Source organism: Triticum urartu, chromosome 2 (assembly GCF_003073215.2).
Source record: "Triticum urartu cultivar G1812 chromosome 2, Tu2.1, whole genome shotgun sequence".
Lineage (NCBI taxonomy): Eukaryota > Viridiplantae > Streptophyta > Magnoliopsida > Poales > Poaceae > Triticum > Triticum urartu.
Window position 1 is genome coordinate 201,603,190 of NC_053023.1, and position 65,372 is coordinate 201,668,561.

The window sequence follows — 65,372 nt, forward strand, 5'->3', positions numbered from 1 at the left end:
TTACCTAGAAGGCGTTCTAAAAATTCGGAGTATTTAGATCTTGATGATGAAATTGATGAAAGTGGGATTGAAAGAAATAAAAATCTAGATGTTGCTAAACCCACTATATTGGATTTCAAGGAATTTAATTATGAAAGTTGTTCTTTAATTGATTGTATTTCCTTGTTGCAATCCGTGCTAAATTCTCCACATGCTTATAGTCAAAATAAAGCCTTCACCGAACATATTGTTGATGCCTTGATGCAATCTTATGAAGAAAAACTTGAGTTGAAAGTTTCTATCCCTAGAAAACTCTATGATGAGTGGGAACCAACTATTAAAATTAAAATTAAATATCATGAGTTTTATGCTTTGTTTGATTTGGGTGCTAGTGTCTCTACTATTCCCAAGACTTTGTGTGATTTACTAGATTTCCACGATTTTGATGATTGCTCTCTAAACTTGCATCTTGCGGATTCCACTATTAAGAAACCTATGGGAAGGATTAATGATATTCTTATTGTTGCAAATAGGAATTATGTGCTCGTAGATTTCATTGTTCTTGATATAGATTGCAATCCTTCTTGCCCTCTTATTCTTGGTAGACCTTTCCTTAGAACGGTTGGTGCGATTATTGATATGAAGGAAGGGAATATTAGATTTCAATTTCCATTAAAAAAGGGCATGGAACACTTTCCAAGAAAGAAAATAAAATTTCCATATGAAACTATCATGAGAGCCACTTATGGATTGCCTACCAAAGATGGCAATACCTAGATCTATCCTCGCTTTTATGCCTAGCTAGGGGCGTTAAACGATAGCGCTTGTTGGGAGGCAACCCAATTTTATTTTTATTCCTTGCTTTTTGCTCCAGCTTAGTAATAAATAAATTATTTAGCCTCTGTTTTGGTTGTGTTCTTTGTGTTTAATTAGTGTTTGTGCCAAGTAGAACTGTTGGGAAGACTTGAGGAAAGTCTTGTTGAACTTGCTGTAAAAAACAGAAACTTTAGCGCTCACGAGAACTGCTGTAATTTTTATTTGAAGAGTGCTATTTAGTTAATTATTTTTGCAGATGATTAATAGGTAAATTCATCACGTCCAGCAATTTATTTTAGAATTTTGGAGGTTTCAGATATTGCGCTAGCTACAGATTACTACAGACTGTTCTGTTTTTGACAGATTCTGTTTTTCGTGTGTTGTTTGCTTATTTTGATGAATCTATGGTTAGTAAAATAGTTTATAATCCATAGAGAAGTTGGAATACAGTAGGTTAACACCAATACAAATAAATAATGAGTTCATTACAGTACCTTGAAGTGGTCTTTTGTTTTCTTTCGCTAACGGAGCTCACGAGTTTTCTACTTTAAGTTTTGTATTGTGAAGTTTTCAAGTTTTGGGTGAATTATTTTGATGGATTATGGAACAAGGAGTGGCAAGAGCATAAGCTTGGGGATGCCCATGGCACCCCCAATATAATCCAAGGACACAAAAAGTCAAAGCTTGGGGATGCCCCGGAAGGCATCCCCTCTTTCGTCCACTTCCGTCGGTAATTTACTTGGAGCTATATTTTTATTCACCAACATGATATGTGTTTTGCTTGGAGCATCTTGTATTATTTGTGTATTTGTGTCTTAGTATGCCACAATCATCCTTGCTATAAACACCTTTTGAGAGAGCCATACATGAATTAAAATTTGATAGAATACTCTATGTGCTTCACTTATATCTTTTGAGCTAATTAGTTTTGCTCTATGTGCTTCACTTATATCTTTTGAGCGTTATAATTTTTCTCTATGTGCTTCACTTAGAACTTTTAGAGCACGGTGGTGGATTTTTTTTAAAGAAACTATTAATCTCTCATGCTTCACTTAAATTATTTTGAGAGTCTTAATAGCATGGTAATTTGCTTAATAATAATATGCTTGGTATTCAAGATTTGTGAAACTTTCTTTTGAGTGTGTTGAATACTAAGAAAAGATTGAAGCATAATAATTGTTTTGAGATATGGAGGTGATAATATTAAAGTCATGCTAGTTGAGTAGTTGTGAATTTAAAGAATACTTGTGTTGAAGTTTGTGATTCCCGTAGCATGCACGTATGGTGAACCGTTATGTGATGAAGTCGGAGCATGATTTATTTATTGATTGTCTTCCTTATGAGTGGTGGTCAGGGACGAGCGATGGTCTTTTCCTACCAATCTATCCCCCTAGGAGCATGCGCGTAATACTTTGCTTTGATAACTTCTAGATTTTTGCAATAAGTATATGAGTTCTTTATGACTAATGTTGAGTCCATGGATCATACGCACTCTCACCCTTTCACCTTTGCTAGCCTCTCTAATACCGCGTGAAAGGATCGATATGGTTGACTAGAGGGGGGGTGAATAGGCAACTAACATTTTTTAGCTTTTCTTTAGCAATTTAAACTTTGCATCAAAGTAGGTTGTCTAGATATGCAACTAGGTGAGCAACCTATATGATGCAATACGGATAGGAACACAAGCAAGCAAGATATATGAAACAAATAAGCTTCCACAAGTAAAGGCATGAGATAACCAAGAGTGGAGACGGTGGAGACGAGGATGTGTTGCCAAAGTTCCTTTCCTTTGAGAGGAAGTACATCTCCGTTGGAGCGGTGTGGAGGCACAATGCTCCCCAAGAAGCCACTAGGGCCATCGTAATCTCCTCACGCCCTCACACAATGCGAGATGCCGTGATTCCACTATTGGTGCCCTTGGAGGCGGCGACCAAACCTTTACAAACGAGGTTGGGGCAATCTCCACAACTCAATTGGAGGCTCCCAACGACACCACGAAGCTTCACCACAATGGACTATGGCTTCGCGGTGACCTCAACCGTCTAGGATGCTCAAACACCCAAGAGTAACAAGATCCGCAAGGGATTAGTGGGGGGAATCAAATATCTCTTGGTGGAAGTGTAGATCGGGGCCTTCTCAACCACTCCCGAGCAAATCAACAAGTTTGGTTGGCTAGGGAGTGAGATCGGGCGAAAATGGAGCTTGGAGCAATAATGGAGCTTAGTGGTAGAAGAGGTAAGTCAACGGGGAAGAAGGGGACCCCTTATATAGTGTGTGGAAAAGATCCAACCGTTACCCACCAACCAGCCCGCGGCCAGCGGTACTACCGCAAGGCCGCGCGGTACTACTGCTTGCAACCAAGCGGTACTACCGCACGGCTGTGCGGTACTACCGTACCGACCCACGGTACTGCCGCAACCCCAGCACAGAACCGATAAACAGACGCACAGAAGCTGGGGGCGGAACTTCCGCACGCGCGGTACTACCGCGCCCCCCATGCGGTACTACCACGAGGCAAAAGTCCCAGCCAGAGGAGAAGGGAAACTTCCGTGCCTACTTCCGCAAAGAAACGGAAGTAGCAAAAACCTGACACAGTAGTACTGCCGAGGGGCGGTACTACTGCCTGACCGCATAGCGCGGTACTACCGCACGGCGAAAGCGGTACTACCGCGGTAGGTGCGGATGTAAAAAATTACATCCGCTCCTACTACCGCAAAGGGGCGGCACTAGCCTGGTGGGCAGCGGTAGTGCGGCTCCAGGGGAGCGGTACTACCGTGGGCACCTGCGGTACTACCGCTCCACCGCGCGGTACTACCGCGGATGCCTACGGTACTACCGTTGACCCAGGAGCAGTACTACCGCAACCAACAACGGCAGCCAGACAAGGGAGGCAAGAAAACGGAGGAAGCTCCAAGGAAGAAGGAGGGGATAAGAAGGAGACGTGTATGTGATGATTCCACCCAAACCTTTCCAACGCGGACCCCCTCTTAATAGTACGGCTTTCCTACGACTCAAATCCACCAAAAAGAAACGTAGAAAAGACGCCGTCTTCGTCAGTCTTCGAGGGGCACCCAATCGTCTTGTGCCTAGCAAAGAAGTGTCTGGAATACTCATGGCACACGATTAGTCCGCAAATGCGTTGTCATCAATCACCAAAACACTTAGGGATAAATATGTCCTTACAATCTCCCCTTTTTGGTGGATTGATGACAAAACGGGATTTGCACAAAGAAAATACTATTAAGTAAAAGCAAACCCCTCCTCTCTATGACGGGCTCCCCCTAGATGTGTGCCACCTAGATGAGTGCTATGGACTGCATGGCACACGAATACTAGGAACAAAGCTCCCCTATATTATAGAGACAAGGCATATATATCACTAGACAAGATAGTACAAATATAAGTTAAGTAAGATAGATAGAGTGCATATGTCTTATACCATATGTAGGATAGGTCTCGAAGGCACAAACCAAACAAAAGCAAACGAGGCAAACAAGGTCCAAACGACAAAGCAAACAAACACACCAAGCACGACACAACGCAAATCCCTACACTCTCTCCCCCTTTGGCATCGAGACGTCAAAAAGGCAGAGAGGACACCTACACACACGGGGTGGCTCAGGCAGAGAAGTCGTCCCACTGATCCTCGTGCTCCTCGTCAGACTCAGCGGAGGGGATAGTCTCCTCGAGGTCATCCTCTGAACTGGTCCACTTGTATCCCTGCTTTGACATCCAGGCAGTCTGAGGTGTGATGATGTCCTCAGACCCGCCAGACACATCATCTCCAAAGAGCCTCATAACCTTCTTGTCACGGTGGTGACTCTCCTTGTCTGCCATGTGAGCCCTGTACTGTCCCTTCGCCTGCATGCAGAAGAGAGTCTTCATCTTGTCCTTGAGCTTCTTGGCCCATGACGGCTCAGAGGAAGAAGTGGTGGACCTAGCAGCACGGTGCTCAGCAACATTCTCAGCAGCAGCAGCCTCCCCCTCACCAGCAGCCCTCCTAGTAGAAGAGGCCTCAGCACGGGTAGTGGTGTTGGCCCAGTTGGGCTTGACGCGGAGGCTGATGGACTCATGGCGAATCCAGTCTGGAGCAAGGAACTCATCACCCGGGTACATCTTCTCCCAAGTGGTGGAGAGCAGCAGAAACAGGTACGGTCCATAGATAGGTACCTTGCGAGTGAACACCGCAAACCGAAGCTCACACCACATGATGTGTGAGACATCAAGTGGCTGAGTCTGAGAAGAACGTGCCTCTGCACACAAGAGCAACATGTCCACTAGATATGCATGTACCTTGTCCTTGTCGCCAATGCGTGGGAACAGAGTGTTGCGGAAGATGTGATGCATGATATCCAGAAAGGAGTTTAACACCCAAGATGACTTGCCATTGGGGAGTAACTTCTCAACAAGGAAGGGCTGAAGCAGGTTCTTGTTGGCAGACTCAGAGTTGGCATGGGGGCGAACGCCAACGGGGGTGTGAAGCCCATCATCAGGAATGTGCAGCAGATCCATGAACTCTTTCCATGTAGCAGATAGCTGACGACCATTGGTCATCCAGGTCATCCTCCGCTCCTCCCCGGGATGAAAGTACACTGAGGCAAAGAACTGACAGATGAGCTCAGGGTCATAGTCAAGGTGAAAGGAGATCATCGGCTCAATAGCAAACTGCTCCACCAAGTCCAGAGCCTCTCCAAAATAGTCACGAAACTTGTCCTTCCGCATGTGATGCATGTCTATCCACTTGACCTCCACGAATGTATTCTGCTTGCTCTTGATTACATCCAGATAGATGAGAACCTGTTGCTTGTTCCAGAACATCTCAGTGCCTCTGAGCACAGCCCGAGGAGTCACATAGGGATTGACCCTTCGGCGTTCGACATACTCAGTGACAGAAATCTCATCCATGCCCTTAGCAGGTTCCTTTTGCTTGCTGGCAGTGGTCTTGGCATTGCGCTTGGGGGCATTGGAGCCCTATGGGGCTTCATCTTGGGGGTTGCGCAGACGCTTGGAGCCAGTGTCACGACTAGGATTGGAACGACGAGAGCCACCACCTGAGACACAGAACGCAAACACACCCACAACAGCCAAGAGAGATTAATGCAAAGACCACAACAACACAAGTGAAACAAGTAGAAAGCACACATGATAAATGCCTAGAGAGAGATTTGATCCCTACGGTAGTACTGCCAAGTGCTGCGGAGCTAAGATAGTAGTACAGCTCTTAGACGCGGTAGTACCGTGCGAGATCACGGTAGTACCGGGTGTAGGAGCGGTAGTACGACCTTAGTGCCGCGGCTGGCGCGGTAGTACCGCGACTGCAGAGCGGTAGTACCGCAAGAGCGGTAGTACCACACATTAGGCACGGTAGTACCGCACCGCGTCAGATCTGAACAAGTTCAAATATGAAAAAGGCCCGCGAAACCATGGCGGTACTACGGTTGGACAAAGCTACCACAAGACAGCATATCAAGTATGTTTCCTATGCATCACGACTCTCTTACATCCTACTCTTGCACAGATTTGGCCTAAAATCTCAAGAACGACAAGTTTCTCCCCAAAAACCTAGAAGCAAGAGAACAACCAAGAAAAAGAGGGATTTGGGGAAAAACCTTGGTCCATGGCAAGAGGAAGTGGTGGGGAACGATCCCACCAGTCGGAATCCGAGGAGAGTGGCCGGAGACGGAGATCCGGCGAGGGCCTCCGGCACCGTTCTTGAGAGAGAGAGACGTGGAGAGAAAGACAAACGAATGGGTATGGGGAGTTGGAACTCCCCTGCCCGAGTCATAACCCACACACACCCTCGATGGCGCGGTAGTACCGTGCCCAGACACGGTAGTACCGCCCGGCGCGGTACTTCCAAAGTATCGCACCAGAGCGGTAGTACCATGCTGTGGCGCGGTAGTACCGTGCCTCCCAAAGCGGTAGTACCGCGGCCAGACGCGGTAGTACCGTGAGCTCAAGAAGATGCACGTTTCGAGCACACGAAAAACTAGATCTTTGCACAAAACACTCCGAGCCAACACGACACCACATGACCACGCAACACACAAAACCAGAAAGGCACACGACAAACGAACCAACCACGAGACACCACCTCTCCAAAAGAGAGGGCGGTGGCCGTAGCCACCTATGTTTGAGTCAATTGGTATGGCACCGCGAAGAATTATCCTTGGGTCCATGACCAAAACTCGTCTTTGAAGCACAAGTACCATCAAACATGGCTAATGTGAAAGACTTGATTGATTTATGCATAATGGGGGGAGGGAGAGTTCATTGAGAGAACATCACTCCCCCTATGTCCATGCCTACATCTAAATAGGACAACACGTTGAGTATGGTGGGGTGTGCAAGGGTTCAAGCAACATTGCTCGAATCGATGATATTTAGCTCATGCCTTAACTCGCGAAATCTTGCTTCATCCAAGGGCTTCGTGAAGATATCTGAAAGGTTATCATGAGTGTTGACGTAGTTGAGCTCGATCTCTCCTCGCCTAATGTGATCCCGGATGAAGTGATACCGGATCTCAATATGCTTCGTCTTGAAGTGTTGCACCGGGTTGAGAGAGATCTTGATGGCACTTTCATTGTCACACCAAAGAGGCACTTTGTCACAAGTGACACCGTAATCCTTTAAAGTTTGCCTCATCCATAGGAGTTGAGCACAACAACTACCGGCGGCAACATACTCCGCCTCAGTGGACGAGAGAGACACACAACTTTGCTTTTTGGAAGACCAACTTACCAAAGAGCAACCAAGGAATTGGCACCCTCCGGAAGTGGACTTCCTATCCACTTTGTCTCCCGCCCAATCGGAATTCGAGTACCCTACAAGCTTGAAGTTTGATCCTCTTGGGTACCATAAGCCAAAGTTTGGGGTATGAGCCAAATATCGAAAGATTCGTTTGGCCGCCACATAGTGACTTTCCTTAGGTGCGGCTTGAAACCGTGCACAAATTCCCACACTCAACATGATGTCCGGTCTAGATGCACAAAGGTAAAGCAAGGATCCAATCATGGAGCGATATACCTTTTGATCCACCGCTTTACCATTGGGATCTATGTCAAGTTGGCACTTGGTAGGCATGGGAGTGGAAGCCGTCTTGACATCACTTAGCTTGAATCTCTTGAGCATGTCTTGAGTATATTTGGCTTGATTGATGAAGGTTCCTTCTCTTCTTTGCTTCACTTCGAACCCTAGAAAGAACTTCAACTCTCCCATGGAAGACATCTCGAACTTTGAGGTCATGAGAGCGGCAAATTCCTCATTGAAAGCTTTGTTAGGGGAACCAAAGATAATATCATCAACATATAATTGGCACACAAACAACTCCCCTTTGACCTTCTTAGTAAAAAGAGTGGGGTCGATTAGCCCAACTTCAAAACCACGGTCTTGTAACAACTCGGTAAGGTGGTCATACCATGCACGTGTGGCTTGTTTAAGGCCATAGAGTGCCTTATCGAGTTGATACACATGATCGGGAAAGTAGGGATCCTCGAACCCCGGGGGTTGCTTGACGTAAACCAATTCATTAATGGGACCATTAAGAAAAGCACTCTTCACATCCATTTGTTGTAACTTAAAGTTATGATGAGAAGCATATGCAATCAACATGCGAATGGATTCAAGACGAGCAACGGGAGCAAAGGTTTCACCGTAGTCGATACCCTCGACTTGGGAGTAGCCTTGTGCTACCAAACGAGCCTTGTTGCGAATGATGATCCCATGGGCATCTTGCTTGTTCTTAAATATCCACTTGGTTCCTATGACATTGTGATTCCCGGTCGGCCTTGGCACCAATCTCCACACTTTGTTGCGCTCGAAGTTATTGAGTTCTTCATGCATGGCATTGAGCCAATCCGGATCTTCTAGCGCCTCATAGACCTTGTGGGGTTCCACACAAGAGACAAACGCGTGATGCTCACAATAATTTGATAATTGTCTACGAGTGCTTACCCCCTTTCTTAAGCTTCCAAGCAAATTCGTCATGAGATGATCCTTGGTGGAGAGCTTGGAAGCAACCTTGGCGGCACGACGCTCTAATTCCTCCTCGGTGGTGAGTTGAGGAGCGGTTACTTGATCATCTTGAGCGCCGTCATGAACTTGTTCTTGATCTTGAACTTGCTCGGGGGAGAGAACTTGACCTTGGGCATCACTTGGTGTGTCCACACCGTCTTGAGTATGATCTTGCCCTTGGTCTTGTTCATGAGGTTGAGGGCCTTCACTTTGTTCTTCGGAAGCGTGTGGGCCTTGGGTTGGTGATGGATCCACTTGAGTGGAGCATTGTCCTTCTCCTTCGGCCACAAGGGGTTCCTCAATGGGTAGGATAAAACCAACACCCATTCTTCTTATGGCTTGAGGAGGAATTTCATCACCTACATCACAAGTGCCACTTTGCTCCACTTGGGAGCCGTTATTCTCATCAAACTCCATGTTACACGTCTCCTCAATAAGTCCCGTGGATTTATTGAGGACACGGTAAGCATGAGAGTTTGTAGCATAACCAACAAATATGCCCTCATAAGCTCTAGCCTCAAATTCAGACAACCGAACACCTTTCTTGAGAATGAAACACTTACACCCGAATACCCAGAAGTACTTGAGGTTGGGCTTGTTACCGGTGAGTATCTCATATGGAGTCTTGTTCAAGCCCTTGCGGAGGTAGAGCCGATTGGATGCATGACATGCGGTGTTGATGGCTTCGGCCCAAAAGTTGTACGGAGACTTGAACTCCGCCATCATGGTCCTTGCCGCATCCATCAACGTCCGGTTCTTCCTCTCCGCAACACCATTTTGTTGAGGGGTGTAGGGTGCGGAATATTGATGTTTGATTCCCTCATCACTAAGAAACTCATCCAAGGTGTAGTTCTTGAACTCGGTGCCGTTGTCACTTCTTATTGTCAAGATCTTTGCAAAGATCTCATATTGACATGGGCTAAACGGCGATGCCAAAGCCATCCCACATCAACTTTAGCCATTAGGCATATCGCGGTCTTAGTGGGTCGCTCCGAAAAGTTAATCACATAGAGACCGTTCTCGACATGCCCAACAAAAGCTACTTTAAGAGTCTTGCTCCACAAGAGGGCCATGGTATCGATATCAAAGAAAGTGGCAAAGCCCATGATAGAAGTTGACGAACGGAAAGTAAATTGTATGCAAGGGACTCAACAAGCATGACCTTCTCGATCGTGAGATCATGAGAGATGACCATGATGGGGAACGTAGCATAAATTCAAAATTTTCCTACGTGTCACCAAGATCTATCTATGGAGTCATCTAGCAACGAGGGAGGAGTGGATCTACATACCCTTGTAGATCGCGCGCGGAAGCGTTCAAGAGAACGGGGTTGATGGAGTCGTACTCGTCGTGATCCAAATCACCGATGATCCTAGCGCCGAATGGACGACACCTCCGCGTTCAACACACGTACGGAGCAGCGACGTCTCCTCCTTCTTGATCCAGCAAGGGGGGGAGGAGAGGTTGATGGAGATCCAGCAGCACGACGGCGTGGTGGTGGAAGTAGCGGGATTCCAACAGGGCTTCGCCAAGCGCTGCGGGAGGAGGGAGATGTGTCATGGGAGGGAGAGGAAGGCGCCAGGGCTTAGGTGTTGCTGCCCTCCCTTCCCCCACTATATATAGGGCCAAGGGAGAGGGGGGGCGCAGCCTTGGCCCTTCCTCCAAGGAAGGGTGCGGCCAAGGGAGGAGTCCATCCTCCCCAAGGCATCTAGGAGGTGCCTTCCCCCTTTAGGACTCTTCCTTTCCCTCATCTCTTGGTGCATGGGCCTCTTGGGGCTGGTGCCCTTGGCCCATATAGGCCAAGGCGCACACCCCTACAGCCCATGTGGCCCCCGGGGCAGGTGGACCCCCTTGGTGGACCCCCGGGACCCTCCCGGTGGTCCCGGTACGTTACCGATAAAACCCGAAACTTTTCCGGTGACCAAAATAGGACTTCCCATATATAAATCTTCGGGAACTTCCGCCATCTATGTGTTCCTTGTGCCAGTGGGTTTAGTGAGTTTTATTTTTGGTTTTTGGTCTATGCCATCGAACTCCGGTTGCTCTATCTCGAACAAGGCCGTGTTTGTGAGTTGGGTGTTGTGGTTGATGGCGAATATTGATGCCTTGATTCCTTCATTCACTGTTAAGATATATTCATGCCCTAAGGTGAATATGTGTCCTGAACTTTCTGTGCCGTTTGTTATGTCTCCTTGCGTCTTTATCGTTAGTAAGATATTTGCATTGGTGACGTTGTGACTGGTCAGTTGGCAAGTCGAGTGATCATTGTGTGTTGGTGTGTGTAGTTTGGTGTATTTTGTTTTTTTTGTGTAAGGTGTTGGTGCTGCTTTCCCTGGATAGAAATACACTTCGTACCCACTTGTGTACTTTGAGTAGTTCATTGGGCCACGACACGAGATGTTATAAGAAAGAAGAAATAGATAAATTTATACTCCTAGCCTATTTTCCGATGAACTAGTAATAGAATATGAGGCTTCAGATAAGGGATCATGTGAAGGAGCTTCCAGAGTGTCTCCTTGAATAAATGTATTAGAGTGTGGAGGTGATAGCTGTCTCAGTTGGTGCTTTCCTTCGAGATCACTGGCATGTGCAATGTACGATCTTAGCAAAACTATACTTCGGTTAGTGTCATCGGACATGGCCTCTGGCCTTTAGGAGTATGCTGTGGCAATGTATCTCATATTTGACATGGGCTAAACGGTTGATGCCGAAAGCCCGATCCACATCAACTTTTAGCCATTAAGGAGTCATTTCGCGTCTTGTGGTGTTGTTGTCTTGTTGTGGTTTTCCGATGAAGTTTTTAATTTGGTTGCTGTACATGTAGATGGATCGCGTTCTCTTGACATGCCAATCAAAGTCTACGTTAGAAGATCTTGCTCCTACAAAGAGGGTCCATCGTGAGTTCTAATATCAAAGTAAAGTGCAAAGTCCAGTGATTTGCAAGTGAGGCGAACTGGGATAAGTTATAATGGTATATGCAAGGGATTTACACAGCATGGACCTTTAAGCTGCTCATGATTCTTGGTTGAATCAGTGAGTATATGAGTAACCGGTGCCATTAGATGTCTCTATGTTATCCTAGGAAGATATGAGGTGCGTTCACCTTTTTCACTCGATGCAGTTGGTGGGCATCGATGTGAGCCTTTGCAACAGTCACTTTTTTTTTTTTGCATGCAAAGTTCCTCGCTTTTTCTCGGTCTATTATTGTATGCTGTAGCTTCCGCATATCGAGCATGCTCATTGACACCTACGGAAGCAAACTACCGGATATATAGAGAATGCTTGGTGGTTTAGGTAGCTGCATTTGTTTTAATGTGTGGCCTTGATGTTTGAACAAGTCTTATGCAAACCCAAAAGACTCAATGTTACAATGTACTTTTTCATGGGTAAGATAAACCCACCAATGGGCAATAAACATGGCATGAGTTCGAGCGGAGCTACGGTAACAAACGATAAGAAGGATTATGAATATCGCCGCGTGTCGTTGGCTAGAGGCTTTGACATTTGGCCTTCTTTCTTGGACGTTGTCTTCTCTGGCTCCTCGGCGGACGAGATCTTCTCGTTCCTCCCCTTTTGGGTTACTAGAAGGTTGGCATGAGGGAGGTAGGTCGCTGGTTCTGTCATTGTCTTTTCTTCTTATCTTGATGGCTGGGAAGTACCAACTGCTGTCCTTCGCCACAACTCCCTTCTTGTGTGTTGATCAAGAGATCGTTGAGGTTCTTCTTGCCTTGTATGCAAGTCGCAAGACCTCTCTCAAGTTGCTCCTTCAACTTAGCATTTTCCTCAACAAGATGTATATGCTCACAACACGGGTTAGTAGCATTTGCATTATCAATTAGAACCATATGAGGAAAAGTTGATTTCTCCTTAGTTAGCTTCACTTGGAGTTGATCATGAGACTCCTTGAGACTAGCGTGAATACCCTTCAAGGCCTTGTGGGCCTTGTCAAGTATATCAAACTCCTCTTTGAGTCTAGCAAGATCAACCCCGAGTTTGGCCTTCTCGGAATTTAGCACACGAGAAACAATTAGGACATGATCATAATCTTTCTTTAACTTAGCGTGATCAACATTGTGTGACTCCTCAAGAGCCAAACGAAGACCACGCTCTTCCTCAAGAGCATTGGAAAGATCCGAAATCTCATCGGCATAGTCACGACTATGCCCTTCCATCTTAGAGATGGTGTCTTCGTGAGCCTCGATCATGTCATTGGCTTCACCAAGTTGTTCCAAGAGAGCAACAAGGTGCTTCTTGGATTTACCCTTAAGTTTGCCCATAAAGGCATCAAACTCATTCACTTCCACATTAGCTCCCTCATGTTCATCAATGCTATCCGTCGAAGAAGAATGATTAATGATGGTAGTTTTGATGTTGGAGGTTACCTTTTTGGTGGCTTTAGCCATGAGGCACTTGGCGGTGATGCTCTCATTGGGTGAGTCGAAGAGAGACACCCGTGACGTTGTTGCAATGGCAACTGAGGCCATGGCAACGGACTCACCATCTTCATCATCCTCATTGTACTCTTCTTGTACCACCAATGCCTTGGGAGGAGTCTTCTTGGTGAAGTTGTTCTTGTTGGGGAATGACTTGGCCTTGTCCTTTCGGATGAGCTTGCCACCATTGTCTTCCCTCTTCTCATACGGGCATTCCGCAACGAAATGACTCATGTTGCCGCAATTGTAGCAAGTCCTTACACGTTGCTTGCCCCTTGTGCCACTCGAGTTGCTTTTGCTAAAGTTTGGCCTCGAGTTTTTCTTACTCCAAAATTGCCTTGAAGCAAGTGCCATGTGTTCATGATATGCATACTTCGTATCTTCGGGGTTGCTCTCCTCTTCTTCCTCTTCTTCTTCTTCCACGGTGAGCTTGTCCTTCAATGCAAGGTTAGGCTTCTTTGCCCGTTGAGAACGGAGCACCGCATTGTCGGCGGTCTTGTCCAAAATGTTCATGGCCACAAACTCATCCAACACTTCGCTTGAGGTCAAAGTGTGGAAGTCTGGTCTTTGACGAATGACGGAGGACATGGCCTTGTGATAGGGCATCATTGCCTTGAGGAATTTGCGCTTGATCCAATTGTCATCCGTGTCCTTGCTCCCGTGATCTCGTAGTGAGACCGCGAGTTTGGTCACTCTCCGATAAAGCTCACGAGGTTCTTCATCTTCTTTCATTGCATACTCATCGGCCTCATCTTGTACCACTTCATAATTGGAGCGTTGAATGCTTGCGCTTCCTCGGTAGAGAGAGACAACACAATGCCATGCATCTTTGGCCAAGGCGAAGGGACGAAGATGAGGTAGGTCTTTGGGTGGAATTGCATCTTGAATGATGAAGAGAGCATTCTCATTGAATTGATTATCCGCGGCTTCTCGAGGAGTGAAGTTGCTTGGATCATGCGGATAAAAACCTTCTTCAATGATTCTCCAAAGGTTAGTGTTCACATGATTTAAATGACGTTTAAAGCGGTAAACCCAAGAATCAAAGTCCTCATTTTTCACAATCTTAGGAGGAGGACCGGCATGATTCAAATGAGTGGAAGGAATTGGTCCACCATAAACAAGTGGTGGTTCCACATGGGCAAAGATGCCGGTGCCATTCTTACCACTAGAAGAAGGAGCCTTTTCACTACTAGCTTCCCCCTTGTCAGGGATAGCATCCGTCACCTTGTTGGCGGGATCACCCACTTTCAACGGTGCGGTGGATAGTTTAAGCCCCTCAAGAAATTTAGTAAACATGCTCTCAACTTCGGTTGTCATGGAGGTTTTCAATGTCTCCAAGGCCACATTGAACTCCTCACGAGAGACCGAGGTTCCCCCATCGCCCTTAGATGAGATAGGATTCACACCGGAGTGTTCCTCCACACCGTCTACGGTATCAACCATACTCTTTGGACGGTAAAGTCCTTAATAAAGAGACGAGGCTCTGATACCAATTGAAAGGATCGATATGGTTGACTAGAGGGGGGGTGAATAGGCAACTAACAATTTTTAGCTTTTCTTTAGCAATTTAAACTTTGCATCAAAGTAGGTTGTCTATATATGCAACTAGGTGAGCAACCTATATGATGCAATACGAATAGGAACACAAGCAAGCAAGATATATGAAACAAATAAGCTTCCACAAGTAAAGACACGAGATAACCAAGAGTGGAGACGGTGGAGACGAGGATGTGTTGCCGAAGATCCTTCCCTTTGAGAGGAAGTACATCTCCGTTGGAGCGGTGTGGAGGCACAATGCTCCCCAAGAAGCCACTAGGGCCATCGTAATCTCCTCACGCCCTCACACAATGCGAGATGCCGTGATTCCACTATTGGTGCCTGAGGGAGTCCTGGATTAGGGGGTGTTCGCGTAGCCGAACTATACCTTCAGCCGGACTCCAGGACTATGAAGATACAAGATTGAAGACTTCATCCCGTGTCCGGATGGGACTTTCCTTGGCGTGGAAGCCAAGCTTGGCGATGCGGATATTCAAGATCTCCTATCATTGTAACCGACTCTGTGTAACCCTAACCCTATCCGGTGCCTATATAAACCGGAGGGTTCTAGTCCGTAGGACAACTTCATCATACAACAATCATACCATAGGCTAGCTTCTAGGGTTTAGCCTCCTGATCTCGTGGTAGATCTACTCTTGTACTACCCATATCATCAATATTAATCAAGCAGGAGTAGGGTTTTACCTCCATCGAGAGGGCCCGAACCTGGGTAAAAACATCGTGTCCCTTGTCTCCTGTTACCATCCGCCTAGACGCACAGTTCGGGACCCCCTACCCGAGATCCGCCGGTTTTGACACCGACATTGGTGCTTTCATTGAGAGTTCCTCTGTGTCGTCACTTTTAGGCCCGATGGCTCCTTTGATCATCAACGACGATGCGGTCCAGGGTGAGACTTTTCTCCCCGGACAGATCTTCGTCTTCGGCGGCTTCGCACTGCGGGCCAATTCGCTTGGCCACCTGGAGCAGATCGAAAGCTACGCCCCTGGTCATCAGGTCAGGTTTGGAAGCTTAAACTACACGGCAGACATCCGCGGGGATTTGATCTTCGACGGATTCAAGCCACAGCTGAGCGCGCCGCACTGTGTCGAGAGGCATGATCTAGCTCTGCCGCCGAACAGTGCCCTGGAGGCCGCACAAGCACCGGTTCCAACCCTTTATTCGGAGCCTATTGCGCCAATCGAGGATGAGCGGTTGGACGTCACCTCGGGGGCTACGATCTCAAAGGCGATCGAGCCGAACGTCAGCCCCGCGTTCTGCGTGACCTGTGACTCCGAGGATCCGGATTCCTCTCCGGACTCTGAACCCCCCGCGCCCCTACCGATCGAATCCGATTGGGCGCCGATAATGGAGTTCACCGCAGCAGACATCTTTCAGCACTCGCCCTTCGGTGACATCCTGAACTCACTAAAGTCTCTCTCTTTATCAGGAGAGGCATGGCCGTACTACGGTCAGCAAGGATGGGATGCGGACGACGAAGAAATTCGAAGCCCACCCACCACCCACTTTGTAGCCACTGTCGATGATTTAACTGACATGCTTGACTTCGACTCTGAAGACATCGACGGTATGGACGACGATGCAGGAGACGAACAGGAACCAACACCTATAGGGCACTGGAAGGCCACCTCGTCATATGATATATACATGGTGGATACTCCAAAAGATGAAGATGGCGATGGAACAGCGAAGGATGACACCTCCAAGAAACAGCCAAAGCGCCGGCGTTAGCGGCGCCGCTCTAAATCCCGCCAAAGCAAAAACGGTGATTCCGGCACGGGAGATAATACTACCCCGAATAGCGCCGAAGAACACCCCCTACAGCAAGATTCGGCACAGGAAGATGGAGAAGCCAGCCCTCATGAGAGAGCAGCAGACCGAGAGGTTGAGGATGATAACTATATGCCTCCCTCCGAAGACGAGGCAAGCCTCGATGACGACGAATTCGTCGTACCATCGGACCCCGCCGAACAAGAGCGTTTCAAACGTAGGCTTTTAGCCACGGCAAGCAGCCTCAAGAAAAAGCAGCAACAGCTTAGAGCTGATCAAGATTTGCTAGCTGACAGATGGACTGAAGTCCTTGCAGCCGAAGAGTATGAACTCGAACGCCCCTCCAAGAGTTACCCAAAGCGCAGGCTGCTACCCCGATCAGAGGAGGAAGCACCTACATCACCAGCGCACGACATGGCCGACCGGCCACCTCGCGGCCGCGACAGAGAGGCCTCTCATCCCTCCACCCAAGCCATGCCCCGGCGCCGTTCAACCAAGGCACGGGAAAATGCGCCAGACCTGCGAGACGTACTGGAGGACAAGGCAAGACAAACAAGATCGATCTACGGATCGCGCAGGCGCCCCACGGCACGTGACGATGATCTTCCTTCCGGATATAACAAATCCGGCCGGGCCAAACACAACAGACATAGCTCCTTCGAGCTGCGTCGTGATATAGCCCAGTATAGAGGTGCCGCACACCCATTATGCTTCACAGACGAAGTAATGGATCATAAAATCCCAGAGGGTTTCAAACCCGTAAACATCGAATCATATGATGGAACAACAGATCCTGCGGTATGGATTGAGGATTATCTCCTCCATATCCACATGGCCCGCGGCGATGATCTACACGCCATCAAATACCTCCCGCTCAAACTTAAGGGACCGGCCCGGCATTGGCTTAACAGCTTGCCAGCAGACTCAATCGGTTCTTGGGAGGACCTGGAAGCCGCATTCCTCGACAACTTCCAGGGCACTTATGTGCGACCACCGGATGCCGATGACTTAAGCCACATAATTCAGCAGCCAGAAGAATCGGCCAGGCAATTCTGGACACGGTTCCTAACAAAGAAAAACCAGATAGTCGACTGTCCGGACGCAGAGGCCCTAGCAGCCTTCAAGCATAATATCCGTGACGAGTGGCTGGCCCGGCACCTGGGACAGGAAAAGCCAAAGTCCATGGCAGCCCTCACGACACTCATGACCCGCTTTTGCGCGGGAGAAGACAGCTGGCTAGCTCGCAGTAACAACTTAGCAAAGAACCCTGGTAATTCGGATACCAAGGACAAAAGTGGCAGGACACGTCGGAATAAGCAAAAGCGCCGCGTTAGCAGTGGCAGCAACGAAGACACGGCAGTTAATGCCGGATTCAGAGGCTATAAATCCGGTCAGCGGAAAAAGCCATTCAAAAAGAATACTCAGGGCCCGTCTAGTTTGGACCGAATACTCGACCGCTTGTGCCAGATACATGGCACCCCCGAAAGGCCAGCCAATCACACCAACAGGGATTGTTGGGTGTTCAAGCAGGCAGGCAAGCTAAGAGCCGAAAATAAAGACAAGGGGCTGCATATCGATGACGAGGAGGAGCCCAGGCCGCCGAACAACAGTGGACAGAAGGGTTTTCCCCCACAAGTGCGGACGGTGAACATGATATACGCAACCCACATTCCCAAGAGGGAGCGGAAGCGTGCGCTATGGGAGTATACGTGATGGAGCCAGTCGCCCCAAAGTTCAACCTATGGTCCTCCTGCCCGATCACTTTTGATCGAAGGGACCATCCCACTAGCACCCGTCACGGCGGCTTCGCCGCATTGGTTCTCGACCCAATTATCGACGGATTTCATCTCACAGGAGTCCTCATGGATGGCGGAAGTAGCCTGAACCTGCTTTACCAGGATACAGTGCGGAAAATGGGCATAGATCCCTCGAGGATTAAGCCCACAAAAACGACCTTTAAAGGTGTTATACCAGGTGTAGAGGCCAACTGTACAGGCTCAGTAACACTTGAAGTGGTCTTTGGGTCTCCGGACAATTTCCGAAGCGAAGAGTTAATCTTCGATATAGTCCAGTTTCGCAGTGGCTATCACGCCCTGCTCGGGCGAACCGCATTTGCAAAGTTCAATGCGGTGCCGCACTACGCATATCTCAAGCTCAAGATGCCAGGCCCTCGAGGAGTAATCACGGTCAACGGAAACACCGAACGCTCCCTCCGTACGGAGGAGCACACGGCGGCCCTTGCAGCGGAAGTACAAAGCAGCCTTCTTAGGCAATTCTCCAGTCCGGCCGTTAAAAAGCCAGACACTGCCAAGCGCGCCCGGAGTAACCTACAACAAGACCGCCTGGCACGTTCTGAGCAGGCGTAGCAATGCGGCCCCAACCCCAGCCCTCGCGACATAGCGAAACCAGTGCCTCGCGTACATAACTACGCTCTAGAAATACCATGGGCGTAGGGGAAGGGGAACAATAACGGAAAACCTAAACTACGGCTTAAAACGTACTAGGGGCTGCCGAATTCCTTTTTTTAATTTTTCTCTTACTTTCAGGACTCCATACTTCGGACGACCTGTTCGGAAATTCAATTGTCGCACAAACGATGCAAGATCCAGGGAAGCAGACAAGCCATGCCGCATTATGGAACTCCCAGGTGGTCTCTGTTACGAGCAGTATACCTGTTTTGGCATACAATTTCGCGGCCTGCTCCTAGCCAGGACATGTTAAATAGCCCAATATCTTTTGCTTATCGCACTACTCGTATCGTTCTGCTTTGATAGCAGCCTTTCTATAAACAATGCATAGCTTTTTTGTCTATTTTTGCATTATCCTCCTTTCATATATATGTTTATTAAATGACATGTTGCACCCGTACACCATGGTACGGCAAACACGCCAGGGGCTTCAGTACCCCTCAATATGGTGTGAGAAGCCCGTACACTTTCACAAGTGCGGCACCCCGAACTTATAGCACTATATGCATCGGCTCCGAATCATGATTTGGGTCAATAGTTGGGTTTGCCCGACTCCTATGTTTTGGTGCCTTATGTTCCGCTATATCGGCTAAGGTAGCACTAGGAGAACCACTGCGATTGTGCCCCAGTTGATCTGGGTTAAGCACCTCAGTGGAGAAAGCTAAAACTAACTGTCATGATGAGGCGAGAGACCGGTCGCTGTTCGAGAGGTTTTTCGAGTCCCTAAAGACTTATGCTGCTTCAAGCGAGGAGCTGGCTTTGTCCGGCCAAGGCATGGATAGCGCCCCGAACTCGGTCTTCCGAACTAGGGGCTTCGCCGAAATTTAAAATTATAGAGTTCTATGGCTAAGTGAGAGTGTTCAAGCATTATAGTCCGATTGCCTGGTTCGTTGTGCTGAGCGCCTCCCTCAAAGGACCCAACTATGGGAAAAAGAGCACTCAGGTTTATCCCGAACACCCCAGCACTAGTGGTGTGGGGGCAGAAGCCGATGACTGGCCATCTCTCAATTTTTTGATAAACGGCCGCACAGAAAGTAATATTTTAAATTCAACAAGCATTGCTTAGCGCATATGAACAAGTTTTCAGCGCACAGGATAAACATGAGCGAGTTCATTCAAAAATTACATCCTTGGTACACTCATCCGCCACAAGGCGGGCACCCGCAAGAACATCCTTATAGTAGTTCTCGGGCTTGCAATGCTCCTTCCCCGGCGGCGGCCCGTCCCTCACAAGCTTCTCACCGTCCATCTTACCCCAGTGCACCTTTGCACGGGCAAGGGCCCTATGGGCACCTTCGATGCAGACGGAGCGCTTGATGACCTCGAGCCTTGGACAGGCCTCCACCAGCCGCCGCACCAGCCCGAAGTAGCTCCCAGGCAGGGCCTCTCTGGGCCACAGCCTAACTATGAAGCCCTTCATGGCCTATTCGGCCGCCTTGTGGAGCTCGACCAGCTGTTTCAGCTGGTCGCTCAAGGGTACAGGGTGTCCGGCCTCAGCATATTGAGACCAGAACACCTTCTCCGTCGAGCTACCCTCTTCAGCTCGGTAGAATGCGGCGGCGGCGGATACGCTGCAGGGAAGATCTGCGAATGCCCCTGGAGAGCTCCGGATTCGGGTAAGTAACAAGTAGTTTACTTTTATATTTCTGCTTTGCATAAAGAATGCCTTACCCGCTGCTATCTTTTTCATCTCCTCCAACTCTTGGAGGGCCTTTTGGGCTTCGGCCTGGGCAGACTTGGCAGTCTCAAGGGCCGCCGCGAGCTCGGACGCTTGCGTCTTTGACTCAAGCTCCAAACTCTCATGTTTTTTCATGAGAGCCTGAAGCTCTTGCTGCACCTAGCCGACCTGGGCCCCAAGTTTCTCTCGCTCGGTGCGCTCTGCGGCCGCTTTCTTTTCGGCCTCGGACAGCGCCTGCTTGAGGGTCGCCACCTCAGTCGTGGCCCCTACAATAAGCAGTACAATCCTGTTATTTTTTGCAATCACGTCTTTTTATAGGCACTTTTTTCTGTAAGGTATTTCTTACCTTCTTTCTCCTCGAGCTGCCGCTTGGCAAGGCCGAGCTCTTGCTCGGTCCGCTCGAGTCCCTGTTTCAGGGCACCCACCTCCGCAGTCAGTGCGGTGGTGGCTAGCAGCGAAGCCTGCATACGCATATTGACTCTTTGTTGTTAGACTCCTGCAAAATTTAATAGATCCTCTATTCGGCTTTTCTTTCCGAATTCCAAACAGAGCATCAGGGGCTACTGTCTATGCGGTTATATTCTTACATATTTTTTTACTTACCTCGAAGCCTGTTAGGAGGCTAGCGCAAGCTTCACTCAGTCCGCTCTTGGCGGACTGAACCTTCTGGATCACCGTACTCATAATAGTACGGTGCTCCTCGTCGATGGAGGCGCCGTCAAGCACCTCCAGCAAATTGTCCGGCACCTGGTTGGACAGAGGCCGCTGGCTCAGAAGGCTTGCTCCTCTTGGAAGGAGTTCGCCTACCGCGGTCCGGAACTGTTGAAGATTCTGGCGCGGTGTCCGGCTCAAAGCCGGACTTGGAGCCCTGGGGGGTCTTGTCCCCTTTACTCCTGGGGTCCGGGAGGCCGCCTTGCGGCTCCTCCAGGACCACCTCCTCCTGCCCCGGAGCTTGTTGCGACGCCACTTCGGCGTCATCCGCAGTGCGGGGGGAGACAGCGGGCGGAACTGAGTTCACGTCCGATGAATCCAGGGAGCCGCTCGACGACTCGTTGAGTTCGGCCCGGGGCGGGCTGCATAATTATGTTCGACATTAGGGAAAGATGTGCGACAAAGGAACGTCATGAGTTACTCTGATATCCGAATACTTACTATTTCGCCGGACGCTTGGCCCTATCTGGCCACTCCTCTTCGTCCTCTTCAGCGTCGGGGGAGTAGTTCGGTGGAGGGGTCTTCCTCTTCCTGGACCCTTCGGTCTCCCCCGTTGGGGCGGCCTTCCTTTTCTTTCCTCCCCCCGCTGGAGGGGGAGAGTTTTCTTCTTCCTCCTCCTCGTTCTCGCGGGAGGAGAGCGTCTCGGACTCATCGGATGACGAGTCCGACACCACCACATTACGGGCACTCTTTCGAGTCCCTGTGGCCTTGTTCTTCTTGGCCTTCTTCTCCGGCACCACATAAGGCGCCGGAACCAGCAGCTCCACTAGGAGAGCAGGGGTTGGGTCTTCGGGCAAGGGAGCCGGACAGTTAATCGATCCGGACTGCGCCTGCCAAGCCTGTCAAAGGTGAGGGAGTTTAGATCCTGCATAGAGTCAAACTATGGGAAAACTTAACATCCTGTAAAAGGTGAAAATAGCTTACCTCGCTAGCGTGCCGCTGCGAGCTGTATCCGCGGTCCTCGGAAGCGGATGTGGGAGCCTCGACGCCTTTGGTTAGCACCTTCCAGATGTCTTCATACGTCGTGTCGAAGAGCCTGTTAAGGGTTTGGTGCTGCGCCGGGTCGAACTCCCACAGAGTAAAATCCCGTTGTTGACACGGGAGGATCCGGCGGACGAGCATGACCTGGACTACATTGACAAGCTTGATCTGCTTGCTCACCAGGGACTGGATGCATGTCTACAATCCGGTCACCTCTTTTTCGTCGCCCCACGACAGGCCCATCTCTTTCCAGGACATGGGCCGCGTGGGGGGTCCGGATCGGAACTCGGGGGCTGCGATCCATTTCGGATCGCGCGGCTCGGTGATGTAAAACCACCATGATTGCCACCCCTTCAGGGTCTCCATGAAGGAGCCCTCGAGCCATAGGACATTGGCCATCTTGCCCGCCATGGCGCCTCCGCACTCCACCTGGCTGCCGCGCACCACCTTGGGCTTGACGTTGAAGGTCTTGAGCCAGAGGCCGAAATGGGGGCGGATGCGGAGGAAAGCCTCGCACACGACGATAAACGCCGAGATGTTGAGGACGAAGTTCGGGGCCAGATCGTGGAAATCCAGGCCATAGTAGAACATGAGCCCCCGGACAAATGGTGGAGTGGGAAACCCAGTCCACGGAGGAAGTGGGGAAGGAATACTACCCTCTCATGGGGCCTTGGGGTGGGGAGAAGCTGCCCTTCCTCGGGAAGCCGGTGCGCGATGTCCTTGGACAAGTATCCGGCCTTGCTTAGCTTTTTGACATGGCCCTCCGTGACGGAGGAGATCATCCACTTGCCTCCCGCTCCGGACATTGCTGGAGGAGGTTGAGGTGGGAAGTGCGGGCTTGGGCGCTGGAGCTCGAGTGCGCAGGAGATGGATAGGCAAAGGAGGAAGAAGGCGTAGGTAAAAAGGTGGATCCTTATCCCCTTATATGGGTGGATGCGGTTGTGCATCCCCATCAGCCTAGTAAAACTCGCTTGCCTCCCAAGCACCGTGATGAATGGCGCAGTTGGGTTACCCACGTCCGTATTGATGAGAATCCCGTAAAAGGGGGGACACGACCTCTGCTTTGACAAGACGTGCCAAGGAAACCGCCTCGCAAAACGTGCTGAGGTGGAAAAGTAAAAAACGATTCGAGTAAAGGACTTGGCCGTAGTGTGATGTCACGCTGCGGAATACGTCAGCAGATTAGATTTGTGTTGATATTATTCTCTCTATGGCAACATGTGGAAACTTATTTTGCAGAGCCGGACACTATCCTTGGTGTTTAAAATCTTCTTGAAGAACTTGGAGGAGGAACCCGCCTTGCAATGCCGAGGACAATCTGCGCGCCGGACTCGTTGTCATTGAAGCCTGGTTCAGGGGCTACCGAGGGAGTCCTGGATTAGGGGGTGTTCGGGTAGCCGGACTATACCTTCAGCCGGACTCCGGGACTATGAAGATACAAGATTGAAGACTTCGTCCCGTGTCTGGATGGGACTTTCCTTGGCGTGGAAGGCAAACTTGGCGATGCGGATATTCAAGATCTCCTACCATTGTAACCGACTCTGTGTAACCCTAACCCTATCCGGTGCCTATATAAACCGGAGGGTTCTAGTCCGTAGGACAACTTCATCATACAACAATCATACCATAGGCTAGCTTCTAGGGTTTAGCCTCCTGATCTCGTGGTAGATCTACTCTTGTACTACCCATATCATCAATATTAATCAAGCAGGAGTAGGGTTTTACCTCCATCGAGAGGGCCCGAACCTGGGTAAAAACATCGTGTCCCTTGTCTCCTGTTACCATCCGCCTAGACACACAGTTCGGGACCCCCTACCCGAGATCCGCCGGTTTTGACACCGACAGTGCCCTTGGAGGCGGCGACCGAACCTTTACAAACGAGGTTGGGGCAATCTCCACAACTCAATTGGAGGCTCCCAACGACACCACGAAGCTTCACCATAATGGACTATGGCTTCGCGGTGACCTCAACCGTCTAGGATGCTCAAACACCCAAGAGTAACAAGATCCGCAAGGGATTAGTGGGGGGAATCAAATATCTCTTGGTGGAAGTGTAGATCGGGGCCTTCTCAACCACTCCCGAGCAAATCAACAAGTTTGGTTGGCTAGGGAGTGAGATCGGGCAAAAATGGAGCTTGGAGCAATAATGGAGCTTAGTGGTAGAAGATGTAAGTCAACGGGGAAGAAGGGGACCCCTTATATAGTGTGTGGAAAAGATCCAACCGTTAACCACCAACCAGCCCGCGGCCAGCGGTACTACCACGCCTGGCCAGCGGTACTACCGCAAGGCCGCGCGGTACTACTGCTTGCAACCAAGCGGTACTACCGCACGGCTGTGCGGTACTACCATACCGACCCACGGTACTGCCGCAACCCCAGCACAGAACCGATAAACAGACGCACAGAAGCTAGGGGCGGAACTTCCGCATGAGCGGTACTACCGCGCCCCCCCATGCGGTACTACCGCGAGGCAAAAGTCCTAGCCAGGGGAGAAGAGAAACTTCCGTGCCTACTTCCGCAAAGAAACGGAAGTAGCAAAAACCCGACACAGTAGTACTGCCGAGGGGCGGTACTACTGCCTGACCGCATAGCACGGTACTACCGCACGGCGAAAGCGGTACTATCGCGATAGGTGCGGGTGTAAAAAATTACGTCCGCTCCTACTACCGCAAAGGGGCGGCACTAGCCTGGTGGGCAGTGGTAGTGCGGCTCCAGGGGAGCGGTACTACCGTGGGCACCTGCGGTACTACTGCGCCACCGCGCGATACTACCGCGGATGCCTACGGTACTACCGTTGACCCAGGAGCAGTACTACCGCAACCAACAACGGCATCCAGACAAGGGAGGCAAGAAAACGGAGGAAGCTCCAAGGAAGAAGGAGGGGATAAGAAGGAGACATGTACGTGATGATTCCACCCAAACCTTTCCAACGCGGACCCCCTCTTAATAGTACGGCTTTCCTACGACTCAAATCCACCAAAAAGAAACGTAGAAAAGACGTCGTCTTCGTCAGTCTTCGACGGGCACCCAATCGTATTGTGCCTAGCAAAGAAGTGTCTGGAATACTCATGGCACACGATTAGTCCGCAAATGCGTTGTCATCAATCACCAAAACACTTAGGGATAAATATGTCCTTACACCATGCACCTTTCGCCGGTATCATACACCTACCATATACCTTCCTCAAAACAGCCACCATACCTACCTATTATGGCATTTCCATAGCCATTCCGAGATATATTGCCATGCAACTTTCCACCATCTAGTTCATCATGACACATTCATCATTGTCATATTGCTTAGCATGATCATGTAGTTGACATAGTATTTGTGGCAAAGCCACCGTTCATAATTTTTTCATACTTGTCACTCTTGATTCATTGCATATCCCAGTACACCGCCGGAGGCATCCATATAGATTCATACTTTGTTTTAGAATCGAGTTGTAATCATTGAGTTGTAAATAAATAAAAGTGTGATGATCATCATTTAATAGAGCATTGTCCCAATAAAAAAAGAAGAAGAAAGGCCAAAGAAAAAAAAAAGAAAGGCCCAAAAAAAGGAGAAAATAAATAAAAAAGGGGCAATGCTACTATCCTTTTACCACACTTGTGCTTCAAAGTAGCACCATGATCTTCATAGTAGAGAGTCTCTCATGTGGTCACTTTCATATACTAGTGGGAATATTTCATTATAGAACTTGGATTGTATATTCCAATGATGGGCCTCCTCAAATTGCCCTAGGTCTTCGTGAGCAAGCAAGTTGGATGCACACCCACTTAGTTTCTTTTTGAGCTTTCATATACTTATAGCTCTAGTGCATCCGTTGCATGGCAATCCCTACTCACTCACATTGATATCTATTGATGGGCATCTCCATAGCCCATTGATATGCCTAGTTGATGTGAGACTATCTTCCCCTCCTTTTTGTCTTCTCCACAACCACCATTCTATTCCACCTATAGTGCTATATCCATGGCTCACGCTCATGTATTGCGTGAAGATTGAAAAAGTTTTGAAAAAGTTAGAGTATGAAACAATTGCTTGGCTTGTCATCGGGGTTGTGCACGATTTAAATATTTTGTGTGGTGAAGATGGAGCATAGCTAGACTATATGATTTTGTAGGGATAACTTTCTTTGGCCATGTTATTTTGAGAAGACATAATTGCTTTGTTAGTATGCTTGAACTATTATTATTTTTATGTCAATATAAACTTTTGTCTTGAATCTTTCGAATATGAATATTCATATCACAATTAAGAAGATTTGCATTGAAATTATGCCAAGTAGCACTCCACATCAAAAATTCTCTTTTTATCATGTACCTACTTGAGGACGAGCAGGAATTAAGCTTGGGGATGCCTGATACGTCTCCAACGTATCTATAATTTTTGATTGCTCCATGCTATATTATCTACTGTTTTGGACTATATTGGGCTTTATTTTCCACTTTTATATTATTTTTGGGACTAACCTATTAACCGGAGGCCCAGCCCAGAATTGCTGCTTTTTGCCTATTTCAGTGTTTCGAAGAAACATAATATCAAACGGAGTCCAAACGGAATAAAATCTTCGGGAACGTGATTTTCTCACCGAACGTGATCCAGGAGACTTGGACTCTATGCCAAGGAACAAAAGAGGCGGTCACGAGGGTGGGGGGCGCCCCCCCCCCCTAGGGCGCGCCCCCTGTCTCGTGGGCCCCTCGGTGCTCCACCGACGTACTCCTTCCTCCTATATATACCTACGTACCCCCAAACGATCAGAAGAGGAGCCAAAAACCTAATTCCACCGCCGCAACTTTCTGTATCCACGAGATCCCATCTTGGGGCCTGTTCCGGAGCTCCGCCGGAAGAGGGCCGTCATCATGGAGGGCTTCTACATCATCCTAGCCCCTCCGATGAAGTGTGAGTAGTTTACCTCAGACCTTCGGCGGGTCCATAGTTAGTAGCTAGATGGCTTCTTCTCTCTCTTTGAATCTCAATACAAAGTTCTCCCCCTCTCTTGTGGAGATCTATTGATGTAAATCTTCTCTTTTGCGGTGTGTTTGTTGAGACCGATGAATTGTGGTTTATGATCAAGTCTATCTATGAATAATATTTGAATCTTCTCTGAATTCTTTTATGTATGATTGGTTATCTTTGCAAAAGTCTCTTCGAATTATCCGTTTGGTTTGGCCAACTAGATTGGTAGTTCTTGCCATGGGAGAAGTGCTTAGCTTTGGGTTCGATCTTGCGGTGTCCTTTCCCAGTGACAGAAGGGGCAGCAAGGCACGTATTGTATCGTTGCCATCGAGGATAACAAGATGGGGTTTATTTCATATTGCATGAATTTATCTCTCTACATCATGTCATCTTGCTTAAGGCGTTACTATGTTTTTAACTTAATACTCTAGATGCATGCTAGATAGCGGTCGATGAGTGGAGTAATAGTAGTAGATGCAGAATCGTTTCGGTCTACTTGTCACGGACATGATGCCTATATACATGATCATGCCTAGATATTCTCATAACTATGCTCAATTCTGTCAATTGCTCAACAGTAATTTGTTCACCCACCGTAGAATAATTATGCTCTTGAGAGAAGCCACTAGTGAAACCTATGGCCCCCAGGTCTATTCTCATCATATCAATCTCCATCACTTTAATCTTGCTTTGCTTTTTTACTTTGCTTTTACTTTTTACTTTGCATCTTTATACCAAAAATACCAAAAAGATTATATCTATCAGATCTCGCTCTCGTAAGTGACCGTGAAGGGATTGACAACCCCTAATCGCGTTGGTTGCGAGTAGCTATCGTTTTGTGCAGGTACGAGAGACTTGAGCGTGGCCTCCTACTAGATTGATACCTTGGTTCTCAAAAACTGAGGAAAATACTTACGCTACTCTGCTGCATCATCCCTTCCTCTTCGGGGAAAACCAACGCAAGCTCAAGACGTAGCAATGTTTGATAGCACACAAGGTATTCCTCTGGTATCCGGGAGTTGCATAATCTCATAGTCGAAGGAATATGTATTTGACATGAAGAAAGCAATAGCAATAAACTAAATGATCATTATGCTAAGCTAACAGATGGTTCTTGTCCATCACATCATTCTCCTAATGATGTGATCCCGTTATCAAATGACAACACATGTCTATGGTTAGGAAACCTTAACCATCTTTGATCAACGAGCTAGTCTAGTAGAGGCTTACTAGGGACACGGTATTTGTTTATGTGTTCACACATGTATTTAAGTTTCTGATCAATACAATTCTAGCATGAATAATAAACCTTTATCATGAATAAGGAAATACAATATAAAATAACAACTTTATTATTGCCTCTATGGCATATTTCCTTCACTAATTACCCTCAACCAAACACATTATAAAAGTACATCTTGTGTTCCCTGTGTTTTGCAAAGGGACTGCTAACAGCAAAGCTAATGCCCATAAATCAAGGGATATTCATGAAAAGAATATTCTCTAGCATCATACACCATCCATTTTAAATTACATGACATATTTTGACTCATTAACATAGGGTTTTGATAAATAAATATAATTCTACATGGCTCAAAGTTTCTTTTTTATATAGAAAACCATGGGTTCCATTAAACTGATAAACTAGGCAAAATGTCGTTTACGAAATGAAATACAAGAGTTGGAAATGTCATGTCTGAAGGATAGTGAAGTGATCTTCACAGAAAGGCTCCCAACAAACACACAAACTAAGATCAAACAAATCACTGAAAGCCTTCATCTTCAACAAAACCAAACTCTTGAATTATCGTCTAGCCAGAATAGGGCATTGTAGATGTGTTTAGGTATATAGTCAGAGGGGTATACCCTATGGGCGCGCACAAACCAAGTCTAACTACGAGTATGCACCCAAAGGGGATAACATTTCGCGTGAGCATGCACTCGGAATAGATAACATTGTGCGCGTTCAGTCTGGAATATGCTCGTTACAGGAGATATATTCCATGTAACTGCGGGAGCACCATATCGTGTTGTATCTCTCTGAAGAAAACTACCTAATTACCAGCACATGCCAAACTATATAAAAGGCATGCCTTGCTCTCCATAGGTCAAGCCTTGACCTAGTTCTCCATAGGTTACATAGGTCAAGCCTTGCCGGATATACTCCGTTGTAGCAATTTCCCATTGATCAAGTACACCATAAGCAGGAGATATGGCTTTTACCAATCAAGGGTTGTCTGAACCTAAGTAAAAACTATTGCGACATCATCATTGCCGACTAGATCCCTTTAGGTACCATCATTCTCTCTATTTAACCACGTCTTCAAGTAGATCATAAGATCGACGGTGCATTAAACATCTATAGATACAAAAAGTCTGTCGAAATCCACCACGAAAGGAGGTTTGTCATGTGAGGTAGAACAACAATAAAAAGATAATCTTTACGCATAGGTCGGGGCATCACCATAAGCTTGGAAAGGAGAGTATCAGTTGTCGCCGCTCCCGAAAATCGGGATTCACACCACACACCCATATGAGCCCATAAGAGTTGTAAACAAGTCATGCCATGGTTGACCGGACTACACGATCTGGAACTCCAAATCGATGTGGCACAAAACTCACATCTCGATTGACTTGGAGCTTGGAGCAATACCATGTGGAAGGAGAATGATGACAATTATTGCGCAAGCCGATATTATCACCGTCATTGCCGAGAGAACGAACAGTGGCATACCTAAAAATATGAAAAATAGCCTCCCCAACCTCACGACGCCATTGAGATTGTCAGAGGCTATGTGGTGGTGATCACCGGTGAAAATAATTAGTAAGATCTTAAGGGTGACGACTAAGGTTAGAGAGGAGAGGAGAAGGCGGCTACATGGTCCAAAGCTATCACCGTCTGATCAGAGGAGTGGTAGATTTTTCTTTGGATCTTAACATGGAGTGGAGAGTGATAGGCTGGTATGGCACGACATGAATGTCTATAGTTAAATCACTCGTGTCGTGCGATAAGGCTGGCAAGAGCGGCATACCAACGGTGACCCGCAAATTTTCTTCCGTTGTCTGTCTATGGACAGGGAAGGACAATTGATGCCAGATGAAAACGCGCGCGGGGGAGGGGGTTTGGGTGGGCCAATGTGGTCGAAGCGGGCATGGGTTGTGTTCGAACGCCCACAAAGCCCCGCGGGGAAAATTACGTCCGAACCACACCGCGCATCGAATGGTAAGGGCGGCATTCCAACAGCGACCCGCAAATTTTCTTCCGTTATCCGTCTACGGACAGGGAAGGACAGCTGGCGCCAGATGGGAACGCACGCGAGGAAGGGGGAGGCGGTTTGGGTGGGCCAATGCGGTCAGAAACGGGCGTGGATGGTGTCCGGACCCCCGAAAAGCCTCAATGTTTGTTGCGGGGAAAAGTACGTTCAAACCATACCGCACATCGATACAGAGCCGTATTAGATGATTTTCGCTGTCACAGTACAGTCCAGACGTATGCGGACGGTTTAAGGGTCCAGTCGAAGATGCTCTAACTGGCACCAATCCGGCGACGGCGACGAGCTTGTCCCTGTGTGCTGGTCCCAATCGAACGCAACGTAGAAACAGATGGAAACTCTATCGACAGGAGCGCAAATTTCTCCAGATGGAGCCTTCCGGAGACAAAAGATCATTTGTACCAGCCCTACCAAACAAGCGGCGGACATAGTTTTAGACTCTGCAAATCCATTGCAACTAGACACACTCGGAAATTTTTGTCTGACTGAACATATAGCTATCAACATGCACTATCGTCCATGTATCCTATCATAGTGATACCAGCTACTCGCACTGTCACTGTTACACCATTTAGATGATGAAACAACAAGCAAACATGCTTACGCCACGCATCGCCAAGGGTGACGATGGCAATGCCAAAGGTTGCTTCTGCTAATTACCAGCAACCAACCCAACCAAAATGCTACTCCTACTCTGGTACAGTAGTATATCATCAAAGTTGGTCTTCTTGGAAAAGAGCATGAAAGCCACAAGCAGACCAGTGATTCCCTACCCACTGATAACCGAACTTTGAACGACGAAAGGATAGGAGGCTAACATGGCGGTCAAGAATTACAGAAAGGCATCCGTCCATCAGAAGGCGCCTTTCCACCAGAACCACGAAGGAATTCTGTACAGCTGCTCAGAACATTTTCGTACGAGGAATGGCAGGAACTCCCTGGCCTTGAGAAGTCATCGAGTTCATGGACAAGCTTGGCGACGCTCTCCTCCTCGAGGAGGTCCGCGTTCCGGTTCAGAAGATTCGACCACGACTTGGAGGAAACGCTGCCTATCTTGCTCTCCTCAAAGCTGCTGATGCAGGAGAGTGCTGCCGTCGTATGGCCTTGTCTCAGTTTTAGGCAGAATCTTTCCATTATCATGGCAGCCGGTGGAACCCGACCACTGTGACACAGGTAGTCCCATACGTCTTCCAGCAGCTGCTCCTGAATAATGACGGACAACAGATAGCAAGGGTGAGAACAGACACTCCAGATGGATTAACCAACCAGTTCGACACCTATTGTGCCTAATGTAATTTCAATTTGAAACGCCTATTCTATCATGCTACTCTTTTACTTGAAATTCCTTTTTAAGGCTACGGATACAATCTAGTGAGGCATATTGTCATGAGGGCCCAAATGTCTGCATGTATTTACACCCCAAAAAAGGTTTAGCATACGTTTCAAACTGAATGGCAGGGACTTTGATATGGCCTTTGTGTATCAATTTAAAAATAATTACGCCATATGGCAACATGCTCCTATCACCATGTCAGGCATGACCTACATTATCACTGGCTAACCAGAATGCTCTTAGACCTGAATAATTATGTGAAATGAATATTCTAGCTTTATAAGCTAGATCTTTTTAAGAACATCCATAGGTAATCAAAACCATGAGCATATGAGATAAGTACCTTCCCGCTCCTATAGGCATCAAGTACCATACGTAGGTGCCTTCGTTCGTCAAAATGGTAGCCGCTAGATAACATTTTGCGAAATGCGTACTCGAAGTCATTCCACTTTTTTGCTTCAGCACAAGCATCCAAGAAAGTATTGAAAGTAAACTTGTCTGCAATTGCTTGTTCACCCAAATCCGCTTTACTCCTTATCCTGCCATTTAGAATATTCTCCAGCAGATCTTTTGCGTCTTCAAACATTCCATGATCTATGTATGACTTTAGCATAATGTTGCAAGTCACATTATTAGGTGAGCAGTAGTTGCACATTTCTTTAAATATGTATTTAGCATTTTCTATGCTTCCACTATCTATGCAAGTTTGAATAAGTCCTGTGTAGGTAACAACCAGCGGTTTGTTCGCAACCTTGCATATCTTCTCAACCTGAGTACAATTATTATCAGACAAAAGTTGAGAGTAAACAAACAGTCTGAGGACATTACACAAATAGTGCATAGACAGGTTACGAGGTTATAAATATAGATACAGAGGCTCAAATGTAGTAGTGCTCTGTCCTCTTACGAGTTTATGATCACAAAGTTTTTTTTTTGTCGAACACACGCCCAAAAGTGTGTCAGTTTGTATTAGAAGAAGAACAAGAACTAGGCTAGCAAAAGCCTAAACACTAACGAAATGAAACGGAAGTGGCCGCAAGTTTTGATCGCAGGATTTTCCAAACATGGGAATAGGAAAAATGCAGGATTGCAATGCCCACTGAAGTCCTATAGGATCGGATTTGAACCAAAGTTTGTTTGATTGCACCATAAGGGAAACAAAGGGTTCTTTCCAAGTGATTTGAGAGTCAATAGAAAACTTCCTTTGTAATGTTGTGCGAAGAAATCGTTGAGAAAACTCCAACAGCATTCAATCCTACAAACCAAACAACCCATATAGAAAGTTTCATAAAGATTCCAATCCTAAAATTCCTGTATCATTTGAATAAAAGAATCCCTGAATCTCATTTCCTAAGTTGCGTCCACATGTATTTTAAAGAGTATTAGTAGCTGGCTGGAACTACCCTCAAATCAAAAGCTCTGCAATGAAAATTAGAGGGTCGGAACCGAATTCCATATGTTTTTGTTGAAATATATTGCCCACCTCCCTCCATCAGTTCGGACTTTTGGATGAGTTGGCTGGTGCATGAATTCAATATGGTATCCGAGCCAAGAGGTCTTGAGTTCAAGACCCTGCCAACGCAGTATTAAATAAAACGATTCTGCAGCCTACATCGATCCCACGTCTAAGGACTAAAATGGCCTAGACGTGAGGGGGAGTGTTGAAATATATTGCCCACCTCCCTCCATCAATTCGGACTTTTGGATGAGTTGGCTGGTGCATGAATTCAATAGTTTTGACTGCTTGCTTCGCATCTAAATATTAGTAGTTCCATGTCCCAACACACAACGCCTACTTCGACCAAAATATAATGCATGCAATCAGGCCTGTCCTAGCTTGAGAACAAAAATTGTTAAACCATATATGTCTTGTCAAGTGTACAATCAAGAATAACACTGATTCTCCTCATAAGGTCATGATAACAAATATTGTATTGTAAAATCACAATAACTCATTGATTCTAACGTAGTTGAAATACTTAACCGTCGGTGTGCCCAATGTAAACTTATTTTTATGCATTATTTTTTTTAAATAATTAACAGTTGCGAGTAAATCAAGATGAAATTAACTAACAAAAGGAATTTCGCTATCAATGTCAGCTGTGAGCTGTGGCAAATGTATTACACATTAACTCGTTAACTGCACTTGTGTAAGCCATACCTGGAGAAGTGCTTCTTTGCACCGCCCTCCACTGCAAAGGCACCGAGCAAGGTCATAATAGAGACTAGCCGAACCAACAATTCCACGATTTTCCATATCCTTCACGGCCATGACTGCTTCATCGATCTTTCCTTCTCTCCAGAGTGCATTTACGAGAACTGTAACCAGCATGAAGTCTCAGACATGTACTTTAAACTAATTATTTCAACTTCTAGTTATTACCTTTATAGTTCAGTGCACCAGGTATTGATTTTTGCTTCACCCTGTCGAAGACCTCATACACCAAGTTATACTTGCCACAAACAAGCATTACCTGCACTGCCACGAAATTAAACTAGACTAAAAATGGATTATGCTGCACAAGAATTGTGCCCAGTATATATAACATGGTGTTGCGGAAATCAGAAAAGAACCAAGCTTAAGCAACAAATTTACAGGTGAAACATTCTGTATAATGAGCTGCTCGTAGGAAACCAGGACACTTTCATGTGTAGTTCTATCAAAAAAAAATATATATATATATATAATGCTTTGTTATGTTGCAGAAAATCTAAAGAGGTCTGTAGAAGTTCCCCTTCAGGGCCCAGCATAGTTGGGTGGGAGAGAATATAAAGGGTATGTGTTATATTGTATTTGTATGTGTATCACGATCAGCATACCTCCATTACAAGACCATATGTTGTATTAGTTGGGCGAATATTCTTCTCTTTCAACTGTTGCAGTACCCAGAATGTCCCTTCCCACTGCTTTTGTTGAACGCAAGCATTCAAAACCTACGTACGAGCAGAAGCAGTTATGTTCAACTGATAGACTTCACCATGCTCATGGTGTGCTGATTCCACGCACATATCACATTTGCTACAAATAAACTCACCGCATTGTATACGATGAGGTCTGGTTCCAACCGAGGATCCCAATTCTGAACAGGACCCACCATAAACTTCTTCCTAGGAGGGGAACGCATGCAATCAATCACATCAAATAGTTCTTTCACAAGACCAGCTTGCCCGAGAGTCACAGCAATACAATGATAAGCTGCAATGTCAGGATAAGAAGATAATTGGTCCTGCAAATGAAATATAGGAACAGCATCTAAATAAGATGAAGATAAATATTTTTGCATAAAATAAGATGAAGATAAGTACAAGTTATACCAGCATGGTGTAAAATACATTCAGTGCCTCGAAAGGTCTCTTTGCCTTCCCAAGAACATCAAGGACTGTTGTATAAATATACCTACATCAGAAGGTGCTTATAAAGATCATATGCACTTCATATACTAAGCAGTATACCCGTTTAATGAGATCATGGGGAGGTACCAAGGAAAATTAATCAAGAAACTACTTCAAGCATGCGCACATAGATCAACCAACTTATTGATATGGTTAACAACTCGGCAGCACTACAGTTGTGCTACATATATCAAAGCAGTTAAAAACTTAAAATGCATGCTACAAAAACAAAAACAAAAAAATGCAGATTTAAGATTGGTAAAAAACATAGAAGCATATAAGTGGGTAGCTATTCTACCTGCTCTTGTAGGACTTGAATCTTTCACGTGATTGAAGCCATTCAACAACTTGCAGAACACGTTTCCAGTTTCCATATCGACCCAATATTTGAACAATCCTTAGGATAGAGTGATCAGTGAATTTGATCTGTGCATCATGAATCATCTTGGAGAATTTCCACTCTGGAGTATTTACATCTGTAGCATTGAGCCTTCAAAATATAGAATTATAAGAAATTAACTAAGATTATAAGATAGTGGTGATTCCATGTGATGAATCATAACCAGTTATGCTGAAAGCACGAAATACAAAATATTTCCGTAGTCAGCTCAGCTTACAAGTTCCATTGCTGGGTTACAGTCGGTAATGAACTTTTCAAAAAATTATCTGCATAAATGCATGCAAGAATTCTCCAAAACAAACTGTAAATAATAGTTTGCATCTAGGCATCACAATGTAAATAATAGCTTGGTAATGATTAAAGTTGGAACAGTCTGATAATGATTACGGAATACATATTCCCACTTTATAACCTGTACATAACCACTAAACATTAGAAGAATATATCTGAGCGTGATCTTTCTAGAAGTTCAGCATTATCACTGGAATGATTTATCATATAAGATTTTATAAGGATTGGTGAGAATGTAAGCTAAGTAGGTTAGACCTTTAGAGTTATCGTATATTTGATGTGAATGATGATGGTAAATTGCGCCGCTAGTAAAGATACAGAGCAGTTTAAATACAATTTGAATAAAAATAATAATAGCAAAAATAAGTGATAATATTAATATTGAGTACATGTAAACTACCATCATTAACCAATCATAAGAGGCTACTGCGCATGTCAAACAAAAATAAGAGGCTAGTATGTTCAACTTATACATCAGAAAACTATGATAACTTAAGCATTAGAATAAAGGCAATTATATGAAGACTCACCGACTAGCTAATTTCTGAATCCTTTCTTCTATTTCCATTTGAAGAGCCCGTGGCCTGTTCCTGACATCAGTGAATGCCTCAAAAGTCTTGAAAGCAGCCCTATCATCAATAACAGCTTTTGAATCTCTTCTAACAAACTTCCCCTGTTGAACATTTTCTCCTCTGTGCATTCGCATTGTTTCAGGTTTTCCACGCTCCAGACTATCACTCCGATGACCATAGTTCTCGGACACTGTTTGTGTATGGCCGTATCTTTTGCTTACAATAGGTTTGCTATAGTCCACATTATTATCTCTAAAACTACCTACAAGATTTCTTCTTGAATTCTCTGTTCTTTGCTGGTATCTTTGAAATTTACTGCCAGCATTGACCTCGCTACTGGAAACTTTTCCCTCTCTAGGATATTTGAAGTCATGCTCCTGTATATTACTTCTTGCATTGGTAGACCTGGTGTTCCTCAATATAACGCTGCTATCCCGAGTCACAGAAGTACGGCTTACAACAGAAGTTGCCCGTCCTTGTAAATCCTTCCGTGCATTTGACTGGGCATTTCTGTTCCCTGCTGATTCATGAACAACCACACCACCTTTATTATCTCTAGTCTTCACATATGATGCTGATGGAAACTGCTTGCGGTCGTCAGTATCAGTACTGTCCCCAATTCTGCTTCGTTCGCCTCGAACTATTCTTCTCTGTACATATTCTTCAACTTTCCTCTGACCATCACTGCTATTTTTAACATCACCCACCATTCCTTTTCCCACCAATCCAGTAAATTCTTCTGCGCTGTCATTCGTCGCTAGCCTCTCACCCCTGCCTTGGTCACCCCCTCTGTCCCTTTGAGCCCCTCTATTCCTCTCAAATGACTTCTTCCTTGGATCAACTGACTCTCTATCCTGTCGTCGACCAGCTGATGCATCGCCATCGCCCGTGAACCTCCTCCTGGAACTCCGGCCATCCGAATCGCCTCCCTGCAAACTCTTGCTCCTGTCCAACTTCACCGACTCCATCATCTTCACATAGTCGGTGAATGTGGGGCTAAAAGTGAGCTCCTTCTCGATGTGCCGCAACTCTGACGAACCGGCGCCGGCCTCGCCGCTAGCCAGGGCACCCGCGGCCCGGAACCCGGCATCAAGAAACCTGCCTCGTCTGACCAAAACCCAGCTCAACGGCGACGCGGAGACGTCCCTCCTCGGGACCAAAAAGCACTGACCGGCGCTCGAATTAGGCTGCAGGGAGGGGAGCAAAACCCCGCACCCGCCCAGATTGAGCAGCCCCATGCTCGCGTTTGGCGGCACCGCCGCCATCGCCCCTGGTCGGCCGGTGGGTTTGCAGCCCCTACCGCATTCTTGTGGTGGCAGCCTCCACCGAGAAACTCGCCACTTCGGCAGGTGGCGGAACTGAATGAAATGAAAAAAAAAAGACGAAAATTCGGCCGGCCCTAGGTGGGGGACGCAGGGCGCCGCTGGAAGAGCACGGCAAGAATCCTTTGACGGAGGCAGATGGATTCAGAGGAGGCAGAGCGCGAGTACCTTCTTGTCCTGCGTTATCTCCTCTTCGGGAGGCGGGGGAGAGAGGGAGGGAGCTGGGAAGGGGTGCTCGGCTGCGCGTGCTCGGCTGCGGAGAGAGAACGGCGATGACGATATTTTACCCGACGGGCCCAAATATGGCGTTGCCCGATTGTGATCACTCGAGGCCCATGGCCTGTTATTCCTCCTTGCACATCATTGTCTTTGTCTCTTTGATTCTTTCTAAAATATTGTCTTTCAGATTCGCTAAAAAAATGAAATTTCAGATCTACACAGACAAATTGAAAATTTGCAAAACTATGCCCCTGTCGTTGCCGTCTCCGACGGCATCTCCAACACCAACCACCCGCAACCTTCCGGACCGCGTGGTCCTATATCCGTCCGCGAGTCGACCTTGATGTCCTTTTTTCTACAAACCGAAAGCAAACTGGGGGGCTTTGCAGGAGCCTGAACCGCTGCCATGCAAGCGTCCAATAAACCTGGCCCACACAAAACCACTCTCCCTCATCCACTTTCCCACCAGAGTGTCGGCTCCATGTTCATGTAGGCCCTGAGCGGATGCGACCGCTCACTAGAGCCGGCATTGGAGCCGCGCGCCGGCCAAGAGCACCGTCCGCTACGCACGCCTTCTCGCTGCATTGAATCGGCATCCGTCAGCCCGTCTACCGCCATTAAATCAGCACGTGTGCCGAGAAACCTACTCCGATGCCCCGAGCGCCACGCGTCCGTCCCTATGTTGCCCGCATTAAACACCTCTCCTACTAGCGCCTCGCATCTGCCCGTTATTTTGTAGCGACCAGACCTCAAACAGTCTGATCTCTGTGCTCCGGTGTCATCCCTGAATCAGTAATGCTGACACCACACAGTATTCGGAGGATTTATAGCAGAGTAGCAATCACACACTTATTACATCGAGTGTCTTAAAAGAGAACTTATTACAATAAATATGGCTTAAGGCCATCTAATAATGATAACAGCGGAAGGCTTGGAAGATAAGTGAGTCCATCAACTCCAATGGCATCACTGAGTATAGAACCACGACCTAAAACTCCTTAATCGTCGTCTGAAAAGTCTGCAACATTAACGTTGCAGCCCGAAACGGGTCAGCACATAGAATATACTGGCAAGGTAACACATAGAGAGTAATGGAATGAAACATCTATACTATATGCATATATGGCTGGGGGAAAGCTCTATGGTTACAGTTTTGCGTAAAGCCAATTTTTCCCTACTTCAAAGGAATAATTTAATTACTATCATGGTGGTTGTTAAACATTGAGAATGGTTGACAGCATTCTCAATCCTAATTAAAGTAATCATCATTAAACAAAACCCAACAAAATTAATTTAGAGTAACATGTTGAGATTCACATGATAATCCAAGTACTAGATACTCAAGATGTCTATAACCGGGGACACGGCTAACCATGATTAGTTTATTACACTCTGCAGAGGTTTGCGCACTTTTCCCCACAAGACTCGATCGCCTTCGTTTGGTTTCTCGCACTACATGGTGTTTGAGAAGACGGATGACCGAGACATAGTCTTTCAGAAGCGCTAGCACCTTATGATCGGGTAGACCGTACCACGTATATCCCCTACATCTGCTAGTCTACCACTGTAAGAGTTCGCACGACTTAGTCAACTATGTTAGAGCCCATAATAGCTTGTGGCTGCACACGGAAGTTTCTAGTATGAATAGTCTCATGATCCCTTTGAGCCTGGGTGGCGGTCCAAAAGAAAACAGGTAAGTCCTGAAATACCCAGGTGCCTCAATCCACCCAGATGTGTGTTTAAGTTGCCACCTTAGATAAACCATTAATTAACAAACTCACATCTGTCATGGATATCACTCAATCCACGTCTACTAGCATAGCATGGCATAATAAGCAAACGCAGAAGTAACTCTCAAAGATTTGATAATAACAGGTAATAGATGCTACCTCATCTACTTTCCATCCCACAATTTAATTAGATCCTAATCATGCAATGTGTGAGGATTGATCTAATGCAATAAAACTGGGTAGTAGAAAAGGTATGATCAAAGTGTTACTTGCCTTGTTGATGGTCCGCGAAACCTAGAGATTCGAAGTAACAAGCGGCGCACTCCGGGTATTCTATCACAGACAAACAAACAAGCATACAATAAGTACTCATCTAATGCACAGATAAAACTCAAATAAGAGATCTAATTAGAAGGTTCAACTTAAGAACTACGGTTGGCAAAAGAATCAAATCGAACAAAGCAACGAAAGTCAAACGGCGAAAGAAAACGACTTCGTTCTAGTAATCTGAATTTAGGGCAAATTTTACAGTAGCAAAATCTTGTTTAAGTTGGTTAAACGGATAGAGGGTTTCGAGACGAAACTCCAGGCGCTTGAATCGCCTGATTCCGATAAACGAGCGAAAAGTTATACTAAAAAGAAAATCGGATTGGGAATCGCGATCAGAAAAATCGCGGATTTAATCCGAGAAAAAGAAAAACGACGAACGCTCGCTAGAACGAACGAACGGACGAACACTCGTTATTTAAATAAACCGGAAAAACCGATCTATTAAAAAAACCGAATCTAAAAAAACTGGCAAAAAACCAATGAAAAAACCGAACGGTTTTTCTAAATAAAAAACGGGCACGGATTTCGAGGCGGCGGCGAACCTCGGCGGGCGTGCGGCGGCGGCGGCGGCTCCGGCGGTCGGCGAGGCGGCGAGGCGGCGCGGTGGCGGCGGCGCGGGGCGAGGCGGGCGGCGGCGGCGGCGCTGGGGGCGGCGGGCGGCGCTAGGGTTTGGGCGCGGGTGGCTGGCTTCGGCTGGGCCTCCCCCCGGCTTATAAAGCCTAGTGGGCCGGGAGTCCGGGTCGGACACGGCCCCTAGGTCGGTTCGTTTTTTTTAAATATTCCGCTCGGAAGAAAAAATAAAAAGAAATACTAAACGGACTCCAAAAATTCCGAAATAAATTTTCACGGGTTTCTAAAATCAAGCCTCACAAGGTGAACATTTATTTGGGACCTAAATGCAAATTTTGAAAAACACACATTTTTCCTAAATTCAAATAAAACACCGAAAAATTCCGAAATAAAATCTTATTTGATTTTAGTATTAAATCATCAATATTTCTTTATTTTGGGAAAGTCATTTTATTCCCTCTCTCATAATTTTGTAATAGAAATAATTGATGATAAAATAAATAAAATCAAATGATCCTATTCTCAAAATTTGAGAGAACTCAAATATGAAAATAACAAAATCCCCAACTCTCTCCGTGGGTCCTTGAGTTGCGTAGAATTTCTAGGATCAACCAAAATGCAAAATAAAATATGCTATGCAATGATGATCTAATGTATAACATTCCAAATTGAAAATTTGGGATGTTACAAACCTACCCCCTTAAGATGAATCTCGCCCTCGAGATTCGGGTTGGCTAAAAAATAGGTGAGGGTGGTCCTTGAGCAACTCTTCCTCTCGCTCCCAGGTGGCTTCATCCTCTGTGTGGTGGCTCCACTGAACTTTGCAAAACTTGATAACCTTGCTGCGGGTAACTCGATTGGCAAACTCGAGAATCTTAATTGGTTTCTCCTCGTAGGTCAAATCGTTATCCAACTGAATAGTCTCTAAAGGCACTGTGTCTCTCAACAGTATGTCAGCCATCTCCGCGTGACACTTCTTCAACTGGGAAATGTGGGACACATCATGAACTCCTGACAATCCTTCGGGCAATTCCAACTTGTAGGCCACTTCTCCCATACGCTCCAAAACTCGATATGATCCTACAAATCGTGGCGCTAACTTTCCTTTAACTCCAAAACGTTTTGTTCCCCTAAGTGGAGATACTCGAAGATAAGCTCTATCTTCAATTTCGTAAACTGTCTCCTTGCGTTTAGAATCTGCATAACTCTTCTGTCTGGACTGGGCTACCTTGAGCCTATCGCGAATCAACTTCACCTTCTGTTTAGACTCTTTAATCAAGTCAGGTCCAAACAACTGGCGGTCTCCAACTTCGTCCCATGACAACGGTGTCCTGCACCTCCTTCCGTACAAGGCTTTGAAAGGGGCCATCTTTAAACTGGTTTGGTAACTGTTGTTGTAAGAGAACTCTGCATATGGCAAATTATCGTCCCAACTAGATCCATAGTCTAGCGCACAAGCTCTCAGCATATCCTCCAAAATCTGATTGACTCTCTCGGTCTGTCCATCTGTCTGTGGATGAAAAGCTGTACTGAATTCTAGCCTGGTACCCAAAGTTTCGTGTAACTGCTTCCAGAACTTTGAGGTAAACTGGGTTCCTCTATCTGATACGATACTACTTGGAACTCCATGCAGACATATGATCTTGGTCATGTATATCTTTGCCAACTTAGCACTGGTGTAAGTGGTCTTTACCGGGATAAAATGAGCTACCTTCGTCAATCGATCGAATACAACCCAAATCGAGTCATAGCCTGAACGAGTCCTGGGCAATCCCGTGATAAAATCCATGCCTAGCTTATCCCACTTCCATTCGGGTATTGGCAATGGTTGTAACAATCCTGCTGGCTTCTGATGCTCCGCCTTTACTCTCTGGCATACATCACAAACTGCTACATATTCTGCAATATCCTTCTTCATTCCAGTCCACTAGAAAATGTCCTTCAAATCCAAATACATCTTGGTATTTCCTGGGTGAATTGAATACGGTGAGTCGTGTGCCTCTTGCAAAATCAACTTCCTGATCTCCGGGTCATTGGGCACGTAAACGCGGTCTTCAAACCATAGAGTATCGTGTTCATCCTCACGAAATCCTTTAGCTTTTCCTTTGCTCAATTTCTCCTTAATAGCGGCAATCTCTTTGTCGGTCTTTTGAGCTTCTCTGATTCTATCCATCAAAGTTGACTGAATCTCCAATGCTGCTATATGGCCTCTCGGAACTATTTCCAAACATAGTTCACGTAGATTTTCTGCTAATTCCTTGGGTATCTCTCCCGTCATTAACGTATTGACATGGCTCTTACGGCTTAATGCGTCAGCTACTACATTAGCCTTTCCGGGGTGATAATGCAATTTCATATCATAATCCTTGATAAGCTCCAACCATCTCCTTTGTCTGAGATTCAACTCCTTCTGTGTGAAAATGTACTTCAAACTCTTATGATCCGTGTACACCTCACAATGATTTCCAATGAGGAAATGTCTCCATGTTTTCAAAGCATGCACTACGGCTGCTAACTCCAAATCATGCGTAGCATAATTCAACGCATGAGGCTTCAGTTGTCTTGAGGCATATGAAACAACTCTCCCTTCCTGCATAAGCACTGCTCCAAGTCCTCAACGTGAAGCGTCACAATACACCTCATAATCTTTGGTCTGGTCTGGCAAAATCAACACTGGTGAGGTAACCAAACGTTTTTTCAACTCCTGGAAACTAGACTCACATTCCTCCGTCCATACGAACTTGGTATCCTTCTTTAATAACTCTGTCATAGGCTTCGCAATCTTTGAGAAATTCTCAATAAATCTCCGGTAGTATCCTGCGAGTCCAAGAAAACTCCGGATCTCTCCAACTGTGGTTGGTGCTTCCCATTTGGTCACGGTTTCAACTTTAGCGGGATCTACTGCTATACCTTCTCCAGATATAACGTGTCCGAGAAATCCTACTTCCTTCAACCAAAACTCACATTTGCTGAACTTGGCATATAATTGTTGTTCTCTGAGCTTTCCAAGTACCAAACGCAAATGCTCCTTATGCTCCTCTTCATTTTTTGAATAAACCAGGATATGATCAATGAACACTATGACGAACTTATCCAAAAACTCCATAAACACTTTGTTCATCATGTTCATAAAATAGGCAGGTGCGTTAGTCAGACCAAATGACATAACGGTATACTCGTATAGCCCATACCTGATGGTAAAAGCTGTCTTCGGAATATCCTGTTCTCGAATCTTCAACTGGTGGTATCCTGATCGCAGATCGATCTTGGAAAATACCTTAGCTCCTTGCAAACGATCAAACAGATCATTAATCATTGGTAGTGGGTACTTGTTCTTGATCGTTACTTCATTCAATCCTCGATAATCAACAACCATCCTTAACGATCCACCCTTCTTCTCCACTAGAAGTACTGGCGATCCCCAAGGCGAAGAACTTGGGTGAATATATCCCTTATCCAGTAACTCCTTAATCTGCTTCTTAATTTCCACCAAATCCTTTGCTGGCATCCTATATGGTCTCTTTGATATTGGCCCTGTGCCTGGCAATAACTCAATCAAAAACTCAATATCTCTATCCGGTGGCATGCCTGGCAACTCCTCTGGAAATACTTCAGGGAAATCCCTTACCACTGGTACTTCCTCCTGCACAACTCCTGTTAAGCAATTTACTTGAGTCCTCTTCGGCACATGTCGGGATACATACTTGATCCTTCTCCCTTCTAGTGTGGTAAGCAAAATTGACTTGCTAGCACATTCAATATTCCCTTCATACTTTGATAACCAATCCATGCCTAATATCACATCCAATCCTTGGGATTCCAATACTATTAGGTCTGAGGGAAAAACATAGTTACCAATCCTTAATGGTAACCGATCACACCATAGACTAGCCACATACTCTGCTCCAGGCGAGGTTACTAACATGGGTGACCTAAGGGCTTGGGTTGATAGGTTATACTTATCCAAAAATCCCCTTGAGATATATGAATGCGATGCACGAGTATCAAAAAGAACGAGTGCAGTAAATGACTTAACCAAAAACTTACCTATTACTGCATCGGGCTGAGCTTCAACCTCCTCCACGCTAACGTGGTTCACCTGTCCCCTGTTGAAAGGGTTCGACTTCTTCCCAAAGCTTCCATTGCCATTTCCATTTTGTATTTCAGGGCACTCATTAGCATAATGTCCGGTCTTCGAACACTTATAGCAAGTGACTTGGCTCAGGTCCTTCTTGGCTGGGGTTGATGGGTTGGTGCGGTTCTGGCCGTTGCTTCCTCCATTGCCATTACCATTCTTGGTGCCATTGTGATTGTGCGAGCTACCTCCTCCATGGGTATGCTGAAAATGTCCTCCCGGTTTAGGGGTAAAATGTGGCTTCTGGTGAGCTCCAGAACTATACTTTCCTTGTCCATACTTCCTCTTGCGATTCTCAATTTGCTGCTGCTTCCCTTCAATCATAAGAGAACGATCTACCAACTCCTGGTAGTTGTTGAAGGTTGCTACCATCAACTGCATGCTCAACTCATCATTCAGTCTTTCCAGAAACTTCTCCTGCTTAGCTACATCTGTAGCAACGTCATCTGGGGCATAACGTGCTAACTTACTAAAGTCCTCCACATACTGGCCAACTGTCCGTCCTCCATGGCGTAAGTTGCAAAACTCACGTTTCTTCATGGCCATAACTCCTGCTGAAACATGTGCAGTTCGAAAAGCCTGCTGAAACTGGTCCCATGTGACAGTATCGACTCGGAAAGTGGCTGTGAAATTCTCCCACCATGAGGCTGCGGGTCCTTCTAACTGATGTGCGGCAAACTTCACCTTCTCCGCATCTGTGCATCCTGCTGTGGTCAACTCCCTAGCTGTCTTGCAGAGCCAATCATCTGCTACTATCGGCTCGGTGCTACTGGAAAACATCGGCGGATTTAGCCTAAGAAAACGGGCTAAGTGATCAACAGGTGGTGGTGGTGGTGGGTTGTTGTTGTTGTTCCCTTGATTCTGATTCTGGACTAGCAACTGCATCAATGTGTTCTGCTGCTGGATCAACTGAGTGAGCTCCGGTGGGAAGGCAAATCCGGGGTCACGTCTCGGAGGCATCTGAGGGTTTAGAAAAGATGAGATATAAGAATAGAGGGGGTCTAAAAAGAAAACACTACCCATATGCACATGAGGCAAAAGCAAACAATTCACTTCATTCAATCAAACAAGGGCATACAATTGATCTAATTATCGCAAAAGTGCTCGGACTATTATATTTACATGGTGGACTACTACTACTGATGAGGTGGTCTACTAGAAATATTCTTCGGTTGCAGACTCCATGATATCTGCTCCAGCTTCATCAACATAATCATCATCGCTACTATCTTGTTCCGAGTCGGTGCCGTCGATGATGATGTAGTCTTCCGGGCTAATCTCCTTGGGTTCTTCGTCTTCATCTACTGGCGTAGGGCCTCCCATAAATATTCCAATCTTCATTGTTAAGTCGGCATTCTTGTCCACCAATACTTTAATTTCCTCTTCATACTCTTCACGTGTAGCCTTGAGTTCTTCCTCCAGTTCCTTGATTCTAGTCTTAGCCTTCTTATGATCTATCATGTCGGCGCACATCTGGTTCTCCTGTCATTGAATGTGCTGGTTTAGCTCCTGAATAAAAGCTGCAATTGATCTATCCTTCTCGGTGCTGATCATCTCCCAGTGTTCATCTCGGCGCCCACAAATCTGGTAGATAGTATCCTTGAGATCCTTGCGGTAGACATCTCCAATGCGTCCCATGGCGATGTGAGCTGCCATGCTCTGTCCTAGACTCCAAGTTGGTGCATCGAAAGAAAACTCTATGGGCTCAGTGACTGGCATGAACGTCCTTCCTGGAACTTGAACTTGAATCATCCAGCGCTCTTCTTCAGGTAAAGTGGCGTTGTAGGTTCCCGTGAAGCTTGGTACTCCTATGTTCAGGTATCTAGTGACTTCCTTCAAGTGACGTCCAAAAGGTGTATCTTCATCCGGTTGCATGAACTTGTTCCTTGCATCCGCCATCCTAAAGAGTAGAAAAGATGAGAGGTCAGAAGAGAAGAGAGTGAATAGTGATCTAGGTCTTTTAGCTTAGTGGTCGTGTTCTACAGTCAGCTTGTGCTCTAGTACCATCTCTGTAGCGACCAGACCTCAAACAGTCTGATCTCTGTGCTCCGGTGTCATCCCTGGATCAGTAATGCTGACACCACACATTACTCGGAGGATTTATAGCAGAGTAGCAATCACACACTTATTACATCGAGTGTCTCAAAAGAGAACTTATTACAATAAATATGGCTTAAGGCCATCTAATAACGATAACAGCGGAAGGCTTGAAAGATAAGTGAGTCCATCAACTCCAACGGCATCACTGAGTATAGAACCACGACCTAAAACTCCTTAATCATCGTCTAAAAAGTCTGCAACATTAACGTTGCAGCCCGAAACGGGTCAGCACATGGAATATGCTGGCAAGGTAACAATGCGGCCCCAACCCCAGCCCTCGCGACATAGCGAAACCAGTGCCTCGCGTACATAACTACGCTCTAGAAATACCATGGGCGTAGGGGAAGGGGAACAATAACGGAAAACCTAAACTACGGCTTAAAACGTACTAGGGGCTGCCGAATTCCTTTTTTTAATTTTTCTCTTACTTTCAGGACTCCATACTTCGGACGACCTGTTCGGAAATTCAATTGTCGCACAAACGATGCAAGATCCAGGGAAGCAGACAAGCCATGCCGCATTATGGAACTCCCAGGTGGTCTCTGTTACGAGCAGTATACCTGTTTTGGCATACAATTTCGCGGCCTGCTCCTAGCCAGGACATGTTAAATAGCCCAATATCTTTTGCTTATCGCACTACTCGTATCGTTCTGCTTTGATAGCAGCCTTTCTATAAACAATGCATAGCTTTTTTGTCTATTTTTGCATTATCCTCCTTTCATATATATGTTTATTAAATGACATGTTGCACCCGTACACCATGGTACGGCAAACACGCCAGGGGCTTCAGTACCCCTCAATATGGTGTGAGAAGCCCGTACACTTTCACAAGTGCGGCACCCCGAACTTATAGCACTATATGCATCGGCTCCGAATCATGATTTGGGTCAATAGTTGGGTTTGCCCGACTCCTATGTTTTGGTGCCTTATGTTCCGCTATATCGGCTAAGGTAGCACTAGGAGAACCACTGCGATTGTGCCCCAGTTGATCTGGGTTAAGCACCTCAGTGGAGAAAGCTAAAACTAACTGTCATGATGAGGCGAGAGACCGGTCGCTGTTCGAGAGGTTTTTCGAGTCCCTAAAGACTTATGCTGCTTCAAGCGAGGAGCTGGCTTTGTCCGGCCAAGGCATGGATAGCGCCCCGAACTCGGTCTTCCGAACTAGGGGCTTCGCCGAAATTTAAAATTATAGAGTTCTATGGCTAAGTGAGAGTGTTCAAGCATTATAGTCCGATTGCCTGGTTCGTTGTGCTGAGCGCCTCCCTCAAAGGACCCAACTATGGGAAAAAGAGCACTCAGGTTTATCCCGAACACCCCAGCACTAGTGGTGTGGGGGCAGAAGCCGATGACTGGCCATCTCTCAATTTTTTGATAAACGGCCGCACAGAAAGTAATATTTTAAATTCAACAAGCATTGCTTAGCGCATATGAACAAGTTTTCAGCGCACAGGATAAACATGAGCGAGTTCATTCAAAAATTACATCCTTGGTACACTCATCCGCCACAAGGCGGGCACCCGCAAGAACATCCTTATAGTAGTTCTCGGGCTTGCAATGCTCCTTCCCCGGCGGCGGCCCGTCCCTCACAAGCTTCTCACCGTCCATCTTACCCCAGTGCACCTTTGCACGGGCAAGGGCCCTATGGGCACCTTCGATGCAGACGGAGCGCTTGATGACCTCGAGCCTTGGACAGGCCTCCACCAGCCGCCGCACCAGCCCGAAGTAGCTCCCAGGCAGGGCCTCTCTGGGCCACAGCCTAACTATGAAGCCCTTCATGGCCTATTCGGCCGCCTTGTGGAGCTCGACCAGCTGTTTCAGCTGGTCGCTCAAGGGTACAGGGTGTCCGGCCTCAGCATATTGAGACCAGAACACCTTCTCCGTCGAGCTACCCTCTTCAGCTCGGTAGAATGCGGCGGCGGCGGATACGCTGCAGGGAAGATCTGCGAATGCCCCTGGAGAGCTCCGGATTCGGGTAAGTAACAAGTAGTTTACTTTTATATTTCTGCTTTGCATAAAGAATGCCTTACCCGCTGCTATCTTTTTCATCTCCTCCAACTCTTGGAGGGCCTTTTGGGCTTCGGCCTGGGCAGACTTGGCAGTCTCAAGGGCCGCCGCGAGCTCGGACGCTTGCGTCTTTGACTCAAGCTCCAAACTCTCATGTTTTTTCATGAGAGCCTGAAGCTCTTGCTGCACCTAGCCGACCTGGGCCCCAAGTTTCTCTCGCTCGGTGCGCTCTGCGGCCGCTTTCTTTTCGGCCTCGGACAGCGCCTGCTTGAGGGTCGCCACCTCAGTCGTGGCCCCTACAATAAGCAGTACAATCCTGTTATTTTTTGCAATCACGTCTTTTTATAGGCACTTTTTTCTGTAAGGTATTTCTTACCTTCTTTCTCCTCGAGCTGCCGCTTGGCAAGGCCGAGCTCTTGCTCGGTCCGCTCGAGTCCCTGTTTCAGGGCACCCACCTCCGCAGTCAGTGCGGTGGTGGCTAGCAGCGAAGCCTGCATACGCATATTGACTCTTTGTTGTTAGACTCCTGCAAAATTTAATAGATCCTCTATTCGGCTTTTCTTTCCGAATTCCAAACAGAGCATCAGGGGCTACTGTCTATGCGGTTATATTCTTACATATTTTTTTACTTACCTCGAAGCCTGTTAGGAGGCTAGCGCAAGCTTCACTCAGTCCGCTCTTGGCGGACTGAACCTTCTGGATCACCGTACTCATAATAGTACGGTGCTCCTCGTCGATGGAGGCGCCGTCAAGCACCTCCAGCAAATTGTCCGGCACCTGGTTGGACAGAGGCCGCTGGCTCAGAAGGCTTGCTCCTCTTGGAAGGAGTTCGCCTACCGCGGTCCGGAACTGTTGAAGATTCTGGCGCGGTGTCCGGCTCAAAGCCGGACTTGGAGCCCTGGGGGGTCTTGTCCCCTTTACTCCTGGGGTCCGGGAGGCCGCCTTGCGGCTCCTCCAGGACCACCTCCTCCTGCCCCGGAGCTTGTTGCGACGCCACTTCGGCGTCATCCGCAGTGCGGGGGGAGACAGCGGGCGGAACTGAGTTCACGTCCGATGAATCCAGGGAGCCGCTCGACGACTCGTTGAGTTCGGCCCGGGGCGGGCTGCATAATTATGTTCGACATTAGGGAAAGATGTGCGACAAAGGAACGTCATGAGTTACTCTGATATCCGAATACTTACTATTTCGCCGGACGCTTGGCCCTATCTGGCCACTCCTCTTCGTCCTCTTCAGCGTCGGGGGAGGTAGTCGGGAGGGGTCTTCCTCTTCCTGGACCCTTCGGCCCCCGTTAGGGCGGCCTTCTTCTTCTTTCCTCCCCGCTGGAGGGGGAGAGGTTTCTTCTTCCTCCTCCTCGCTTTCAAGGAGGAGAGATCTCGGACTCGTCGGATGACGAGTCCGACACCACCACATTACGGGCACTCTTTCGAGTCCCCGTGGCCTTCTTATTCTTGGCCTTCTTCTCCAGCACCACATAAGGTGCCGGAACCAGCAGCTTCACTAGGAGAGCAGGGGCTGGGTCTTCGGGCAAGGGAGCCGGGACAGTTATCGGTCCGGATTCGCCTGCGCAAGCCTTCTTTGAGTCAAGAGTAGAGTAAGGAGTTTAGATCTGCATAGAGTCAAACTATGAAAAAACTTAACATCCTGTAAAAGGTGAAAATAGCTTACCTCGCTAGCATGACGCTGCAAGCTGTATCCGCGGTCCTCGGAAGCGGATGCGGGAGCCTCGGCGCCTTTGGTTAGCACCTTCCAGCGTCTTCGTACGTCGTGTCGAAGAGCCTGTTAAGGGTTTGGTGCTGCGCCGGGTCGAACTCCCACAGATTGAAAGTCCCGTTGTTGACACGGGAGGATCCGGCGGACGAGCATAACCTGGACTACATTGTCGCCTGATCGGCTTGCTCACCAGGGAGTGGATGCATGACTGCAGTCCGGTCACCTCTTTTTTCACCCACGACAGGCCCGTCTCTTTCCAGGACATAAGCCGCGTGGGGGGTCCGGATCGGAACTCGGGGGCTGCGATCCATTTCGGATCACGTGGCTCGGTGATGTAAAACCACCCGGATTGCCACCCCTTAGGGTCTCCACGAAGGAGCCCTCGAGCCATAGGACGTTGGCCATCTTGCCCGCCATGGCGCCTCCGCACTCCGCCTGGCTGCCGCGCACCACCTTGGGCTTGACGTTGAAGGTCTTGAGCCAGAGGCCGAAATGGGGGCGGACGCGGAGGAAAGCCTCGCACACGACGATAAACGCCGAGATGTTGAGGATGAAGTTCGGGGCCAGATCATGGAAATCCAGGCCGTAGTAGAACATGAGCGGACAAATGGGTGGAGTGGAAAACCCAGTCCGCGGAGGAAGTGGGGAAGAATACTACCCTCTCATGGGGCCTTGGGGTGGGGAGAAGCTGCCCCTTTTCGGGAAGCCGGTGCGCGATGTGTTAGACAAGTATCCGGCCTTCCTTAGCTTTTTGACTTGCCTCCGTGACGGAGGAGACCATCCACTTGCCTCCCGCTCCGGACATTGCTGGAGAAGGTTGAGGTGGGAAGTGCGGGCTTGGGCGCTGGAGCTCGAGTGCGCAGGAGATGGATAGGCAAAGGAGGAAGAAGGCGTAGGTAAAAAGGTGGATCCTTATCCCCTTATATGGGCGGATGCGGTTGTGCGTCCCCACCAGCCTAGTAAAACTCGCTTGCCTCCCAAGCGCCGTGATAAATGGCGCGGTTGGGTTACCCACGTCCGTATTGATGAGAATCCCGTAAAAGGGTACACGATCTCTGCTTTGACAAGACGTGCCAAGGAAACCGCCTCGCAAAAACGCTGAGGTGGAAAAGTAAAAACGATTCGAGTAAAGGACTTGGCAGTGTGATGACGCACTGCGGAATACGTCAGCAGATTTGATTTGTGTTAATATTATTCTCTCTATGGCAATATGTGGAAGCTTATTTTGCAGAGCCGGACACTACTCTTGGTGTTTACAATCTTCTATGAAGGACTTGGAGGAGGAACCCGCCTTGCAATGCCGAAGACAATTTGCGCGCCGGACTCGTCGTATTGAAGCCTGGTTCAGGGGCTACTGAGGGAGTCCTGGATTAGGGGGTGTTCGGGATAGCCGGACTATACCTTCAGCCGGACTCCTGGATTATGAAGATACAAGATTGAAGACTTCGTCCCGTGTCCGGATGGGACTTTCCTTGGCGTGGAAGGCAAGCTTGGCGATGCGGATATTCAAGATCTCCTACCATTGTAACCGACTCTATGTAACCCTAACCCTCCGGTGTCTATATAAACCGGAGGGTTTAGTCCGTAGGACCAACATATAACAACAATCATACCATAGGCTAGCTTCTAGGGTTTAGCCTCCTTGATCTCGTGGTAGATCTACTCTTGTACTACCCATATCATCAATATTAATCAAGCAGGACGTAGGGTTTACCTCCATCAAGAGGGCCCGAACCTGGGTAAAACATCGTGTCTGCCTCTGTTACCATCCGGCCTAGATGCACAGTTCGGGACCCCCTACCCGAGATCCGCCGGTTTTGACACGACAGTACAACAAGGCCTTTGCAAAAGATCCAAACGCCAGGAGATAATAAACCAACTCCAGTTTTTATAGATACTGCTCCAGCACAGAGAAACCCAACTCCTACTGATAATAAGCAGATTCCAGTGGCCAAAGAACTAGTCCGCTCCAGTCCAGCAAAAATATGTCAACTCAATTCTAAGAAGCGTGTGCGTATCCTTGCATCATGAAATTTTATAGCATGCTGATCATATTTTCTACATGTTTCTTACCCATCTCTCTTTTAGAAAATAAGCTTAACAGATAGAAGATTTTCTGCAATGGTATCGTTTATGAGGAAAGATTCTTGCAGGAATTCTCTGTGCTCCAATGTAGATGTAAGTACCTGTTGTATATCACTATATTTTTACATCAGCATGTATTTTGTTAATCGGCGTGAATCCAACCTTTATCTGATCTAAATTTAGTTGTAGCAAAATGTATGATTAAAGGCCACAATGTTGATTTTTGCAAGGAAAACTGCCTGGTAGTTTTGCATCCTGAGCTGCATGAGTGTACTATCTCATATCAGTGGGTTTGAATACTTTGGTTCTGCAGTGGGTTTTTCAGTGTTTTTTTACTGTGTTGTCCTGTCGTATCCCTAGCTCTTACATCATACTCCCTCCGTCCGGATTAAATGTCGCAGAAATGGATAAAACTGGATGTATCTAGAACTGAAATACGCCTAGACCCATCCATTTATTTCCGGATGGAGGGAATACATGTCAATATGTCATGCCTTTCTATTCTTCAGTACCTATTCCATCTCTGTTGTAGCATGTTTTATAATTGAAGCACCATTCTTCTATATAAGGCATGCAAGGGGAAGACGCTATGTTAGAATCTGAAGGGTTACAAACCAGGTCTTTGCAAAAGATCCAAATGCCAGGAGATAATAAACCAACTCCATTTTTCATAGATACTGCTCCAGCACAGAGAAACCCAACTCCCACTGATAATAAGCAGATTCCAGTGGCCAAAGAACTAGTCCGCTCCAGTCCAGCAAAAGAATGTCAACTCCATTCTAAGAAGTGTGTGCGTATCCTCGCATCATGAAATTTTATAGCATTGTGATCATATTTTCTACATGTTTCTTACCCATCTCTCTTTTAGAAAATAAGGTTAAACGATACAAGACTTCCTCCATTGGGATCGTATTTGAGGAAAATATCTTGCAGGAATTCTCTGTGCTCCAATGTTGATGTAAGTACCTGTTGTATATCACTATATTTATACATCAGCATGTATTTTGTTAATCAGCGTGAATCTAACCTTTATCTGATCTAAAATTAGTTGTAGCAAAATGTTAAAGGCGCCAATGTTGATTTTTGGAAGGAAAACTGCCTGGTAGTTTTGCATACTGAGCTGCATGAAAGTACTATCTCATATCATGCACATTACTGAATTGTAGTGCTTCTCTGGTTGCCCATTCATTCATTGTGTCAATGTTGCTTTCGTATTACCTTAGCTGGCTGATGATAGCTGCACCATAGTGTTAATTTGGTGTAGGCTAGTTGCCCAAACATTCGTTGTGTCAATGTTGATTTCCTATTAACTAACTTGGTCAATGATAGCAATGCTAGTGTGTTAATTTTGTGCAGGCTACTGAAGATAAGAAGACAAACTCTGAAAACAGCAAGGCAACCCCATTGTTCCTTTCCAGTAAATCTAGGCCAGGTAATATGGTAATAACTCATGATTAATCTGTTTGGTTCCCGTCCTAATTTATGTTATGATGCAGTGGTCGAGACACTCTCCACTATCAATAATACAAGCCTGCCAAAATCGCCATCTGAATCTGTTCAGTATCCTCTGTCTCGAATGCAACGATATAAATGTATGTTTGTGAACCAATTAATGGCTGAAGCAATGATGGAAATGCTGGATGAATCAGAGGTGCAGAGTCGTGCGACACAACAACTGATCAATGTTTTCAGAGACAGTGTAGCAAAGCAGCAAGAACTTTCTTTTGGGGAACGTAGCAGAATTTTAAAATTTTCTACGCATCACCAAGATCAATCTATGGAGTCATCTAGCAACGAGAGAGAGGAGTGCATCTACATACCCTTGTAGATCGCGAGCGAAAGCGTTCAGGAGAACAGGGTTGATGGAGTCGTACTCGTCATGATCCAAATCACCGATGACTGAGCGCCGAACGGACGGCACCTCCGCGTTCAACACACGTACGATTGGGGAAGATGTCTCCTCCTTCTTGATCCAGCAAGGGGGAAGGAGAGGTTGATGGAGATCCATCAGCACGACGGCGTGGTGGTGGAAGCAGCGGGGATCTCGGCAGGGCTTCGCCAAGCTCAGCGAGAGGGAGAGGTGTTACGAGGGGAGAGGGAGGCGCCAGGGGCTAGGGTGCGGCTCCCATGCGCCTCCCCACTATATATAGGGGTGGAGGGGGCTGGTTTCTTGCCCTCCAAGTCCATTGGGTCATTGGCAAAGGTGGGGGAAAGAAATCCCATCATTTCCCTTCCCCACCGATTGTTATCCCTCCTTTTTAGGGATCTTGATCTTATCCCTTCGGGATATGATCTTATTCCTTCTAAGGGGGGATCTTGGTGCGCCTTGACCAGGGGTGTGGGGCCTTGCCCCCACTACCCACGTTCATGTGGGTCCCCCATGCAGGTGGGCCCCACTCCGGAACCTTCTAGAACCTTCCCGGTACAATACCGAAAAATCCCGAACATTTTCCCGTGGCCAAAATAGAACTTCCCACATATAAATCTTTACCTCCGGACCATTCCGAACTCCTCGTGACGTCCGGGATCTCATCCGGGACTCCGAACAACTTTCGGGTTACCGCATACTAATATCTCTACAACCCTAGCGTCACCGAACCTTAAGTGTGTAGACCCTACGGGTTCGGGAGACATGCAGACATGACCGAGACGACTCTCCGGTCAATAACCAACAGCGGGATCTGGATACCCATGTTGGCTCCCACATGTTCCACGATGATCTCATCGGATGAACCACGATGTCGAGGATTCAATCAATCCCGTATTCAATTCCCTTTGTCCAGCGGTATTGTACTTGCCCGAGATTCGATCGTCGGTATCCGATACCTTGTTCAATCTCGTTACCGGAAAGTCTCTTTACTCGTTCCGTAACACATCATCCCGTGATCAACTCCTTGGTCACATTGTGCACATTATGATGATGTCCTACCGAGTGGGCCCAGAGATACCTCTCCGTCACACGGAGTGACAAATCCCAGTCTCGATTCGTGCCAACCCAACAGACACTTTCGGAGATACCCGTAGTGCACCTTTATAGCCACCCAGTTACGTTGTGACGTTTGGCACACCCAAAGCATTCCTACGGTATCCGGGAGTTGCACAATCTCATGGTCTAAGGAAATGATACTTGACATTAGAAAAGCTTTAGCATACGAACTACATGATCTTTGTGCTAGGCTTAGGATTGGGTCTTGTCCATCACATCATTCTCCCAATGATGTGATCCCGTTATCAACGACATCCAATGTCCATGGTCAGGAAACCGTAACCATCTATTGATCAATGAGCTAGTCAACTAGAGGCTTACTAGGGACATGGTGTTGTCTATGTATCCACACATGTATCTGAGTTTCCTATCAATACAATTCTAGCATGGATAATAAACGATTATCATGAACAAGGAAATATAATAATAACCAATTTATTATTGCCTCTAGGGCATATTTCCAACAGTCTCCCACTTGCACTAGAGTCAATAATCCAGTTCACATCGCTATGTGATTAACACTCAAGGTCACATCCCCATGTGACTAACACCCAAGAGTTTACTAGAGTCAATAATCTAGTTCACATTACCATGTGATTAACACTTGATGAGTTCTGGGTTTGATCATGTTATGCTTGTGAGAGATGTTATAGTCAACGGGTCTGAATCTTTCAGATCCGTGTGTGCTTTACAAATCTCTATGTCATCTCCCAGATGCAGCTACCACGTTCTATTTGGAGCTATTCCAAATAACTGTTCTACTAGATGAATCCAGTTTACTACTCAGAATAATCTGGATTAGTGTCAAAGTTTGCATCGGTGTAACCCTTTACGACGAACTCTTTTACCACCTCCATAATCGAGAAAATTCCTTAGTCCACTAGTTACTAAGGATAACTTTGACCGCTGTCCTGTGATCCATTCTTGGATCACTCTTGTACCCCTTGACTGACTCATGGCAAGGCACACTTCAGGTGCGGTACACAGCATAGCATACTATAGAGCCTACATCTAAAGCATAGGGGACGACCTTCGTCCTTTCTCTCTATTCTGCCGCGGTCGAGCTTTAAGTCTTAACTTCATACCTTACAACTCAGGCAAGAATTCCTTCTTTGACTGATCCATCTTGAACACCTTCAAGATCATGTCAAGGTATGTGCTCATTTGAAAGTACCATTAAGCGTTTTGATCTTATCCTTATAGATCTTGATGCTTAATGTTCAAGTAGCTTAATCCAGGCTTTCCATTGAAAAACACTTTCCAACTAACCCTATATGCTTTCCAGAAGTTCTACGTCATTTCTGATCAACAATATGTCAACAACATATATTCATCAGAAATTCTATAGTGCTCCCACTCACTTCTTTGGAAATACAAGTTTCTCATAAACTTTGTATACACCCAAAATCTTTGATCATCTCATCAAAGCATACATTCCAACTTCGAGATGCTTACTTCAGTCCTTAGAAGGATTGCTGGAGCTTTGCATACTTATTAGCATCTTTCAGGATTGACAAAACCTTCCGGTTGTATCACATACAACCTTTCCTCAAGAAAATCGTCGAGGAAACAATGTTTTGACATCCTATCTGCAAGATTTCATAAATAATGCAGTAATCGCTAATATAATTCCAACAGACTCTTAGCATCGCTACGAGTGAGAAAGTCTCATCGTAGTCAACTCCTTGAACTTGTCGGAAAACATCTTAATGACAAGTCGAGCTTTCTTAATGGTGATACTTACCATCATTGTCCGTCTTCCTTTTAAAATCCATATGTACCTAACAGCCTTACGACCATCAAGTAGTTCTTCCAAAGTCTACACTTTGTTTTCATATATGGATCCTCTCTCGGATTATATGGCCTCAAGCCATTTTGGAATCCAGGCCCACCATCGCTTCTCCATAGCTCGTAGGTTCATTGTTGTCTAGCAACATGACTTCCAAGACAGGATTACGTACCACTCTGAAGTAGTACGCATCCTTGTCATCCCACGAGGTTTGGTAGTGACTTGATCTGAAGTTTCATGATCACTATCATAAGCTTCCACTTCAATTGGTGTAGGTGCCACAGGAACAACTCCCTGTGCCCTGTCACACACTAGTTGAAGAGACGGTTCAATAACCTCATCAAGTCTCCACCATCCTCCCACTCAATTCTTTCGAGAGAAACTTTTCCTCGAGAAAGGACCCGGTTCTAGAAACAATCCCTTATTGCTTTCGGATCTGAGACAGGAGGTATACCCAACTGTTTTGGGTGTCCTATGAAGATGCATTTATCGGCTTTGGGTTCAAGCTTATCAGCCTGAAACTTTTTCACATGAGCGTCGCAGCCCCAAACTTGTAAGAAATGACAGCTTAGGTTTCTCTAAACCATAGTTCATACGGTGTCATCTCATCGGAATTACGTGGTGCCCTATTTAAAGTGAATGCGGTTGTCTCTAATGCCTAACCCATAAACTATCGTGGTAATTCGATAAGAGACATCATGGTATGCATCATATCCAATAGGGTGCAGTTATGATGTTCGGACACACCATCACACTATGGTGTTCCAGGCTGTATTAGTTGTGAAACAATTTCCACAATGTCTTAATTCTGTGCCAAACTCGTAATTCAGATATTCATCTCTATGATCATATCATAGATATTTTATCCTCCTGTCACGACGATCTTTCAACTTCACCCTGAAATTACTTGAACCTTTCAATAATTCAGACTCGTGATTCATCAAGTAAATATACTCAACATCTACTCAAATCATCTGTGAAGTAAGAACATAACGATATCCACTACATGCCTCAGCACTCATTGGATTGCACACATCAAAATGTATTACTTCCAACAAGTTGCTTTCTAGTTCCATTTTACTGAAAACGAGGCTTTCAGTCATCTTGCTCATGTGGTATGATTTGCATGTCTCAAGTGATTCAAAATCAAGTGAGTCCAAACGGTCCATTTGCATGGAGTTTCTTCATGCATATACACCAATAGACATGGTTCGCATGTCTCAAACCTTTCAAAACAAGTGCGCCCAAAGATCCATCAACATGGAGCTTCTTCATGCGTTTTATACCGATATGACTTACGTGGCAGTGCCACAAGTAGGTGGTACTATCATTACTATCTTTTGGCATGAACATGTGTATCACTACGATCGAGATTCAATAAACCATTCATTTCAGGTGTAAGACCATTGAAGGTATTATTCAAATAAACAGAGTAACCATTATTCTCTTTAAATGAATAACCGTATTGCGATAGACATAATCCAATCATGTCTATGCTCAACGCAAACACCAATCTCGATGGTAGAGGGAGCGTACGATATTTGATCAACCTTGGAAATACTTCCAACACATATCGTCATCTCACCTTTAGCTAGTCTCCGTTTATTCCGTAGGTTTTATTTCGAGTTACTAACACTTAGCAACCGAACCGGTATCTAATACCCTGGTGCTACTAGGAGTACTAGTAAAGTACACATCAACACAATGTATATCCAATATACTTCTATCGACCTTGCCAGCCTTCTCATCTACCAAGTATCTAGGGTAATTCTGCTCCAGTGGATGTTCCCCTTATTACAGAAGCACTTAGTCTCGGGTTTGGGCTCAACCTTGGGTTTCTTCACTAGAGGAGCAGCTGATTTGCCGTTTCATGAAGTTTCCCTTCTTGCCCTTGCCCTTCTTGAAACTAGTGGTTTCACCAACCATCAACAATTGATGCTCCTTCTTGATTTCTACTTTCGCGGTGTCAAACATCGCGAGTTGCTCAAGGATCATCATGTCTATCCCTGATATGTTATAGTTCATCACGAAGCTCTAATAGCTTGGTGACAGTGACTATGGAGAACCATCACTGTCTCATCTGGAAGATTAACTCCCACTCGATTCAAGCGATTGTAGTACTCAGACAATCTGAGCACATGCTCAACGATTGAGCTTTTCTCCCTTAGTTTGCAGGCTAAGAAAATCGTCGGAGGTCTTATACCTCTTGACGTGGGCACGAGCCTGAAATCCCAATTTCAGCCCTCGAAACATCTCATATGTTTTGCGACATTTCAAAACGTCTTTGGTGCCTCAATTCTAAACCATTTAGCATTACGCACTGAACTATCATGTAGTTATCAAAATGTGTATGTCAGATGTTCGCAACATCAATAGACGACATTCGAGGTTCAGCACACTGAGCGGTGCATTAAGGAGATAAGCCTTCTATGAAGCAATGAGGACAATCCTCAGTTTACGGACCTAGTCCGCATAATTGCTACTATCATCATTCAACTAAATTTTTTTCTCTAGGAACATATCTAAACAGTAGAACTGAAGCGCGAGCTATGACATAATTGAAGGAAATATGCCCTAGAGGCAATAATAAAGTTATTATTTATTTCCTTATAATCATGATAAATGTTTATTATTCATGCTAGAATTGTATTAACCGGAAACATAATACATGTGTGAATACATAGACAAACAAAGTGTCACTAGTATGCCTCTACTTGACTAGCTCGTTAAACAAAGATGGTTATGTTTCCTAACCATGAACAATGAGTTGTTATTTGATTAACGAGGTCACATCATTAGTTGAATGATCTGATTGACATGACCCATTCCATTAGCTTAGCACCCGATCGTTTAGTATGTTGCTATTGCTTTCTTCCTGACTTATACATGTTCCTATAACTATGAGATTATGCAACTCCCGTTTGCCGGAGGAACACTTTGGGTGCTACCAAACGTCACAACGTAACTGGGTGATTATAAAGGAGCATTACAGGTATCTCCAAAGGTAGAGGTTGGGTTGGCTTATTTCGAGATTAAGTTTTGTCACTCCGATTGTCGGAGAGGTATCTCTGGGCCCTCTCGGTAATGCACATCACTTAAGCCTTGCAAGCATTGCAACTAAATGAGTTAGTTGCGGGATGATGTATTACAGAACGAGTAAAGAGACTTGCCGGTAACGAGATTGAACTAGGTATTGGAATACCGACGATCGAATCTCGGGCAAGTAACATACTGATGACAAAGGGAACAACGTATGTTGTTATGCGGTCTGACCGATAAAGATCTTCGTAGAATATGTAGGAGCCAATATGGGCATCCAGGTCCCGCTATTGGTTATTGACTGGAGACGTGTCTCGGTCATGTCTACATTGTTCTCGAACCCGTAGGGTCCGCACGCTTAAGGTTACGATGATAGTTATATTATGAGTTTATGCATTTTGATGTACCGAAGGTTGTTCGGAGTCCCGGATGTGATCACGGGCATGACGAGGAGTCTCGAAATGGTCGAGACATAAAGATTGATATATTGGAAGCCTATGTTTGGATATCGGAAGTGTTCCGGGTGAAATCGGGATTTTACCGGAGTACCGGGAAGGTTACCGGAACCCCCCGGGAGCTAAATGGGCCATGATGGGCCTTAGTGGAAAACAGAAGAGGCAGCCCTACATGGGCTGTGCGCCTCCCCCTTCCCCTAGTCCTATTAGGACTAGGAGAGGTGGCCGGCCCCCTCTCTCTCTTTTCCCCCTCCGCGAATCCTCTTCCAACTAGGATTGGGGGGGGGAATCCTACTCCCAGAGGGAGTAGGACTCTCCTGGCGCGCCTCCTATGGCCGGCCAGCCTCCCCCCTCTAGTCCTTTATATACTGAGGCAGAGGCACCCCAGAAACACACAAGTTGATCCACGTGATCTATTCCTTAGCCGTGTGCGGTGCCCCCTGCCACCATATTCCTCGATAATACTGTAGCGGAGTTTAGGCGAAGCCCTGCTGCTGTAGTGCATCAAGATCGTCACCACGCCGTCGTGCTGACGGAACTCTTCCTCGACACTTTGCTGGATTGGAGTCCGGGGATCGTCATCGAGCTGAACGTGTGCTCGAACTCGGAGGTGCCGTAGTTTCGGTGCTTGATCGGTTGGATCGTGAAGACGTACGACTACTTCCTCTACGTTGTGTCAGCGCTTCCGCAGTCGGTCTGCGTTGGGTACGTAGACAACACTCTCCCCTCTCATTGCTATGCATCACATGATCTTGCGTGTGCGTAGGAAAATTTTGAAATTACTACGAAACCCAACAATAATTTGCGAAGACCTTTTGACTATGTTCAGGATAATTAAGTTCATCTTATTAACTCCCACTCAGATAGACATCCCTCTAGTCATCTAAGTGATTACATGATCCGAGTCAACTATGCCGTGTCCGATCATCACGTGAGACGGACTAGTCATCATCGGTGAACATCTTCATGTTGATTGTATCTACCATACGACTCATGCTCGACCTTTCGGTCTCTTGTGTTCCGAGGCCATGTCTGTACATGCTAGGCTCGTCAAGTCAACCTAAGTGTTTTGCATGTGTTCCGAGGCCATGTCTGTACATGCTAGGCTCGTCAACACCCGTTGTATTCGAACATAAGAATCTATCACACCCGATCATCACGTGGTGCTTCGAAACGACGAACTTTCGCAACGGTGCACAGTTAGGGGGAACACTTTCTTGAAATTTTAATGAGGGATCATCTTATTTACTACCGTCGTTCTAAGCAAATAATATGTATAAACATGATAAACATCACATGCAATCAAATAGTGACATGATATGGCCATCATCACTTTGCTCCTTTTGATCTCCATCTTCGGGGCTCCATGATCATCATCGTCACCGGCATGACACCATGATCTCCATCATCATGATCTCCATCATCGTGTCTTCATGAAGTTGTCTCGCCAACTATTACTTCTACTACTACAGCTAACGGTTAGCAATAAAGTAAAGTAATCACATGACATTTATGTTGACACGCAGGTCATAAATAAATTAAGACAACTCCTATGGCTCCTGCCGGTTGTCATACTCATCGACATGCAAGTCGTGATTCCTATTAAAAGAACATGATCAATCTCATACATCACATATATCATTCATCACATCCTTTTGGCCATATCACATCACATAGCATACCCTGCGAAAACAAGTTAGACGTCCTCTAATTGTTGTTTGCATGTTTTACGTGGCTGCTATGGGTTTCTAGCAAGAACGTTTCTTACCTACGCAAAGACCACAACGTGATATGCCAATTGCTATTTACCCTTCATAAGGACCCTTTTCATCGAATCCGATCCGACTAAAGTGGGAGAGACAGACACCCGCCAGCCACCTTATGCAACTAGTGCATGTCAGTTGGTGGAACCGGTCTCACGTAAGCGTACGTGTAAGGTTGGTCTGGGCCGCTTCATCCCACAATGCTGCCGAATCAAGATTGGACTAGTAACGGTAAGCATATTGAACAAAATCAACGCCCACAACTACTTTGTGTTCTACTCGTGCATAGAATCTACGCAATAGACCTAGCTCATGATGCCACTGATGGGGAACGTAGCATAAATTCAAAATTTTCCTACGTGTCACCAAGATCTATCTATGGAGTCATCTAGCAACGAGGGAGGAGTGGATCTACATACCCTTGTAGATCGCGCGCGGAAGCGTTCAAGAGAACGGGGTTGATGGAGTCGTACTCGTCGTGATCCAAATCACCGATGATCCTAGCGCCGAACGGACGGCACCTCCGCGTTCAACACACGTACGGAGCAGCGACGTCTCCTCCTTCTTGATCCAGTAAGGGGGGAGGAGAGGTTGATGGAGATCCAGCAGCACGACGGCGTGGTGGTGGAAGTAGCGGGATTCCAACAGGGCTTCGCCAAGCGCTGCGGGAGGAGGGAGATGTGTCATGGGAGGGAGAGGGAGGCGCCAGGGCTTAGGTGTTGCTGCCCTCCCTTCCCCCACTATATATAGGGCCAAGGGAGAGGGGGGCGCAGCCTTGGCCCTTCTTCCAAGGAAGGGTGCGGCCAAGGGAGGAGTCCATCCTCCCCAAGGCACCTAGGAGGTGCCTTCCCCCTTTAGGACTCTTCCTTTCCCTCATCTCTTGGCGCATGGGCCTCTTGGGGCTGGTGCCCTTGGCCCATATAGGCCAAGGCGCACACCCCTACAGGCCATGTGGCCCCCGGGGCAGGTGGACCCCCTTGGTGGACCCCCGGGACCCTCCCGGTGGTCCCGGTACGTTACCGATAAAACCCGAAACTTTTCCGGTGACCAAAATAGGACTTCCCATATATAAATCTTTACCTCCGGACCATTCTGGAACTCCTCGTGACGTCCGGGATCTCATCCGGGACTCCGAACAACTTTCGGGTTACCGCATACTAATATCTCTATAACCCTAGCGTCACCGAACCTTAAGTGTGTAGACCCTACGGGTTCGGGAGACATGCAGACATGACCGAGATGACTCTCCGGTCAATAACCAACAGCGGGATCTGGATACCCATGTTGGCTCCCACATGTTCCACGATGATCTCATCGGATGAACCACGATGTCAAGGACTTAATCAATCCCGTATACAATTCCCTTTGTCTAGCGGTACGATACTTGCCCGAGATTCGATCGTCGGTATCCCGATACCTTGTTAATCTCGTTACCGGAAAGTCTCTTTACTCGTTTCGTAACACATCATCCCATGATCAACTCCTTGATCACATTGTGCACATTATGATGATGTCCTACCGAGTGGGCCCAGAGATACCTCTCTGTTTACACGGAGTGACAAATCCCAGTCTCGATTCGTGCCAACCCAACAGACACTTTCGGAGATACCTGTAGTGTACCTTTATAGCCACCCAGTTACGTTGTGACGTTTGGCACACCCAAAGCATTCCTACGGTATCCGGGAGTTGCACAATCTCATGGTCTAAGGAAATGATACTTGACATTAGAAAAGCTTTAGCATACGAACTACATGATCTTTGTGCTAGGCTTAGGATTGGGTCTTGTCCATCACATCATTCTCCCAATGATGTGATCCCGTTATCAACGACATCCAATGTCCATGGTCAGGAAACCGTAACCATCTATTGATCAACGAGCTAGTCAACTAGAGGCTTACTAGGGACATGGTGTTGTCTATGTATCCACACATGTATCTGAGTTTCCTATCAATACAATTCTAGCATGGATAATAAACGATTATCATGAACAAGGAAATATAATAATAACCAATTTATTATTGCCTCTAGGGCATATTTCCAACAGACCACTTTGCCAAGTCCCAATACCTTAGAAGATGAGGCGTCACCCCACTCGACATTGGTGGGCATAGATGGAACTTTGTGCACGTCCACCACCAAGTCCTTGCTTCCGGTCATATGATTTGTAGCTCCGCTATTGAGCAACCATGATCCACCACCGGAAGCAAACACCTACAAGAGATCAATGCTTGGTTTTAGGTACCCATTTTGTAATGGGTCCTTTGATGTTAGTAACAAGGGTCTTAGGAACCCAAATAGACCATTCAATGTACTCATGAAGAGAACCAACAAATTTGGCATAAACATGCCCATCACTAGCACGACATAACACATAAGAAGGGTTAAAATCGCCGGCTTTGTTGAGAGGGGTGACATTGCCCTTCTTGACATTGTTCTTCTTCTTCTCCTCGGGGGCACTCTCTCCCTCCCTCACAAAGGTTTGCATGAGGGGAGGAGGTCGTTTGGT

General features: G+C 46.6%; 1 protein-coding gene across 2 annotated transcripts; it reads right to left on the reverse strand.

The window, feature by feature from the left end:
- Nucleotides 1-31,034: 31,034 nt before the first annotated feature.
- Nucleotides 31,035-38,245, reverse strand: LOC125536752 (pentatricopeptide repeat-containing protein At1g30610, chloroplastic-like). 2 transcript variants are annotated; one of them, XM_048699999.1, is made up of 9 exons: nucleotides 36,587-38,243; nucleotides 35,664-35,855; nucleotides 35,288-35,369; nucleotides 35,008-35,199; nucleotides 34,793-34,906; nucleotides 34,356-34,446; nucleotides 34,134-34,291; nucleotides 32,316-32,741; nucleotides 31,035-31,842 (listed from the first exon to the last, which is right to left on the reverse strand). In XM_048699999.1, exons 1-9 carry the CDS (start codon nucleotides 37,891-37,893, stop codon nucleotides 31,465-31,467), a joined length of 2,940 nt encoding a protein of 979 aa, XP_048555956.1. In that variant the 5' UTR covers nucleotides 37,894-38,243; the 3' UTR covers nucleotides 31,035-31,464. The 2 variants fall into 2 exon arrangements, with proteins under 2 accessions (XP_048555956.1, XP_048555957.1); XM_048700000.1 differs by lacking the exon at nucleotides 32,316-32,741 and having other exon boundaries at nucleotides 36,587-38,245.
- Between the last annotated feature and the right edge of the window lie 27,127 nt (nucleotides 38,246-65,372).

What these genes read in the sequence shown, in the direction of transcription:
- LOC125536752 (XM_048699999.1), bottom strand. Translation starts at nt 37,893, where the DNA reads ATGGCGGCGGTGCCGCCAAACGCGAGCATGGGGCTGCTCAATCTGGGC. An exon ending in ACCTCATCGTATACAATGCG is followed by an intron (nt 34,907 to 35,007) that starts GTGAGTTTATTT and finishes GCTCGTACGTAG; the next exon opens with GTTTTGAATGCTTGCGTTCA. An exon ending in GCAAAGAAGCACTTCTCCAG is followed by an intron (nt 32,742 to 34,133) that starts GTATGGCTTACA and finishes AATTGTACTCAG; the next exon opens with GTTGAGAAGATATGCAAGGT.